This window comes from Primulina eburnea, chromosome 15 (genome assembly GCF_022965805.1).
Source record: "Primulina eburnea isolate SZY01 chromosome 15, ASM2296580v1, whole genome shotgun sequence".
In the NCBI taxonomy this organism is placed as follows: Eukaryota; Viridiplantae; Streptophyta; class Magnoliopsida; order Lamiales; family Gesneriaceae; genus Primulina; species Primulina eburnea.
In genome coordinates this window covers 28,740,282-28,803,521 of record NC_133115.1, presented here as the reverse complement: position 1 = coordinate 28,803,521, position 63,240 = coordinate 28,740,282, and the positions used below count along the sequence as shown (strand labels likewise).

The window sequence follows — 63,240 nt, the reverse complement described above, 5'->3', positions numbered from 1 at the left end:
TATCCACTTATCAGCTCAATTTGAAATTCCAAAATCTAGTTGGAGCAAGCGAAGTTGCTTGAGATAATGAGTTGGCTACATAATGTGACACGATCATTTTGCAAAGATCTATGGGAAACTGAAAGTGAAAGAGATAAATTGAAGATTATTTAACATGAAGGAATCATAAAATTTTATATTATTATGTTCATAGCATGATGCATCTCGTAAAAAGAGAAGATAAGGAAAAGCAACACACTCACCGCAGCAGAATCACTAGATTGTTGGTTCCACTTACGGTAATTTGAGATAATGAACCCGAAAATAAAGAATAAACTGGACACCGAGATTTACGTGGAAAACCCCAAAAAATTATTAGCGTAAAAACCACAGGCAAGATGAAAATAATTCCACTATAATATTGTGTGGTGTACAATTCACTCAATGTGTTTCCAAAGAGAACATACTCTCTTAATATAGGAGAACAAATACCTCACAAATATTATAAAACTTAGCACTCAAATTCTTATAAGATGAGAGAAAACTCGAAGAAGGGATGATTTCAGAATGAAAGGAGGAGCTCTACTTATAGAGCCCCTTTTCCGTGTGAAAATGCATAAAAAAACGCTTTTTCTCCTCTGAAAATTTCCTCTGCATTGCATAGCCAACCATACGTTTTTTATTCAGCAAATTCAGTCAATTCGCCCAACATGCAATAAATGCTCCTGCTTACATTTCTCCCACTTTCTTTGACAATTCTTTGCCGACATTTCTCCCACTTGGAGATTTCATTGAAAATCAAACATATCTCCACACATCCTTTCAATCTTGTCATTCTCTGTTGCTTACGTTTCCGCTAGGCCACTTGAGGATCTACACCACTCAAACTTATCAGTGTTCACTGGCTTTGTCAGAAAATCAGCTATGTTATCTTTTGTATGGATCTTCTGCATATCAACAATTCCTTCTTCAAATACTTCTCGCACAAAGTGAAATTGGACTCCAATGTGTTTAGTTCTAGAATGAAAAGCTCGATTCCTTGCGATGTGCAAGACACTCTGACTATCACAAAACAAATAAACGTTTTCTTGTTTGTGCCCGATCTCCTCCAATAATCTTTTAATCCATATTGCCTCCTTGCAAGCTTGAGTAGCTGCCATGTATTATGCCTCTATTGTAGATAACACCACAACTGTCTGAAGTTTTGAAACCCAGCTTGCAGCTCCTCCTGCAAGTGTAAACACATAACCAGTAGTAGATTTTCTCTTATCAGGATCACCTGCATAATCTGAATAGACATAGCTCATAAGTGTAAAATCTGATCCTCCATAACATAATGCAGCATTCGAGGTACCCTTAATGTATCTAAGGATCCTCTTAACAGTGCTCCAATGCTCTCGTCCAGGATTCGCATATACCGACTAACTGCTCCCACTGCTTGAGAAATGGCGGGTATTATACAGATCATGGCGAACATCAAACTTCCCACTGCTGATGCATAAGGTACTCGAGACATCTCCATCCTCTCTGCTTAACTGCTAGGACACATCTCGGAGGATAACTTGAAGTTAACAGGAAGAGTGGTCGAAATTGGCTTACTATCTTGCATGTTGAAGCGTTGCAAGATTTTCTTCAAATAATTTTTTTGGGAAAGCCAAATCTTTTTGCTATTTCTGTCTCGATGAACTTGCATACCTAGAATCTTGTTTGCTGGTCTCAAGTCCTTCATATCATATTCCCTAGCCAACTGTGCCTTCAATCCTTAGACATGATCTTTGTTGGGGCCTGCTACAAACATGTCGTCCACATACAATAGCAAAATGATATAATCATCACCAAAACTCTTGAAATACGTGCAAGGGTATGCACTCAGTCTGTTGTATCCAAGGCTCATGATATAGGAATCAAATCTCTTGTACCAATACCTCGGCGCCTGTTTGAGACCATACGGAGATTTGTTCAACCTGCAAACCAAGTTCTCTTTGTCTTTTTCCGCAAAAACTTCTGTCTGTAGCATATAGATTTCTTCTTCAAGATCTCCATGAAAAAATGTCATTTTCACATCTAGTTGTTCCAGATGTAGGTCAAACACCGCACACAATGCCAACACTACTCTGACTATTGTAAGCCGAACCACATGAGAAAATATCTCATTGAAGTCAATGCCTTCTTTCTGAGCATATCCTTTTACCACCAACCTAGCACGATATCGTTCCACTTGGTTATTGCCATCACGCTTGATCTTATAGACGCATCTGTTTCCAATGGCTTTCCTCCCTCATGGTAGTGTAACAAGATCCCAAGTTTTATTTCTATCTAATGCCTCCAACTCTTCTTGCATTGCTATCATCCACAAAGATGCATCCGAGCTTTGATTAGCCTCGTGGAAACTCGATGGCTCACCATCCTCCGATAATAGACAATATGCAATGTTGCTTTTAGTGACATAATCTGAAAGCCAACCTGGTGGTCTTCTATCTCGAGTTGATTACCTCACATTAGAAACCTCAGACTCTACATGTTCTTGTTCTCCGTACTCTGGTACTGCTTTACAAGAAACTTCACCTTCGTCCGTCTTATTTTCCATATGGAAATAGTAGTTTTTGAATTCGCTGTGCCTTTGTCTCTCTTTACTTTATCTTCCTCGAAGATAACATCTCTGCTGATGACAAGCTTGTGAACAGCAGGATCCTACAAGCGAAACCCCTTTTCTCCATCAGCATCACCCAAGAAGATACATTTTCTGGATTTCGAATCCAACTTTGATCTTTCTTGCTCATTGTACAGAACGTACACATGACTTCCAAATATATGCAAATGAGAATAATCTATTGGATTCCATGTCCACATCTCTATCGAAGTCTTCAAATCAATCGCCACCGAAGGAGAACGATTGATAATATAACAAGCGGTTTTGACTACCTCCGCCCAAAATGAATTTTCTAGACCTGCAGTCCTCAACATAGCTCTTATTCTGTCCAACAAGGTTCTGTTCATCCGCTCCGCCACTCCATTCTGTTGAGGTGTGTAAGTCTTCGTGAATTGTCTTTTGATGCATTCATGTTGACAATATGCATCAAATTCGTCATTGGTATATTCTTCTCCATTGTCAGACCTCAGACACTTGATTTTCTTTTCAGAATCAAGTTCAACCCGCGCTTTGAAATCTTTGAAGATCTGGAAAACATCTGATTTCTTCTTGATTGGATACATCCAACATCTCCTAGAGAAATCATCAATGAACGAGACAAAGTATCTCGCTCCTCCTAGGAATATAACAGGTGCTTGCCAAACATCCGAATGAATCAGGTCCAATATACTTTTGCTCCTGGCAGTAGAAGTGCCAAACTTTAATCTGTGTTGTTTACTGGTAACACAATGCTCACAAAAGGTAGTGACACTTTTGTCAGTCCCGGCAGCAGCTTCCGTTCTGAGAGAATTTTTAACCCTCGTTCTGATATATGCCCGAGCTTTCTATGTCATAACACTGTTAATTCTTCTCCTGAACCAATTGTTGCAACAACTAATTCTGCCTCTTTGTGTGTTTCTCCCACAAGTACATACAGATTTGCTACAACTTTTTTCGCCTTCATAAACACAAGCGCACCCTTCACAATTTTCATGATCTCTTTCTCGATACGGGTTTTACACCCTATGTCATCCAATTGCCCCAAAGACAAAAGATTCTTCGTCAGTCCTTTCACATGTCATACCTCCTGTATGATGCGAATGGTGTCATCAAACATCTTTATTTTGATAGTATCGACCCCATCGATTTCCAAGGCATGATCATTTCCCATGAATATAGATCCTCCTGAGACTGGTTCATAATGATCAAACCATTCTCTCCAAGACGTTATGTGCCACGTCGCTCCTGAATCCATAATCCACGTGTCACAAAATTTGTGTCTGCCTTCTGCAACTATTGTTGCTTCGCTGAATAATATTTCACCACTGCCTGAAGTACTGGCCATATTTCCTTGAGAACTTTTAGCGATACTTGTACACTCTTTCTTGAAGTGCCATTTACCGCCACATTTAAAGCAGTAAATATTTTTCTTCTTACTTTTTGACTTTGATCTACCCCGTCTTTGGCTCCCACTGGAGTCACGGTCCATAAATATTCCTCTTATAATTGCTAAAGCCTCTGCCTCTTTCGAGACTACCAACATATCTTCCTCATTCTTGAGCCGGATTTCTTCTCCGAGAACCACAGTTAAGACATCATCGAATCTTATAAAGCATCGAATCTTATAAAGCTTAAAAGAATATTGTTTGTTATGTTGATGATAAGTTGATCATATGAATCTGGTAGAGTTTGAAGTAAAATCTCCACACGTTCATTTTCCCTTATTTTATGCCCCCATAGAAGTGAGTTAGGAAAATAGAGTATTTAGTGTGTTGTTATGGTCGGTCATCAATGAGGATTCCGTCATCCGAAGAGTATAAAGCCTTTTCTTTTTGAAAAACATGTTGTATAACGACTTGACCTCGTACATCTTTGTCAGAGTATCCCAGATAACTTTTGTTGTTTTTTATCTCAGAGATACTTGACAATACTTCGTCTGCTATAGCCAAGTGTAAATTGGAAACAACATTATCATTCATCTCATTCCACTTTCCATCATCCGAAATTTCCAACGGTCTATCTCCAATAGACGCCAAGCAAATCTCTTTTCTTAAAACTGCTTGTATCTTTATTTTCCACATCATAAAATTTCTTCAATTGAACTTTCCTATCTCATACCTGCCCGCCATTATGTCTACAACAATTTAGTAGACTGAACAAAATAATCTCGCCTTAATAAAAAAATCTCAAAAAAATCTTTTCTGATATGGAAGATCAGCCTAGGCTGCAACCACAGAGCATACTCATAATTTTAAGAAATTTTAAACTAAGGCTCTGATACAACTTGTTGGTCCCACTTGCAGTAATTTGAGATAATAAACCCGAAAATAAAAAATAAACTGGACACTGAGATTTACGTGGAAAACTCCTAAAAATTATTAGGGTAAAAACCACGGGCAAGATGAAAAGAATTTCACTATAATATTTTGTAGTGTACAACTCACTCACTGTGTTTCCAAAGAGAACACACACAATCTTAATACAGGAGAACAAACACCTCACAAATATTATAAAACTAAGCACTCAAATGCTTATAAGATGAGAGAAAACTCGAAGAAGGGTATGATTTCAGAATGAAAAGGGGGTGCTCTATTTATAGAGCCCCTTGTCCGTGTGAATACGCGTTTTCTCCTCTGAATATTTCCGCTGCATTGCATAGCCAACCACACGTTTTTTATTCAGCAAATTCAGTCAATTCGCCCTACATGCAATAAATGCTCCTGCTGACATTTCTCTCACTTTCTATGACTATCTTTTGCCGACATAGATGTGAGGCTGGGAAATCCCACATAAATTTCTGAATTGGAAAGGACTTTGATAGCCCTCTAACAATATCATCTAAACATGCTATCCACTACGTCAATACAAAAAACCGAAGACGAAGTCGATCAAACAGACAAAGTTCTGCACTTAAGATACAAGTAGAACAAGAAGATTATCATCTTTTATTTTTGTTATTTCACTTTTTATCAACACTTTCGAGTGTAACCACCAACATTCTAAAGATCAACTAAATTATCGTGTTCTCCAAATAAGTCGCCTTATTTTATTTTGCGAACTCCCTTCTACGATGCTTAACTAAATTTCTTAGATATATGAAGTTGGTAAAGGTTATCCATGCATAAGATGTCAGAACATCACCGCAAGAAAGTTAAATTGCCGACTCCATGAGAGGTCACAACTATAAAATAAGTCTCGAGATACCTCACAACCCAAGAGGTGAGTTCATGACTTCTATTTGAGACAAAATATTGGGAACCTGATCCATTTCCAAGTACTAAATGTTAATCATTACATTATTGCTTATGGACCAATTATAATCCACAATCATAACAAAAGTCATATCGACGATGAAAAAAAAATATATACAGCAAGTCATAACAAGAAGTCATATCAACTATAAGAAATGAAACAAGTCAATGCATAAGTCATGTCTACATCGCAAGACTAATTATTTCCAAGGAATGTACCCTTCATCCCCCAGTTCATTGGCATTGTTCAAGAGTAGGGGACCTATAATGAGTTATAAGCTCAATTAAATTATTTGGCTCATCTTGTCTGCAAAAGCCCAAGCTCGTTAGACATATAAAAAATCTAAAAACAAGATATCATCCTCACGATCCAAGGTACACTCTCTCATTTTCTTATATTTCAGCTCTCCAACTTTCAGAGAATATCCATGAATTTTTTACTGACTTGAGAGTCAGAATTACTCAACGTTTCTAACGTTTGTCCGTAACAGAGATGACGACCCACAAAATTTGTAGTACTAGTATATGGCAACAAGGATCCTTCTATGCCAGCCGCCTACACAAGTCCTCTATGCCAGTCGTCTATGCCAGTCATCTACGGCCGTGTAGACCCGTTTACGAGTCCGTTGCCACGACTACCTGTCATTATTTACGAGCTAGTCAGATCTTCATACTTTAATCTACGTAATCTGAACAATTCATGTTTTAATTACATCATTAATAAAGACGAATTGTTGAGTTTCACATCGAATTTAAATTATTTTATTTTTCTTAGCTAGTTCGTATGAAAATTTAGTACAAACAAAATACATAAACAGTGAAATTCTAATTTCTCAGGCATATCTTTTGATTGTATAATCAAAAATAAATTTGTTGTGAAAATAGCATGAATATGTTCAAATTATAGCATATAATATTTTCATTGATATATTTGAAATCATGACTAACAAATCAATGATCTCAAATTCTAACTCGTTAGAGGAACAAAATTCAATTGAATTTCGAACCTAATTTCTATCAAGTTAAACAATTTCAATATAATAACTATGTTGGATTTCAAATATGTTCACGATAGCTAGCATTCAAGGTCGGACCCTGAATTTTTACTTCAAGAGGCTAAATTTTATGTGAAAATTTATAGAGAATCGCCATAAAATATAAAGTATATTATCTTAAATTTGTTAGTCTCTTATTTCATTTATCATTTCGTCTTCTCACATTACTTTTTAATATATTTAAATATCAAACTCATCAACAGCGATTTAAAAACTAAATTAATTTTATCAGTTTGCCTAAACTTAATAGATAATATTATATTTAAAATATATATTTAAAATCAAACTCATCAGTAGCGATTTAAAAACTAAGTTTAATTTTGTCAGTTTACCTAAACTTCATAGAGAATTTATATTTTAGCATATATATATATATATATATAACATGTGAAATCTAATGGATGAATGATTATTAGAGAGTTAACTCGTTCGTATTATTTTTAAAATATAGGTTTCTTTTTTAAAAAAAATTAATTTATATTAATATCACTCTATATTATCAAAGATAAAAAGTGGCTATAAGTATATGATTGATTTATTATTTTAATAGAAAAGATTGAGATAAATCTCTATGTTGAAAATTAATTAGAATATAACTTATATGGATGTCATGTGTCCACTTCATTTATTTAAATACCATTCAATCCATACATAAGAAAACAATTAATTAGTATATACTTGTACTATAGAATACATATATATGGACTAAGACAACATTAGGTTCACTCGACTTATTTCATTTGAATTCATTATTCAAACCATATCTAAAATTAAAATTCTTCTCAAATATGTTAACCCAAATAAAAATATTTAAGACATATCTTAGAGTAAATTATAAATTATTATATAATTATTCATTCTCGTTTCATCCACCATTTTATTCGAGCTCTACAAATCATGTTTCTATTATTATTATTATATATATTTATTATCTTTATATTATATATTATTATCGTAGTATCACATGAACCAAATGTTACCCGATAAAATAATCTACGAACAAGAACATATGAGTTATCGAGTTACTAAAACCCAGAAGTGGAAGAAATTTAGCACCACGAATCGGATTATTGGAATTTTAGAAATAGAATAGCATATATTGTGAACACATTCAAAGCTTTATTTAAGAGAATTTAAGGATTGTAGCCCACTATTTTTGAAAAATAGCCTTGTCTATTATATAGTTTACAATATAGATTTCCATAATTTAAAATCCTAAAATGTCCTTTTCAAACAATTTTTCCATCTCAATTCTATTACAATTTACTAAAAAGATTAATGGGGACCCAATAAGCTTTATTCAGAAAATGTAAGAAAATACTCGAATTAGCTTTATTCAGAAAATGTTTTGAAACCAGTCGTGGAAAGTGGAAAAAGAATTTTTATAATCCTTCCAAGAAAAAAAAAACAGAAAGAAACGAATTTTACAATCATGTGCAATGGCTTGTCAACTTCGCTATATTTTGGATTTATTTAGACCAATTCTTGGAAACTAGAAACCAATTTGCTGTATTTTGTGAATGTCATAACTTATAATCAGTTAATTAATTAGCTTTATTCAGACCTAAACATGATTGACACCTCATGAATGGGTCTATCAAGATCAGGCCAAAACCGAATTTTGGATCATCGGCTCATCTCTAGCCAAGATAAAAAAAAAAACTCATCATGGATCTCTGGTATCTTCCTATACCAGGTTTGAGATCTAATTAGACATTCACTATATTGACTTTCAGCAATATCATTAGCTCATCTCTCATATTTTTCTTAGTATTTAACTTGAACATCAGAGGAGTTACGCCGGTACACCCTCAATTTCACCTAATGGAATCAAAATCTATATTTCTAGTGAGTAGCAATAATTATTCAGAAACATCTTGTGAAATACTGAAAAATATGTTTAATGAGATATCTTCTTACACATAATATTTTTTTTGGGTCGCATCAGATTAGAGATTGATTTGATCCATATCTACATTGAAAAATAATATTTTTAACATGCAACTATGATTTATAAATTCAAAAAAGCCCTTCAATGATATTCATCCAAAAACACATTTTATGAAGGCTGCGTTTGGTTTGAAGGATAGGATAAACTAATGATTAGTACGTAAATGATAAAGAAAATGATTGTGGTAGGATTGTAATATATGGTGTAAAATAATATTATGTTTGGTAAGATTTTTAAGTGTAGGATAATTTTGAATTTTTTGATGAACAGACGAAATTGTCCTTCCCCCGGAAAAGATCGGTGGGTGAGACGGCCGGAGACGGCTGCCGGAAATTACCGACGGATTTTGAAAAACCGTCGCTAATAGCGACGGTTTTCCTGAGAAACTGTCGCCGATCTTGTTTTGAATTATTTTAATTACTAAAAATTTGACATTTTGCGACGGTTTATAACAAAACCGTCGCTATTTGCGACGGATTGTTTGCAAACCGTTGCTAACCGGCTGTCGGCCGGTGTTCTGCCGGCAATCGGCAGTTCGTCGCCGGTCTGCCGGTGCTCGGCCGCGGTCGGCGGTCCGTCGGTGGTCGGCCGGCGGCGGTCGGTGGCGGGAAGTGGTGGTGAGTTTGAATTTAGGAGAAGGGTAAAATTGAAAAAATAGGAGGTATTAAGAGTGGGATAAATAATCCTAGGGGGTGAGGAGGTATTATTTTAACCTACCTAATATAACCTAATCATTCACAGGAGGGATTGAGTTGGTTTAATAATCACGTGAACCAAACAGCTGACTAGGTAGGATAAAATAATCAATACAGGCTAATCACCCGAACCAAACGCAACCGAAGTAAATAAATGTATTCCATTTGTTTATCCCAACACTTATCACAACCTACTTAAAAAATTAGAATCTCAACTTCAAAAAATGTACTTTTATAACCAAACACACTTTAAATATACATTTAGCATGACTCTTTTTTGTTTTAAAAAAAAAATGCATATAATTTCTTTAATGTTCCATTTACTTAAAATATGTGATTACATATTGATAAATCATATTCAGACTATTAAACTAATTTTATAGGATGTGAAATAATGATGGATAAACAATAATATATTTATTTTTATTGACCAGTTTTGTAATTGAAATTTTGATTAAGTGGCGATTTACAATTTTACTCTATCTCTATAATAAATAATCTTATTTTTTTTTGTATTTGTAAATTGTGATATTTATTGAATAATTTATTAATAATTCAAATTTAAGTTATTTTAATCCACTAAAATAAAATTATTGTCTATAAATATTATTTAAGTTTTTAAAAATAAAAATTAATAAATTAAGTTTAAAAATTCATGGATAAGGATAAAATCTAATGAAATGTATTAAATAATATCTTAAAATATTTGATTTCTTATTACCGTCATATCACTTTTTAAAATGACTTTTTCATATATTATTTGTCGTGAAGTAAAAAATATTAATAAAAATTGATTATTTATTATACTTTTTAATTGTGATGATCATCAAATTATATATATATATATATATATATATATATATATATATATATATATTTAATATAAAAATATATAATGCAATGTTTTTATCCGCAACGTACGCCAGCTGCACTTCGTTGATTAGTTTACTGTATGGAATCGTTGACCCGTTTGCTTCGTAGAGCACGAAACCCGAACCCGAATGGAGCTGCCGGTGGAGGAGAAGGAAAACCGACCGCCGTTGAGACGGAGACGTCAAGTAGGAGAGAGACGATTTCTGCGAAAGCAGACGGCGACTGCACGGCGTCTTCTGATGAGGAAGGGAGAAACAAGAGGGTATTGATGGGAAGTCCACCTTCTGATGACGTCTGCCCTATTTGCTTTGGGAGCTTTGATGTTCCTTGCCGCGCTCCTTGTGGCCATTGGTTCTGTGGTGAGGTTCTTTTAGGAAAATGTTTTTACTGAATGCCTTAATTATTGTGTTTTGACTTGACGGTGCGGGGTGGAATTCGGAGATTTATGTTGGGGTTTATGGTGATTCGGTGAAAATTGTATCTTCACGAGATTGGAAACAGAACTTTTGCAATCTTTAACTTTTGTATACGCTTTGGACAGCTTCCTTGTTTTGCTCATTGTTGGTCCAATTTTTGAGTTTGGAAAATAAATGATATTATCGTGTAAAATCTTTTATGCACGTGGAAAATACTACTTGTACGAAGTGTTAGGAGAAATGTTATTACACACGGAAAACCTATTATTACACACACGGAAAACCTGCTAGCTTTGTATAGATTAGTAGTATAATCTCGGGTCTTAAGGTGAAGAGCTCTTTTCTGTTGTATATATAATATTTGGGGCGCAAACTGTTTCTCCATTTTTCCCGTGTTCTATTTCGGCGACATAGACACCCCATGGACAAGTACAGGAACTTCTGCTGGATTTTTAGCGTTCTTAATTGTTAATAAGGATTTTTTTTTTGTTATTTTTCACATTTGTGATGTTTCTGATTTATGCCTGAACTTGCAAAGCTCATGGGTTTTAAAATTTGAGGTACTAGCCATCAAATGGTTCATTTAATAAATACCTATTAATCAAAGTTGTGTTATTTATTTTTATGTACTGATGAACTCTCTCTTAACCTTTATTTATGATTAAGAGAACTGTTGTAAAGTGCATCTAAAATGGTTGTTTTGTGCCTTATCAATATTTTTCTTCTGGAATCATTATTTTGCTTCTTTGCCTGGAAAGATTTTTTAAATATCTGTTCGTCCTTTACAGGAGGTTGTATTTTGCAGTATTGGAACTTTAGTTCTGCATTGCTACAATGCAAGTGTCCCATGTGCTCTCAGCATATACCTAAGCTGATGCCTGAGGCATCATTGTATTGTAGAACTGAAGGAGAAATCAGAAAGGTTTTGAAGGATGTTGGTGACTATAATCGGTTGTTTGTGGGAGGCATTTCAGGAATAGTTCTGGTGCGTTGATTCATTTAAAAATTAAGTTACTGAGTGTGGATAAATTTTTTATTAGAATAGTATCATGGGAATCATAAGCAAGTATGTTAGCATAGTACAAGAGGTGGAGAATTAAAAAGTATCAACCAACGTTCCTTATCGCTTCCTGGTTTGATTGCTGTAATTTTTAGCATGTCAAGCTCTCTAAGAATAAACTTATGCCATCTGTAAATTTTTCATGCTAGCGACCAAGTATTGGGCTGGAAAGGATTTACTTTACTGGTAAAAAAATTGCTGATGTTGAATGACATAATTTTAGAAAGTGATTAGGATGTGTTCTATCAACCAAAATTTGGAGGGATTTTTTCTTTTTGTTATTGAAACAGTCGGAGCTTTTTTTGGGTGTGTTTTACCTTCTCCCATTCCACGAACTTACTGGTTGAAGCATTATTGCTCTCTCTCTCCAGAAACTGACTGCTATTCCATTATACATCAAGAGAATGTTCCGTGATTTGTTGAATCCTGACAGACCTGGTCTTCATCTCCATGAATTGCGACTGATTGCAGTAAGTCACCAAATTACTCAAAGACAAAAGGGCAAAAACTCTGATTTCCATTTATCTAACCGCTTAGTATTTTCTTTAAGTTCTCCACTGTTTTATTGTGTTGAATTGCAATGAAAAGAATTGCAATTTTTCATTTGAAATATTTTATTATGTCCTACTGTTCCATTAGTTAGAATTTTTTTTCAATCTGCAAAATTGAATATCTCAAATGCAACTCAAGGCTATTTTTTCGTGAATTTATCTTCCAACATTCTGTTAGCCATAGCATCATCTAGTTGGAATTGTCTAGAAAGTGAAGTCCATCCTTGGTATTTGTGAGTTTGATTGTGCCTCACGGCTCACACATTGAATGGATTCAAGTATTTATTTTAAGAGATTTAGTTGTGGGGGAACTTATCTCAAATTTTTTGTCAGATTTGGATGATTTTTTTGGCTACTGTGCGACATTAACTGAAACGACTTGCAAGTACGGAAGCAACTATAATATAATTTTTTCTGATTTTGTTAAATACTGGCAAATTCGTGAATATGTGAGAGAAAGGTGCATCTTAACTCTTAAGATAATTTTTTCTGCTTTTCTTAAATACTGGCAGATTCGTGAATATGTGAGAGAGAGGTGCATCTTTAACTCTTTAAGGATTTGGGAGGTTTTCTGCCTCATTCTCACAGTTTTCAAGTTGTGGTCATTTAACTCTTTTTATTTTTCTGCTGCTTATTGTTTTGTCATATGATGTCTGCTTCTGTTGACTCAATTGTATGCAACATGTATGCAATAATTTTTACTTTGCTCTTGATATAGTGGACGTGTCATTTTCTTAGAGATACATTGATTTTATGATTGCAGATGTTCCTCGGAATCGTATACTCATTCGGCCCCTTTGATTTCCTACATATAGGTACCTCTATTCTTATTCGATGTCATTTTGTTTTTGAAGGAAAACGATTCATCATACTTTGTTTTACATTGGCTTGTAGCCTGGCAAACTTTTTCAGAATAAAGTTGCGCAGCAGTCAATGTCATATCATAACAAGCATGATTTATTCTGTCAACATCTCTTAGTATCCAGGCTATAAGAAGTGTTGAGTTTTTGAGATCTCTGACTTGGATGGCCTTGATCGCCAGTAAGTCTAAAAAATTTTAAATACTGTTTGCGTACAAATAGAACATAGACTGAAACTGAGGGGAGTACCCCGAACATCAAGAATAAACTACACGTCTTTTAAAGGATAAAACAGGATGAATTTGATAGAGAACTCCCTCTATAAAACTATGTTCAGCCTTTTGATCTTGGATTTGTTATATGGCCGCTTGGAAGAAAGAGTAATCAAAATGCTCCCATCCTCCTTTTAGTAGTTTTTAAATGCTCCCATCCTCCTTTTAGTACTTATTCTTCATGTTATAAAATAATTATATTCAATCAGTTATTTTTCTGTGGCTTCTGAAGTTAAATGGTCTCTCATCTGCAGGCCGTCGACATATCATAGATGTGTTTGACTATTCTGCCTTCACGCTCTCGTTCATCTTCTATCTGGCTGGCCTTTATCTTCGTCGCCAGCGTGTTCGAAATGTAAGAGAGTTGGCTGGCATCCAAGCAAGGCAAGACTAAAAGTTTGTGCGTTCCCGTGCCCCTTTCTCAAATAACAGATACGATACTATGAGTGGAATGTGTAGCAGGTGGTCTTTCAAGGTACAATTTGTGTGTGGCATATTTAGAGTTCCTGCAAACATTTTATCCGCGACAGATTCCGGCTAGGGGCCCCTTGCATCAGTTTTTCACCTCTGAAAAACGAGTTAAAAAAAACACGTAAAAACCAAGGGTGCTTGTAATGTAATGTACACTACACAAGCTTGAAATTTCATGTTTCACTTGTAAATAATTGACTCCATATCAATATCAAATAAGAACCTTGTAATTCCAAATTAGCATAGTTATTTTCACAATGAAGCAAATGTTGATCATTTTTGCATATGAACTATCTATAAAATGATAAATTGGTACATTAACTATGGTAAATGATTTAATTTAATTGTTTCATGATCAAGTTAAAAAGTCAATTATATCCTTTACTCAAAAATGTTTATAAGTGTAGTCATTTAATTTTTTATTTTCAAATTTTTTAATTGTTTAATTTTTAATATGCATAAAGTATATTATGGTAAATACCTGTTTTTGTATTAAAATAATATGATTATCAATTAATACAAATATATATCAATAGATAAATTTCCCAACTCTTCGATGGTTCGAGGAGGACTTTTCAAATTCAATGATTTAAACATATTTGTAAATATTTAATATTATAGTTATGTATTAATCACTCAATAAATAAATTATATATATAGTTGAAATATAATGAAATAAACATATACCGGTGAAATCTTGAGATATTTGTTATGATCAAAACTAAAATTTAGAAGGGTGAATATATTTAGTTCAAAAATATTCTGGTTAGGTTACTAACACTTAAATTTTGTTATTGTCAGTTGGTTTCTCAATAAATCAATCAGTGCGACTGCGTGGAGGTAGACTTAATGAAACCGGTTGAACAAATGTCTTATCAAGAAGATCAGTTGTGGTTCGCTTGAAATGTAGAAAGGTAGGTAGACTGAAAATTAAATAAACATAAGATTGTTTCTGGATGTTCAGAGATTTCAAAACTCCTACGTCATCCCTTCTTTCTCACGGAAAATTTGCACTAATATTTCTTGGTAATTATAAGTATATTAAAATCACTCACTTCGATAGGACTTAATACTGCCTAACTGAAACTCTTAGTAAACTTCGATCTAAACACTTTGATCAGTAAAACTTCTAACTATCAATTATACATATTTCATAGAGAAATTCTAAGCACAAATTTGATCATCAAAATAATCAGATAATGATTTATCAACGTGCGCTGACTATTTTAGTTTAGCTCAGAGAAAGCTTCTTTAGAAAAGATCAATTTGTTTTTGATAATCCAAAGATAGATGGTGTAACTGTGTAACCTTCAGAGCTTATTCAATCGATCTATTATTGTTAATATGCAACAGTAAGTCTTTTCAAAATGTATATGCTTCCAAAAGCAGATGTTGTTGTTTCTATATCATCATCATTTCTGACATATTCTGATAGTGCGTCGAACCTGACATTCTGTTAAGGTTCAATGACTGTTGACACAGAAGATTTATCCTCCATTTTCAGCTGAACTCTGATCTTTAATCAATGATTATATTGATTCTTTAGGAAATGTATAAATTTGGACTGACGGATAAACTAAATAGACTGAGAGTTGAGTTGCATGTCAACTTTGATTGATTTGACATAAGGCTTTGTAATCAGTTAAGTTTCTTAGAAAACTTTTTCTTATGAAAGTTCAATTTTCCTCTTTGAATTTAGGTCGATTAGTTCTGTAATAATCCATAGGATCAACAAGCATGTTCAATTACAAAAACTTAAAACGTTCCAGCTACTTTTCTTTTTCTGCTGTTTGACAAAATAATGCCTAAAAAAAAAAATACTAAGTCATTTATTCTCAACAATATATACAACTTGCTTAGGTGAATTCCAATCGTACTGATAAATAATCAACTAGATGTAGTGATTACACACCTTAAAACCCCAACCAGTGTTGAAAAAAAGGAGGAAGTAAGTGCTAGCCAGAAAAAAGTATATCTCATAAAACAGAACCGCCAAATATGACTTTTCATTCCGAGAAGCCGACTGATTCTAGCAGCAATCACTATGGATCTCAAAAAGATTATTATAAAAGATAGTGCCTAGAACAGCTTCTGTATATTTACCGGCTTAACAATTTTTTTGTAAGTATTTATCTATTCAATCAATTCAGTATTTCTACAACAAGTGGGTATTTTTTCAATCACCAAAATACGAAAAATTGTTAGAGCATTTATGTTTTGGTGAATTAACAAAGTTACTAATCTAATGGATTGACACAAAGCCTAGAAGAACTGATTTCATGAAGAAAAATGAGCATTCATGTGTGTATAATCAGAGTTTAATGGATGTCTAAGCATAATTGATAGAATTTTATTGGATTGCAAAAGGTGGTCACTGACAAAAGCTAAGTTGATTAAAGGACAATTGATAGAACAGTCTGCCTCAGTGAACCTGTCAGTCTAATCAATGGACATTATCTGAACATCTGCTGAACATTCTTTGAATAGCAGAGCCTAGCTGATTATTCGATAAAATCTCGTAAGAGCTTGTTCAGTCCATTGAATTTTAGAGTCCAAGTGCACTACCCAAAGTGTACGATTTGTCAGAAAGGACGATGACTTGGTATAACGACATCTGTATTAAAAAACGACTATCATATCCTATAAATAGATCAGTCGAGCAAATATTTTAAAAAAAGTTCCTCTCTCCGACTCGGTAACATTCTAAACTATCTACGTAACTTTATGACATCAAGCTTTTCAAGGGCTCAACAGATAAGAGCAATCACACATTTATTTGTTTATTTTGATAATTGGGTTCAATTTCTACTTAGAAATTTTATTGAGATATCATTGTAATTGGCATTAAGAAGTCATACTTATCATTTTGTGTTAAGTTTGAGAGATACTAAAAGTTTCAGTTAGATATTGTTAAGTTTCGCTGAAGTGAAAAATTGCAAACAGTTGTCATTGTCAAAGTTTTTTTTTAATGAAATCCTTTCGTAGAAAGAAAGAGTGAATTAAGAGTTATTCAATTCTCCAAACATCCAGAAACAAACCTATTCAACTTACATTTCAATTACTCTGCTTTTATGTTTCATCTCATATCCTAATTGTTTCATGCTTAAGCCATTTATTGTATTCAAACCGTGTTAGTGAGTTTCATTCCGCGTAATATCCAATTGTGAGCTTATTGATACTCAATTGACGAGATTATATTTCATTGTTGCTAAGCCATACAAAAATATTTTTAGAATTTGTTGAGATTGTTTATTTACCCTACTCTAACTAATTATCTTATTCTAACACATCTATTAGATGTGATGAACATCACCTCAACTCATAGTGAGTGCTCATTAAATCACACACACACACACACACACACACACACACACATATATATATATATATATATATATATATATATATATATATATACCTATATACCTATAAAAATGTGGATAGTAGAAAAGTTTTCTGATTGTGAACGGACATTATTACCCTTCACATGTTTATTTATTTTCATTATTAGGTAACATATGTGGTAATTTCACATTTAGTCCATTAATTAATAATTAATACTAATTAACCATATTTTATGGTTATTATTTTGTGCTTTTGACTTTCTTCTCCATGTTCTTAAATGTTTGTGCTAATTTTAAATAAACATACTATTAAAAAATTTACTTAATATTAATATCAATTATTTTTTTCATTTTAATTAATTATATTCATATTTTAATTTATATGTAGCAAATAAGTCATCTCCACATTTTTAAATGTTTGAGCTATTTTTTAAAAAAATACTATTAAATTTACTTAATATTAATATCAATTATTTTTTTCATTTTAATAACTTTCTTGGACTTTCATTTAAATTCTAAATTAAATTAATTATGTTAGTTATTGTTCTATTTCACTATCATTTGAATTCATTCAATGAATTATTAAAAATAAATTTTAATATAATTAGATTTTAAAAAAACTTCAAAAAATTATATATATGAAGGACTCATGATAAAGTATGTGAGTGCTTTGAACGAAGAGTCATTCAAATAAATTCTAAATTAAATATTGAAAAATAAAAAATTAAATAATCATTATTACTTTTAAATTAAATAAAACAATTTGAATTGAAAATAAAATTATATTTAATCAAAATTTTAAATTTATTTTGTCAAACTATTAATTTCTAAATGCATGAACAAATATAATATATTGTAAATCTAAATTTTATCGTGAATTTGAATAATAGTAATAAAAAATTAATAAATTTGAATAAGAAGTATCTATAAAAGTGTGGACAAATAAATCGTTCATCCACATACATTGGATGATATGATGCTAGAAAAATATTGTTGTACAATTGCTAAAATGAGAAAGAAATATGTAGAAAATCAATCAATTTTTTCATTAATTTTTTTCTATTAATTTTGATAATAAATGTTAGTTATTGTTCTTGTTAGACATGAATTTTATTGTGGCGATGTTAACTAAAACCAGCAGACCAGAACAGTAGACTAACTTATCAGAAGCTACTGGTCTAATAAAACTAAAGCAGTAGAAAGGATAGAAATACAGAACCAGCAGAAGACGTTGCCTAACATTACTACTTTAATTGTTACCGTTAAAGTTCCTAGTACTAGTATTAATTGCAGCATTAAATACTATACGGAGTCATTTAATGCACTTTACCCAATTAAGTATAAAACAAGACTGGTTGTTTTATAACTTTTCTGCAGGAACCTCTTTTGGTAATAAAGCTGATTGTATCAGTTATCTGAAGATATCCTCTGATTATGAGCGTTGAACTCAGTCGCTTATATATACATGGAACAAATCCTTATACGACACGACACTTCGCATAACATCATTTTCAAGGATCAAAGCTATTTTTACTGATCAGACAATCTCGAAATTCCTTGAATACTTAGAGTTCAATACAAAGAAAAGTAGCACACGCTTCATAGCTAATATCTGATCTTTTGAAGATCATCTTGTGCTACTGATTCTTATACTCTTCACAATCTTTACATCACTTATACTTTATCAGTAAGAGTTTGTAATCTGAAAAGAGTCTTTTCAGAACTTTGTGTGTCACATTATTTGTGAGATGAGTAACTAAGAGTTTCAGTAGGCTCAGGTGTAAGTCCTTCTGAAGTGGGTGTGTACAAGAGTTGTACTGTAATATCCAAAGTCTTTTAGTTATACCTTCTGGAAACAGAAGAAGGGGAGTCGTAGAAGATTTCATCTTCGAACTTCCATAAACAACTGCTGCCTACTTTTATTATTGTTTTTGTACTACTTCATCAGATTGTTTCCGCACATATTATTGTAATCTAGGTGAAGGTGTACGCACAAGATAAACTACTATCTCTAACAGGATTTTAGTACTTCATCAGAAGAAGATTGAAAAACGAGTAGAGTTTATTCACCCCCCTCTAAACTCAACTTCGATCCTCAACAGTTCTATTTCACTATCATTTGAATTCATTCAATGAATTATTAAAATAAATTTTAATATAATTAGATTTAAAAAAAACTTCAAAAAATTATATATATGAAGGACTCATGATAAAGTATGTGAGTGCTTTGAACGAAGAGTCATTCAAATAAATTCTAAATTAAATATTGACAAATGAAAAATTAAAAAATTAAAATAATCATTATTACTTTTAAATTAAATAAAACAATTTGAATTGAAAATAAAATTATATTTAATCAAAATTTTAAATTTATTTTGTCAAACTATTAATTTCTAAATGTATGAACAAATATAATATATTGTAAATCTAAATTTAATTGTGAATTTGAATAATAGTAATAAAAAATTAATAAATTTGAATAAGAAGTGCCTATAAAATTGTGGACAAATGAATCGTTCATCCACATACATTGGATGATATGATGCTAGAAAAATATTGTTGTACAATTGCTAAAATGAGAAAGAAGTATATAGAAAATCAATCAATTTTTTCATTAGTTTTTTTCCACTAATTTTGATAATAAATAAAATTAATTGAATGATTAATTGTTTTAATTACTCTCATAGATTCTATTTTATTTAAGTCTCCTCATATTTATATATTATCAAATAGTACTCAATCATAAAAATAATGCCATGACATTTTATTTGTATTTGTAGAGTTATTTACATACAAGTATATAATGACAATTATATTGACAAAAAGGTAAGCACACATTAAATAAAAAAAATCAATAAACACTTAATTTGAAAATAAAAATAAAAATTGAGCTTATTCACAAATGTTATCACAATTTATACTTTTTCAGCTTATTTTAAAAAAATCAATGACGGCATCTATTATATGTATAAAAAAATAGAGTCAAATGGTACATAGATAAAATTATTATGAAATTGTTTTAAAAAATGACACAAATGAGTCAAAAAAAAAGTAAGAGCAAGATATTCCTACAAATAATTATTAGTATAATGTTAACATAACTAAATTGGAAGTTATGTTGGTGTAGAGTAAGTCTCTTGTGAGAAGGTCTCGCGAATTTTTATATGTGAGCCGAGTCGACCTTACCGATATTCACAATAAAAAGTAATACTCTTAGAATAAAACTTAAAATGAAAAATTGTTGTCACATGTTCTTAATTATTCCAAATTATAAGTAAGTATTATTTTAGATTTTCAAGATGTAATTTTTACATTTTATGAACATATTTATCAATTAATTGATGTAATGAGTAGATAAATATCAACATCATATACTAAAATGTTTTCTTCCACTCTTATATTGCTTAATTAATTAAAATATATTCATATAATTCTATTTACATTCTTATATTGCTTAATCAATTCAAATCATTGTATTGGTGTTATTATTTTAGTTCAATTTAGTCCTTAATCTGATATATCATTATTCCAAATTTTTATAATTTGTTTTGATCTATCTTTTTCCGAACGAAATGTTGTTTGATGGATTTGATCACGTTATGCAAAGACTAAAAATATTTTTACTATTAATTTATTTTTTAGTTATTTTGAATATGGGTTCACATGCGGATGCACGTGTTTTTTTGCTAGTATATATAAATGAACACTATAGATATCTCAATTTGACGTGTGTTCGAATTTATTCTACTAAGTGAGTGAATGCGGATTAATTTTGATTAGCCATTATAATTTTTTTTGTAAATATTATGGAATTATATATCTTTACTATTTAACAATAAATAAAACCTAAGAAAAAAAATCATTTTAGTAATTAATATCAATGTGGGAGGACTAATATACCCTTATTTTTATATCTCTCCATTTTTGTACAAAAAGGGGACATGATAATTTGTATCACAAACTTCTACCAAGTGTCCTTTTCAGGCCAACGTTTCTCAATTTCTCTCATCCATTTCCCACGTTTCCCCTATGATTTCTTCGAAAACCAAAATAATTAGTTAATCATGTCTTAAAATTCGACGACTAAGATTCTGTTTTGGAGCGTAGGGGGAGGTGAAGCGATGGATGAAACAAAATTCTACAAGGAATCTACTCGTCTCACCACAATTGTCTTGTGACATGTATTTTATTTATGAAACAGATTAATTCGATTATAAAAAATAAAAACTATTGATATATATATATATATATATATATATATATATATATTATTTTATCTATTCTATTTTATTAAAGTTGAAGATATGACCGTAACTACTTAGAAATGACGCCAATTTTTTCTTCCAACTTTACCTTTATATAATACTAAAATTACACTTTTTTTTGTTTTTATTTTTAAATTTCAACACACACTTTTATTTTTATTTTTTTTTATTTCGACAATTCATGAAATATAGGTGAAAATCCTATGCCTGGTTTGCATTTAAAATTTATATGCCTGGAATTTATATTGTCTCACTTAAATTCTTGAGCTTGGTTTGCATTTAAAATTTCTTGTATCTAAACATTGTTGCCATGCATGTTTATTTGATCAGTGCTTTCGCATTTACCTTGTTTACTCTTCCAATTCTAAATTATTTACTCTGAAGGTTGATGTCAGGTTTATACCCATGGCATGCTTGCAATCTATGTGATATCCTTTCGAGCTTAATCTTGCCGTAGAATTTTCAATCACCTTGACAGTTCTGCTGTCTGCATATCCTTGAAAGTGTTCCTTGTGCAAAGTGACGATCCATGTAGCTATCGTTAACTGTGCAACTGGTAGTCCTTCATTGGGTTTGGATAATGTTGAAATGAACACTCTTCCTGTATGCTGTTGTCAGATGCTATAGGAACTTGTTTGTTTATTTCATTCACGTCTGATCATAGTATTCTATCATTTTGGTTGTTGAGCTTTTTCTCCATCCTACCAGCCGGCCTGTCGAGTTTTAGTCGCATTGAACTTTAACAAACTATGGTTTGGATTGACGTGGCTTTCTACACATAAGAATCACACGCCGTAATATTTGCTGTATAAATTAATTATTTGTTCTTAGATGTGGTGTTGATCGATTCTGTTGATAGAAATTGGCTGCATGGACGGTTTGTTTTTTTTTTGGCTTTCTCAAAGATTGATAGTAGCCTAACCAGCCCATTTGCTACCCTTTCTCCGTGTCAAATCTATTTCTTGCAACTCAACCACAGTTTTTTATTGGACATAATAACTTGATTTTAACCAGTGCTATGATTGTAAATATGCAGGAGTGTGCGTGCTAGTCCATTTGAATATTGTGATATTATCACGTCAACGACCCACAAAAGTCTTCGTGGTGATGGCAGTGACAGGTATGATTTTGAGGAAAAGGTGAACTTTGTTGTTTTCCCAGCTTCTTGCAATTGCTTTGAAACAAGTGGCTACTCCTGTGTACAAGATGTACATGCAAGAAGTGAAGAAAAATGCCCAGACTTTAGGGGTGGCTTTATCGAGAAGAAATTGTAGATTGGTCACTGGGGGAACTGATAATCACCTACTGCTTTGGGATCTCAGAAATTTCGGATTGACAGGTATATGTCTTTATGCATGTTTTAATCATAATTCTACATTTTTCTTTCCCCACCGGGTTGTTAATTTGTTCTTGTGTGCCATGGATTGCATCATAATTCCTCATTTTTTGGGAAAATTGTAAGTGCTACATTTTTTTCGTTTTTTTAACGGTCTCTTTCGACTAGTTTTCTCGTATCTGTAAACGTAAATGTTCCTTTGCCATGAATTCGACACCTTCTTTTGTGGTTCTATTTAAATGCATGTTGCATTGTTCTTGGTTTGTGGAGCATGTTATTGTTTCTGAATTACTAGCTTCTGCTACTGATGCTTTGACTCCACATCATGTATTGATCTTTTATAAATTGTTTCTTGTAGGCAAAACTTATGAGACGGTGTGTGAGTTCTGTCATATTACTCTCAATAAAGTCACAATCTTTGATGACAATGGCAAGATCACCCCTGGAGGCGTAAGAATCGGTATGTCAATAATAGTTACTATCATGCAATACCCTATCCCCCATCCACATTGGATTGTGGAAATGTGGAAGAAGTGTGAGCAACACTAAAAAACCTGCAATGGACACTCTTACAACTTCGGTTAATATCTTTGCTAGTTGAGGCCGGATTCTAAGCTCTTCCTGGTGCTTGCTTATATGGGCACCAAGGCCCACTGCTTGACACAAGTTAAACTTCAACTAATGGTGTAATCTGATATTTTTTTCCTGCACTATTGATGGTTTTTTGTGTTTGCTCCAGTAGGCACACCTGCAATGACATCCAGAGGTTGCCTAGAGGCTGATTTTGAAACGATGACTGAATTCCTTCTAAGAGCTGCACAGATTGCAAGTCTGGTGCAGAGAAAACATGCAAAACAACCTAAATCTTTTCTGAAGGGGCTTGAGAATAACCAAGAAATCATTGAGCTCCGAGCACGAGTAGAAAGTTTTGCAGCCCAGTTTGCCATGCCAGGATTGAATGCATAATTTTGTCGGAATACATTGACAAAGGAACACTTTCATGTGCCCAAGCATGTCATCCATTTGACATACTAACATGACACCGCTGCCTAATTCATATGGGGTATTTTATTTTTTAATCCTGATCAATTCTTTTTTTTTTTTTTAAATGAAATACATTTGTGGAGGTCATTTTCTTAATCCATATGGGGTATTTTATTTTTTAATCCTGATCAACTCTTTTTTTTTTTAAATGAAATATATTTGTGGAGGTTATTTTCTTAATAAAAAGAGTTGACGGGAGGGTATTTAACCAATCTCTCCTTTGAAGGATTATTCTAGGCCGAATTTGTTCTGCAATCTAGCTTGCTGCATCCAGACGTGTACATATAAACAGGTAACTGAGCATGACAACAGTGTACTGGTGCTGAATTCTTCCAAGATCTAATCCAATGGGGGTTTCGGTGGGCTTGGTAAATAATACTTGAAAATTTATATGCAATTGTTTACACAAGGCCAAAATTGTATTTTGAGACGTTTCACTTTGTTTTTGTATTTACAAAGTACAAAATAAACAGAAGAACATTTATTTTCATATTATTCTTGTACTTTTCCACAGTAAATGAAAATAAATTTCACCTTTTTTTATGATATATAATTTTAAGTTTTGCAATAGTTTCCCATCTGTGTTCCCCACTGTTGCAGAAGCTGCAAGTGATGCATGGGTGGTTTCACTCTGGCACATTCTTTTTAAACATGTAATTAGAAAAAACAAGTGTCTTGTTTTTGTTTTTGTTTTAATATTTTAATAGTTTGTTAATGTTAAATCTTTAAAACTTTAGTTTATTGGGTTAGAATATAGTAATTGGATTATATTTATATATGGATAGTAACTCTAAAGTAATAAAATTTCCAAAACAAAAAAAAAAAACTAAATATATCTGGAAAAATGTAAAATGAGAAAATTTGAAACATGAAAAAAAGATCTGTTTTAATTAAGTGGGAAATATCAAACTTCAAAGACAGTTATGTTACTATATTCTATAAAATGATTCAAATAACTTTAGTTATTCTCTGTAAGGGGAAGAATATATTTCTTTTTTTAGTTGGGACACGAACTCGAAATCTCGTTTTAAATTCGGGATTTTGGGCGGGAGAGATAATTTTCCCTTGTACGAGTGCTACAAGTTCCATTCTTGCAAATACAGATATAAGTTTTCGACAACACTTTCATCTGTTCGATTATCTCACAATTATGGGTAAACAAGAAACTTCATACTTATTTTCTGCGTCAGATGCTCACCAAATTATGCCCATTCTCGACTATAAACACCTTTTCATTATCTCTTATCACTTCGATTGAGTCGATCTCAGCGCCTTCTTCATTCAATAATGATGCATTAGTGGCATCAAATCCGAATTTTCGACCTGCCAGAATCGTTGAAATAAAATTCATGGAACACATTTCAACACTGCTGAAAAGAATGCACATATTTTGATCATAATAATACCTGCAACAGTCTTGAGCTCAGCCACTGAGCTTGGCAATCTAATCAACCTACCCGGCTCGGCTGAGCAACTTGTCATTCTACAGTTTTCCGGATTTCCTCTGTATATAATGATCCTCCAAGAACATTGCGACTCGGATGTTTCGCCATTACATCTCTGCTCGTTTCCTCCTGATGAGACAACAGCTCTTTTCGATGTCTTGGGCATGACTACACGGTGTCCTACATCTAACTCTTGAAGAATTCGATTCGAGTTTAATGGATAAAACTTATTTTTAACTATTTCATCAGCTTCAGCACCATTTATCAGAAGAAATTTCATCATTTCCACATGGTTTTCTATGTTTGCAACCTGAATCGGAGTCTTCCCAGAGCTATTCTTCGAGTTCACATGAAATCCATGTTCAAGTAAATCTTTTATCACTATCACGTTATTTCTTTTTGCTGCTGTACATAAAAGGTCACCAGCCACGTAGAGATTGGAGATGGAAGCCCAACTGTACAGTATATCGAATATGGAATGTCGCTTCGCTGCTATGGCATCCCATAAAGCTGTGTTTCCTTTCGAATCTGTATTTGAAATCTTTTAGTTTAATACCAAGATTAAGATTATTTGCCAATTCAGACAAAGGGGCTGTACTTTTACCTTTCAGATGTAAGCTACAAGCATGCTTCAGCAGCACCAAAACACAGTCTTTCTGCCCGTTCGAAGCTGCAATATGCTGGTGTTTTTTCACAAACACCATCAGCTAGGATCACAGGATTTATAATATTCCAAATCCAGAGTATATTCTTTTATTTCTGATGGGCACATTTTGATTTTTTCCCTCTTGAAACCATACATTTCATTAGTACTACTCATATTTGTTTGATCATTGTGCTTTCGATATGATTTATGTCTTACTCATATTTGTTTGCCAACATAAATCATATCAAACACAATGATTTGCTATCAAGTTTTCGAGAAACATACCAATGGGGTCCTTCCGTGGACGTCTCCAACATCAGGGTCGAATCCTGAATCGAGTAACTCGTCAAGAAACAGCGCATTTCCGGTACTTGCTACACCCAGCAAATTAATCGACGCGTTAGAGTCACCATTGTCTTCCACATCTTCAAGAAACGAATCCCGAATATGTAAGTCTTCAAGCATTTTGTGATGCTGAAACAGTATCATTTTAGAATGTAAATACACATTGGTTTCCAAACCAAAGTTGTTTATTACTGCCACAATATAAAGGCAACATGTCGATCTTTTGAGGAACCGAATGAGCTATATATACTGAGTAGAAACTCATCTTAGTTACACGGTTGGATAATAGGGAACATATAAGGTCCTAAGTTGATGCATTAGATTTTACCAGTTATCTTGTATTTGAGATCATGTATGATATTTTGGTATTATATACTTGTAAACCAACCTGAAGAAAGTTTTTAACCATGATTACATAGTCTTTTTCTCTGGTCTTCACTGCTTCAGTAAGTGAGCTTGTTTTGAGACTGAGCAGCTGCGAAATCGTCTTGGTTCGGTATGTAAACTTTTGAGGACTAAAACAAAATGCTCCAAATTCTCCAAAAATGTCTCCGGATTTGAAAACTTGTTCTTTCTCTGTTTCACATTCTATCATTTCTACTTCTCCAGACACAATAACATAAATATCATCTGATGCCTCGTTCTGTACTATAATGTCCTCTCTTGGAGTCACATATTCTGCTTTCATATCCGCAATCTGATCATTAGAAACAAAATTTAAACGAATCTAAATGCTTTCCATATTTCAAGAGATGGTCAGAATCGTGCATTTTCATGCAAGTTTGCATACCAAAAGAAGAAGAATCTCCCTAGAAACGCCACTGAAGAGGTAAACCTTCTCTAGAGTAGGCAAGAACATGTGCTGCTGGATACTTAGACATAATGGTTTTGGGAGCTGTTCAATGAGCTTCTGCTGGTTCAATCTCTCTGCTTTGTATCTCATGCACATATAAGCCATTATTTTCCCTTTCAATCTTTGTGGCAACCGGTTTCGAGACACGAAACTTGATGTGGCCTCAATGCTGTTTCTCTAACAAAAACCAAAAACAGGTAACTCTTAACCTCCTTATTCTTGAAATTTCCAAGAAATATGAAGCTGACGCTGTCCACAGTTAATGTGAGAAGGATGTCACAATCATTCCTTCGTTATAAAAATGCTCAAGGTCAAGTGATGAAACTTTATTTAGAAACAAAAATAATTTAAAAACGAAAGGGAAAAAAAATCAATTGCTCGATCGAACTGAGTATATTCGAATAGACATTGGAGCCCGAGCTCAGGCACAGTTTCTAGCTAAGACAAGAAAACTTACAAACTCCATGGTTCTTCGTGTGCCCTCGACTACCAAGTTAGTCATGTTACCGATGATGTAAGACGTCAAGCCGAGATTCAAGAGCATGTAGAGGATGATGAAAACCATTTCTAAAGAGTTGACAGCATGGATATCCCCATAGCCAACTGTGGCCATTGTGGCGACGGACCAATATAGTGCTGAAATGTATCTAATCCGAAGGCTTTCGTTCTTGAAATTTGGATTGGAAGATCCAATCCATGTGTTCTCTTTGTCTGGATATCTGTCTGCTATCAAGTAGGCCACACATGCAGCACAATGCACTAACAGAAGTGTTACCTACGACCACATAATCACATGCATAATTTTTTGAGGATAAATGATAAATCATTCATGCGTACGATAACGCTACCCAAGTAATATATATATATATATATATATATATATATATATATATATATATATATATATATATATATATATATATGTATATATATATATATATATATATATATATATGTATATATATATATATATATATATATATATATATATATATATATATATATATGTATATATATATATATCTGAATTTTAGTTCCCGTTTTTCAAATGGATGAAGAACAGTTGTTCTGTGGTACTTACAAACAAGAGTCTAGCACATCTGACCCAAAAATAGCTGAATCTGATATCCTTTTCGATCCTGCGATAAAGGTCAGGCATGCATGTAACATTTAAGAAGTATATAAGTCCTACACAATGTTAACCCTGTATTGTTATATTATTATGCAAAAAATTGTAGTTGTATTTTTTGTTGTATATGCTTTTTTTTTCGATTTTGGTCAAGTGTTTATCAATTTTCTGCTTTAATTGTCTATCTTCCGATTTTAATAATTTTTTGTATATCAGGAATGCTAATGTGACATTATATACGTTAACGTCACATCACTTCGCATTGTTATCATATCAGTATCACTTCGGAAAATGACTAAAATTGAAATAAACAAAAATATAACGAACTAAAACTGAAATTCAACGACATATATAGATTACCATAATTGTAAAAACACAAACACAAGTGATCAAGAATGTAATTTTCTCAATTTTCTAAAATAATATTGTTAAAAAGTAAAATTTTAGAAAGTAATTTGATCTCATGGTAAGTATATCCTTATATGTTTTAGTCGAGAAAATTCTTTCACGATCAGAAATAATACTTTTCAAGCTATTTTTTCGTCTAGAAAATTTATTTCTTGAAAAAAAGTTTATATTAGATTCGGGACATTGTACGTACTTTTTGGTCCATGAAAACTAACCTGGTAAAAAATGAGTTGACTCGACGGAGACGCCACAATCGAAGGACTCCTAGGGCGGAGTAAGCGACGGAGAGTTGATGCTTGCCGGAAATCAAGAAAGCTATGGTCTCGAATGGGATTGTTGAGAGAGCATCCATTATAAACCAAGTTGATAGGTACCTGTATATATATGTTACCAAAGTTTTGCAAACTTTTCACCATCATCTATCTCATGCAAAAAAAACAAACAAACAGAGACGAACCTTGTAGCAATTTTTCTCGAATCTGTAACCAGCAATTGTGTTTTTGGGTCGATATAGGCGACGAAAAACGTCAAGACGATATCGATCGCAAAAAAGAAGTCCACAACATTGTCTGCTATGTATAGTGGTGTGCTTGGGTCGGGTTTTAGAAATGCGATTTCATAGGGAGATACCCATGCAGAGTATGCCACCAAAAGTACCATTACTGTCTCCCAACACCTACAAAGTCAAAACTTTTATGTTATATATATTAATTTGGTCATTTTGGTCACCAAATGTAATTTACTTAGTTTAACTTTCTTTTTCCAAATATTTTATTATGTTATTTTCCGACATAAATAAGTTTCCCTTTTCTATATACACACACACACACACACGTGCTATGATTCTTAACAATAAACAAAAATATCACATTTAGAATTTTAAACTTTAAAGGTCAATTACTCTAGAAAATATAAATGTACTTTTTCTATGTAGCAAACAAGTATGTATCTTTTAAATTAGTTTTTCAAAACTTTTGTTTACAGTTTATACAAGTTAATTTAATACACCAACAAAATGAAGTGATCGTAAGCAAAAAAAATGAATTTTCAATTTCGTATCCAAGTTAATTAATTTGAAGTAGCAGTTTTTGATCCTTCTGACCATGTTCTTGATCCAATGCGGAGACATGGTATGTTCATTATATCCTTCATGACTCGTTTAGGAATAACCAACTCATGGGGAGGTTGGAGTATCGCAGGAGGAACTGTAACGAATCCGGGGATTTTTCTTACAAAATCATGCAATATTTATGAATCTTTATTCATAAAAGTGAAAACTCTTTTGATTGATACTTCATTCACCTTTAGTGTTTGTGTATTTATTTATTTGTGCATGGCTACAAAAATACGTACAAAATTGTATTTTATGATTTATCTTCCTTATATATTCTACAACCAGGGGCGGATATATTTTTTAAAAAATTTATTGGTTTTTGAGTATTTTTTTAGTCTTGTTGAAAAATATATTTAAAATGTGTGTATTGAATATTTGAATGTTGAATATTTGAATGTTGAAAATAAGAGTTGTAAATATTGAAAATTAGTGTGTGATGATGCAGATAATGATGTATTTTATTTTTGGATTATTTGTAAAGATTTCCTATAAATAGATCTCTCATTTGTGAAAAAAATTACAATTGAGTGGAGAGAAAAATATTATAAAGTGTGTAGTTTTGTAAATTTTGAGAGTTTGAGATTTTTACTTTTTACCATAAATTTTTACTTTTTCACAACACGTTATCAGCACGAAGCTCTAAAAGCCCTCCATCCTTTTCCAAGCTCCAAACAGAAGAAAAAGGTAACAAAAGTAATAATATTTATTTTACTGTTATTTATTTATTGTGTATATATTTAATATAATATAATGTTATTATTAATAATAAAAATAATTTTTTCAAAAACTTGTTATAAATCCTGGAAGGATGTTAAGACGACATCCCACACTCCCGGTAAGGGATACGACAAGTATAAAAGTTTGTAAGGTTTTTAAACAAAATAAATTATAACACTTCATTATAATAATGTGATATGATATACATAATTCTTTAAATATGTCTAATATTATATACATCATATTATTACCATAAAATTATACAAATACATACATTATTTTTTTTTACACCAACGGTCATAAACGGTAACAAAACGGCTAGTTTTTGTCCTATAAATATGATCTCACAAACTCTTTCAATCACTTCAACTTTCTCTTCTTCTCTAAAAATTATTCTTCATTAAAATTTTCGAAGAAAAAAGAAGATGGCTTTCTCAAGGTTATTTTTAATTATTTTGGTTATCATACTCACGTTTTGTTTATCGGAGAATATCCTCCTCGTGTGTTTTCTTTATTTTTACAAATGCTTGTACTTGTTGTTTATCCATTACTTTGTATTGCAATATTCATTAACTAATAAAATACATCGTAATTTTTTTTAGTACCACCATGTCAAATTTAACAAAGCTCGAATTTGTTGCGCTAGACATCACGGGGAAAAATTATATGCAATGGACTCTCGATGTAGAAATACATCTTGAGTCATTGGGTCTAAGTGAGACCATAAAAGAAAATGACATATCGACATCACAAGAAAAGGCAAAAGCCATTATATTTTTGCGTCGACATCTCGACGAGGGATTGAAATGTGAATATTTAATTGAAAAAGATCTCATGGCTTTGTGGAAAGGATTGAAAGAAAGATTTGAACATATAAGGGAAGTTATACTTCCGACCGCCCGTGATGAATGGAATATGTTAAGATTCCAAGATTTTAAGAAAGTCAGTGATTACAATTCAGCGATGTATCGAATAATCTCGCAGCTAAAATTTTGTGGACATGAGGTCACAGAATTGGAAATGCTTGAAAAAACATTTTCCACGTTTCATGCATCAAATATTACTCTACAGCAACAATATAGAGTACGTAGATTTGCGAGATATTCTGAACTCATCGCCTGTCTTCTTGTGGCGAAAAAGAACAACGAGCTATTAATGAGAAATCATCAGTCCCGACCCACTGGATCAACAGCATTTCCAGAAGTAAATGCTGTAAGTAAAAATGAATTTAAACCTCGAAACCAAAATCAAATTCAAAGACAAGATTTTGGTCGAGGTCGAGGTCGTGGACGTGGACGTGGACGTGGACGTGGAATTGGCCGTGGTCGTGGTCGAGGCCGTGGTTTTGAAAACAATAGAGATAGTTATTTTTATAACTCATCTCAAAAGAGCGTCCCAAACCATCCACAGAAAAGGCATTCTGAGAATACAAGTGTTAATGAGAATTACTCAAAAAGATATGAAAGTTCTTGTTTCAGATGTGGTACTCCAGGACATTGGTCCCTTATTTGTCGAGCCCCTGAGTATCTTTGCAAACTTTATAAATAATTATTAAAGGGGAAAGAAAAGGAGACCAACTTCAATGAACGCATTGACCGTTTGAGTGATTCAACTCATTTTGATGCTGGTGATTTTATGAATGATTTATCTGAAAATGATCAATATGTTGGTGGGATAGAAATGAACAATATTGATGTGCAGATTTTCTCAATGATTTCTCTGAAAATGAACAATATAATGGTAGAATATAAATGTACAATAATTTATTTTTCATGTATTCATATAATAATGTTTTATTGTATAATTATGATATGTGTTATATTTAAATATATATTGCCAGTAATTTTATTTCATTGCATATTTTTTTGAAGTTCAAAAATGAAAAATGCTATGAGCAAAGCTGAAGTTTGCATACCCGATAGTGGTACAACGCACACTATCCTCCGAGATAAAAGATATTTTTTGGAACTAAAACCAACAAAAACAACGGTGAATATAATATCAGGTCCTGTAGACTTGATTAAATGATGTGGTAAAGCACAATTTTTGTTACCTAATGGTACAAAATTTTTGATCAATGATGCTTTATATTCACCACAATCGAAAAGAAATTTGTTGAGTTTTAATGATATATATTCCCATGGGTTTGATACTCAAACAATGAATGAAGGGAATGAGAAATATATGTGTCTTATCACATATAAATCAGGAAAGAAATATGTGATTGAAAATGAAACGTCTCGTGTTCTTGTGTTTAAAATGCACTAGATTTTTTTTTTTTTTTAAATTTCGGACAACATAAAAATATTTTAATAAAATATTTTTCCCATGATCTAGAACATTCGCTAGCTAGCATTTTCAAAATCAAGTGAATAGGCATAAAAATCAGATCATCGCATGAGTTACTGAACCTAAAAAAAACAATAATCGTGAAACGTATTTTCCTCTCCAAAACCACTCTAAAGCATAAATAAATGATTTTAAAATCTTTTAACGTAAAATCATAATCCCTAATCATGAGTGCGGAAAAACAGTAGAAGCGCTGGTCCTCGGGTTGTGTGCACCTTCAGTCCAGTCATCTCATGCGTCAAGCCCTTCCTCAACCTCACCTGCATCCATCACACCTAGTGAGTCTAATGACTCAACACACCAAATCTCTGTAACGAGTAATAGATATAAAATCACATGCACAGTGAAAATACTTGTACTTAAAATATCATTTCATGAAAATGCATAAACTTGAGCATGAACATTTTCGTAAATATTTTCCTGAAATGCATAACATGAACTTGAGCCTTTACCTTTTTCCTTGATCATAACATGATATAATAACATGACGTGATGACGTGATTTCTTTTCATGATCATAACATTATCTTTCTCTTGATTGAATTCAGATCGTTAATTGTGACTTTCCTGACGTGACATTACATGACATGACGATGGTACCATCTACACGAAACCACAGTACTGGGCGGCGGGGACATCAGCGACACAAGATCGTCAACTGAGCCTTGGCCTATTCTTGATCATAACCTCAAATCCTCAATTCCTGACATGACATGACATGACGATGGTACCATCTACATGAAACCACAGTACTGGGCGGCGGGGACATCAGCGACACAAGATCGTCAACTGAGCCTTGGCCTATTCTTGATCATAACCTCAAATCCTCGTAGTCACAATTACTTCACTTTCATCAATATTTTCATGTTTTCATCATCTTATAAAATCATGCATGAATGTATTTTCTTTTGAAACCAAACGTGCACCATGTATTTTAAATGTCAATTTTAATCATAAAATTTCATGGACATTTAAAATAAATCATAAATAAATCATGAACATTTCATAAGCATTTAAAAATGCACATAATATCATAAAAACTGCATTTAGGGCACTGCCATGACCTTACTAATTTTAGGTGTAAAAAGACCGTTTTACCCCTGGACGTGACATTTTATGTTTCTGACTTTTTTTCTTGATTTCTTGATTATAACATGTCCCAAATATTTATTTAAGCTTACATGAATTTTCTCATATTTTTATTTAGCTTAAAACGCGGACTTTTTAATTTAATCTTGAAACGTGACGTACTAATGCGTTTAAATCCCGAATTAAACCAAACCTTAGCATAAAATTCCCAAATTAGAAATTTGGACTTATAATAATTAATTAAGCTTAAACCTAATTTTTCATGATTTTATAAAGCTTAAAACTAGGCATTTCTCTTAATTCGTTCGTTAGCGTTTCGTATGGCGATTAAATCCCGAATAAATACCAAAACTCATTATTTTGACCCCAAATTTTAAACAAAGCATTTTTAAGATTTATTCTCCCTTTCCAAGTCATGAACCGCACCCGTGAAGCCATGGAATCAAATTTAGCTTTTTAATTTTCGTTTTGACACCTTATCGAACGCACCGAGCCATCTCCTAATTTACCCGAGCTACGCCCGAGCCGCCTTGAACCAAAACCTAGCCAACATACCTAGGGACCTTACTGTGCAAGCCCAGCTAAAAATCATGACCCTAACCCGTTCAAAGAGCCTACTGAACTTGACCCAATTTCTGTTTGCTTTGTGCGTGTAGCACCTTGGGATCTTAGGACTCCTACCTAGGCTAGGACCACTTCCAGCCTCGAACCACCTGACCCCCCATGACCCTGACCTTCCTTGGACCAAGCCCAAACCCAGCCCGGACCAGCCCAGCCCCTGGAACCCACGCAGCGAGCCACCCCAAGAGCACAGCAGCCTCGCCCAAGCTTACTGCCATTATCTATCCTCTCGTTCCTTGGACCAGCAGCCAACCCATCTGTCCCAGCCCCTGGCCCGACCCATGCCCATCATCCTGGGACCCTAAGGACCTAGCCTGGCTCGCCCAAGCCAGCCGCGAGCCACCCCTTTCCTTCCCTGCAACACAGCAGCAACCTACGCCACCCTTAATTCTCTGCATCTCACGGGTGGCATGGGGAAGAGTCCTTGTGCTCTTGGGCTCTTCCCTAACCAACTAACTCGAGTCCTAGCGTGGCTAGGACTCTCCCCTGACTCCTACCATGACCCTGGCTACCCACACCAGCCTCTATACATGAAACCCGAACCCTTAAAACACCCATGACAGATTTAGTAAAGCCATTTACTTGTTCCCTGATGTGTGGTGTTCGTGTGGGTCTGGAAATTCTTTTAACATGTATAGACATCAATTTTATCAATTCTTAACATCATGGCAGCCCTTTTTAAACACATGAAACATGTAAGACATGAATCGACACATGAAAACGTTAGTTCGTAGCACGTATACGTAAAAACCGAATTTTCTGGAATAAGACTTCATGTTCTTCGCACATACATAAATTAAATCAATACTATGATGTAATGGACGAGAAAAGGAAGATATTGGCGTGCCTTTGCGTCGTAAACGCACGATATACCGACGGCGACGAAGAACGGGAAGAACCGAAGCTTGTAACTCTCAAAACTTTGAAGGGAAAAAGGCTATCTCCCCTACGGCAGCAACTACTGAAGCGCCGAGGGAGAGTTTTGTTTTTTTCTGAAAATCCTTTGTGCGGCGTGTATCAGTGAGTGGCGTGAGTTTGATGTGCGCTAGGCTTAGGTTAAATTGTTATTTATATGTTAACTAATTTGTTAAATAGGCTTAAGGCCTAATAAACTTTTAATTAAGCCCACTTAGTGCAAGCTAGGCTTTTAATCAATTTATAAAATGGTTTTCATAAAAATCGATAATTAATTAAATAGCCGGACGGCTTAAAAGATCGCATTTTAGTTGAAAATCCAACACCGATAAAAAAATTAGTCCCGGCGTATAAAATCACCGCAAAATTCCTAGTTTTCAAAAATACGAGAAGCCATCTCCCCTAAATTAAATAATTAAAATTAATTATTTAATTAAAACATTTTTTTAGCCCTCGGTCTCCGTTCCTCGATCGTCACTTGAATATCTTTTTAAAAATACAGTTTAATGCAACCATGCAGAAAATATATTTTAAACATGTCAAAATGCACCACATAAATAACTCATGCAATTAAAATATTTATTTAAAAATACCAAAGAATTTAATAATTCAAATGCATGTGGTTCGCGTGGACCTTTAAATTTTCGGGACGTTACAGAAAAACTACCAATGCTCCCTATTGGATTGCATTATACACATATAAGTCTCATTGAATCAAACATGGTAGTTGATAATTCTTCAATATTAACAAATTGGCATGACCGATTGGGACATCCTGGTTCAACAATGACGCGAAGAATCATAGAAAATACACATGGTCATCCCCTGAAAGACCAGAAGATCTTTCAGAATAATAAGTTTCAATGTAAAGCATGTTCTCTTGGGAAACTTATTATAAGACCATCACCAGTCAAAATCTAAACTGAATCACCGATGTTTCTTGAACGTATTCAGGGTGATATTTGTGGACCAATCCATCCACCATGTGGACCATTTAGATATTTTATGGTATTGATTGATACCTCCAGCAGATGGTCACATGTATGTTTATTGTCAACTCGAAATGTTGCATTTGCAAGATTACTTGCTCAAATAATAAAATTGAGGAATCAATTTCCCGATTATACAATCAAGAAAATTAGACTTGATAATGCTGGTGAATTTACTTCCCAGACTTTCAATGATTATTGTATGTCTATGGGAATCATTGTTGAGCATCATGTTGCTCATGTACATACACAGAATGGATTGGTTGAATCATTGATTAAACGTCTGCAAATGATTGCTAGACCAATGATTATGAAAACAAAGCTCCCTATTTCTATATGGGGACATGCAATTTTACATGATGCTTCATTAATTCGCATCAGACCAAGTGCATATCATAAATACTCCCCATTGCAGCTTGCATTTGGTAAAGAACCAGACATTTCTCATTTGAGAATTTTTGGATGTATGGTGTATGTGCCTATTGCACCACCGCAACGAAAGAAAATGAGACATCAAAGAAAGGTTGGAATTTATATCGGTTATGATAGTCCATCAATCATTCGATATCTTGAACCTCAGACAGACGACGTGTTCACAGCACGATTTGCTGATTGTCATTTTAATGAGGAAATCTTCCCAATGTTAGGGGGAGAACAGAAACATACCGAAAAGAAAATTACATGGTATGTATCATCATTGTTACATCTGGATCCAAGAACACAACAACATGAAAAAGATGTACAACAAATTGTGCACTTGCAAAGAATAGCAAATCAAATACCAGATGCCTTTACAGATGCAAAAGGGGTAACTAAATCATATATACATGATGTAAATGCTCCTGCTCGAATTGAAATTCCAAAGAAACAAATTGAACAAAGTCATGATGTCGTAAAACGCCTGAAGCGTGGAAGGCCAGTCGGTTCCAAGGATAAAAATTCTCGAAAAAGAAAATTTATAGAGAAACACGATGATCACAAAATAGAGAATGATGTTCCTGAAGAAACACATGATGATCACAAAATAGAGAATGATGTTCCTGAAGAAACACATGATGATGAAAATGTTCCATCAGAACCACAAACTGACGAGAATCATGAAATCTCTATCAATTATATTAATACTGGAAAAATATGGAAGCGAAAAGATATAGAAGAAATCGATGATATATTTTCTTATAATGTGACAATCGACATCATAAATGATAATGAAGATCATGAACCAAAATCTTTTGGTGAATGTAAAAATCGACATGATTGGAAAAAATGGAAAGAAGCCATCCAGGTTGAATTGGATTCGCTACATAAACGTAATGTTTTTGGACCTATAGTCCTTACACCTGAAGGTGTAAAACCTGTTGGATACAAATGGGTTTTTATTCGAAAGCGAAATGAGAAAAATGAAATAGTAAGATATAAAGCTCGACTTGTTGCACAAGGTTTTTCTCAAAGACCTGGAATTGATTATGAAGAAACGTATTCTCCCGTGATGGATGCAATTACGTTTCGGTATTTGATTAGCTTGGCAGTATCTGAAAATTTAGAAATGCGTCTTATGGATGTTGTTACAGCTTACTTATATGGATCACTTGATAGTAATATATATATATGAAAATCCCTGAAGGATTTAAGATGCCTGAAGCACAAAGTTCAAAACCCAGAGAATGTTATTCTGTGAAATTACAAAAATCATTATATGTGTTGAAGCAATCCGGTTGAATGTGGTATAATCGACTAAGTGATCACTTGATGAAAAAGGGATAAGTAAATAATTCAATATGCCCTTGTGTTTTCATTAAGAAAACAACATCCGGATACTTAATTATTGCTGTATATGTTGAAGATTTAAACATCATTGGAACGAATAAGGAAATTCAAGAAGTTGTGTCATACTTGAAGGAAGAATTTGAAATGAAGGATCTTGGAAAAACCAAGTATTGTCTGGGTTTACAAATTGAACAAAAAGAATGTGGAATGTTTGTTCACCAGACAAATTATACAGAAAAGATCCTTAAACGTTTTAATATGGATAAATCAAATCCTTTAAGTACTCCAATGGTTGTTAGATCATTAAACATAGAAAATGATCCATTCCGTCCATGTGAAGATGATGAAGATATTCTTGGTCCAGAAGTACCATATCTAAGTGCTATCGGTGCTCTTATGTATCTTACAAATTGTACGAGGCCCGATATATCTTTTGCCGTAAATTTGTTGGCAAGATTCAGCACATGTCCAACAAAGAGACACTGGAACGGAATTAAACATATATTCCGTTATCTACGAGGAACGACAGACTTGGGACTTTTGTATTCAAAAGATGCTAATCCAAGTATAATTGGTTATGCCGATGCTGGATACTTATCTGATCCACACAAGGCACGTTCTCAAACTGGATACGTATTTACTCGTGGAGGCACTGCAATTTCTTGGCGTTCACAGAAACAAACGCTCGTAACAAATTCATCAAATCATGCCGAGATTATTGCACTACATGAAGCAAGTCGTGAATGTGTGTGGTTAAAATCAATGACCCAACATATCCAAATCTCATGCGGATTATTATTTGACGAGAAGCCTGTGATACTATATGAAGATAATGCTGCATGTGTTGCTCAAATGAAAGAAGGATACATAAAAAGCGACAGAACTAAACATATTCCTCCTAAGTTCTTTGCATTAACCAAGGAGCTAGAGAAGAATAAATGTATTGATGTTCGTCACATTCAATCAAGTGAAAACTCATCAGATCTCTTCACAAAGGCACTTCCTACGTCAATATTCAGAAAGCACATGTATAATATTGGGATGCGCAATCTACGAAATTTGTGAAGAATTGTTCATGTCAACATCAGGGGGAGTTTACGTGAATGCACTCTTTTTTCCTTACTATGGTTTTTATCCCAATGAGTTTTTCCTAGTAAGGTTTTTAACGAGACAGTATAAAAACACGTAATGAAGACAATCATTATGATCATCATCACAAGGGGGAGTGTTGAAAAATATATTTAAAATGTGTATTGAATATTTGAATGTTGAAAATAAGAGTTGTAAATATTGAAAATTAGTGTGTGATGATGTAGGTAATGATGTATTTTATTTTTAGATTATTTGTAAAGATTTCCTATAAATATCTCTCATTTGTGAAGAAAATCACAATTGAGTAAAGAGAAAAATATTATAAAGTGTGTAGTTTGGTAAATTTTGAGAGTTTGAGATTTTTACTTTTTCACAACAAGTCTTAATTTTTTAGTATTTTTTTAGTCATACTTTATTGGTGCAAATATTAGAAATTTTTTAACTCTGAGGATTTTTTAAAATGGTCTTCTGCAAACTTTTGTCGTGTTTCACTCAAAGGTTAAAGGATTTCATGTAAGTTAACTTTTAAAATTAGCTTTAAATTCCAAATATATATTTTAGATCATTTTTACATTAACACAAAAATATATTAAATTGAGTTAATATGATAATAGAATTATATAGTTACAAAATATTTTATTATATCTTTATTTAATTTATATTAATACTAAAAGTTTTATAGAATTATAAATTTTTAGTATGAATTTGTGTATATTTATATTGGATTGGTTTTGAGAAAAATAAAGTAAATAACCTTTCAAATGTTGCAAAATTTCTATGTGAATTATGATATATTTGTTATTATATGATTTATCAATGATTTGAATTTCGAGATTAACTGAATAATATAACAAGCCTTTTCTTTCAATTAATTTCCATCTTATTCTTTCATGTATGTCAATGTCCAAATCGACGCATTAATTTTTTTTTACGGTTGGTTTTAAAAAGATCTAAAATGCTTTCCTAAGATTAAAAAAAAATTAAAAATCCATTTTGGTTTCAAGATAAGAGAAAGTATCAATTCTCGGGTGAGAAAATATCAGTTTCTACCAAAATAACCGATAGAAGTAAATTAATTTGAAAAATCGGTTTGATTTATTTTGAAGTTCAGTTGTAGTTTTTTAAAACATATGTTAGTTCGGCTTAGTTTAAGGTTTTATTATAAAAGTTTGGTTAACCAAACAAACCGAAATTTTATTTAAAAAAATAATATATTATTTTTTTAATAAAGTTTATTATCATATAAATATTATAAACTTCTAATAAAATTTTATTAGAAAACAAAATTAGAAGTAAATAAAATTTAGATTTATTTAATTTATTACAATTTTTAAAATTAAAACGTGATTTTTTAAAAAAAAATCTAAAATTTGAGTGAATTCAGTTATCGACCGAAATAACATATTTTTTCAGTTAGATTTGTTCGGGTTTCCTCGTAATGTTCATTCGATCCAGTATGGTTTTAGTATCGGAAAAAAATTCGATTAATTTGATTTTAGAAAGTCGGTTCGATTTTAACCGAATACACATCCTTATTAGTGTCTAAACTGGAACGTAGCCAACTCCAAGTATTTTTGAATCCTGACTCCACCCCTGTCTATAACTTGTAACAGCACCTGCTTTATCGGCAACTACTTTAATTATATCTATAATTCTTTTTTCATCAAATTTTGCAGAGAAATAAAATTCATTTCATTTACTACAATCAATCTTTCTAACTTCTGAGAATATACATACCTGTATCTTGAATCCATGGGGGAGATAATTCTACCATCAGAATCATTAAACTGTGAAGTATAAGAAGTACCCAATGGGGGGACAATAATCTTGGAAAGATTCTTGAAACCTGTCGACTTTTTTGCTTCATCCTCATCGTGGACTCCCTTTCCCTCTTCATTTTTGTCGGACTCCATTATTTTCATTGCGCAGAACATTACCAAGATACAGCTTTAAGTAGCTAGAGGGCTGAGATACATACATATTACACACACACACACACACACACACACACACACACACACACACACACACACACATATATATCTGTGTGTGTGTGCGCGCGCGCGCGAGGCATATGTAATGGATATGATTCTTGGAAGGAGTAGTATTATGTATGCTGTGGTTACATAGGTATAGTGGCCAAATAGTGGGATCATATGGGATTTATCGACTGATTCTTAATTTTATGATGATAAGGCGTTTAGTGGGAAGTATATATATAAGCATACAACAATAACTAGTGATGGAATTTTACTGTTTATGGAGGTAATGTTACACCACACAATTGTACGACGGGTTACGTTAATTGCATATATGATATATGTGTGTTCGTGATTTGAAAACATGGAGAGTTGATAGATCATTTTTCTTCACGGGTGTTTTCAACAATCTCGTGATTTCACAGAGGTAGTATATGCAATTATTATTGTGAAAGAAATGATTTATTGAGTATATATATTAATTTGTGGGATTTAAGAAATTTAAAACAATGCATGACAAAATTTGATTTTTATTCAATGGGTGAGATGAATCTGTTCATTTCTTCTCCTGCTACCTGCCCGGTGACCTGATCGTGTTTTATGTAAAAAAGAGGGATTCAAAATTCAAATAAGGAATCTGTCTTAAGCTCTTATTTACTGATCTGCATGATCCTTGAAAACAAGTTTTGGGATATTGGTAATGATACTAGTAAATTCTACAAATAGGAATTGAAAAAATTATGCCATGAATTTTACCATTTAAGTTTCGTGAGACCGTCTCACAAGAGACTTACTCTGTACTTATTCGCTCTCCATTAATAGTACATTATCACTTATTTGTTCTCCTTGAAATTTACAATTTAAGTGGCACAAATTACATTTTCACATATTATCTTCAATCTTTGATCATTTTAATTTTTAGGTAAGATATTGATTCTTTCTACTATGAAATAAGATGAATTAATCTTGATTCTGCTATCAAATTTTATACTAATGATTAAGGGTTTGGTGGCTTCATAATTATACCTTAGACAATTTTCTAGGTGGATGAAAGCAACAAGACCACAAGCTTTTTCACCATTAATATAACTCGTTCAATAACATTAACCATTCCAGTCCCTTTCTATACCTATAAGGTGCGACAACTTTTAGTACAATGCCATTCATGCTATAACAATTTTGGCGATATTAGAAATTTCGATTTCACTTAATTAATTCGGGGAACAAATGTAGTCTTCATTAAAGATCATAACAGTTAATACTGTCTCTACTAGAGACATGACCGACGGTAGGAAAAATGGTAAGATTGATATATAAGAGATATGAGAAAATACCAGCAGGTAGACATGCATCACCCCGAACTCAAGGGCCTGACAGCTCGACCAATTATAACTCAAGTAAATGCATTATGTATTTTCACAAGTATAAAGAAATAAAATTACGACTTGATTACTAATTAAGCTTTTGATCTATTAGTAAACGTTCGATCCTAACACTAGCAAGAGATCCCAATTGAATGAGTGAAACTAAAAGTCTGGAATGACTGAGCGAGGAACTTCATAATCTCGTAGGAGCGAACAAACCCCGACGTTCCCGAAAATTGTGTTCTCAGTTCGAGTTATGTAGTTTGCATGCAACTCGTATGTATAAAATTGAGGTTGTTAAAAATATGGCTATGTAAATGAATTTCAAAATGAATTTTTTTGAGCTATTTTCATTAAAGATTAAAAAAAATGTTAACAAGACCCTAACCGTGTATCCAAATGTTTATATCTCAATACATGAGTAATATTAATGTTTACAGTGCTAATATGTCGAAATTTAGGTCAACAAATTTAAATTATAATACTCTTACGTTAACTTGAACTCAACCAAGAAAATTAATGGAGTCCTTGATGATGGCCACACATTGTTTCTGAGCACAAACTTGTGTGAGACGGTCTCACAGGTCGTATTTTGTGAGACAGATATCTTATTAGAGTCATCCATGAAAAAATATTAATTTTTATGCTAAAAGTATTACTTTTTATTGTGAATATCGGTAGGATTGACCCGTCTCACAGATAAAAATTTGTGAGATCGTCTCGAGACCTATCTTGTTTATGTTGTGAACTTTTAGTTAAGGTCAGGCTATGGAACATGGGATTTAGATGGGTTGAACTAGAAATTCAGATTTTTCGAGTGAAACCTTTATACTTGATAGAGCCCAAATGTTTCCAGCCCAGCTTGTTTCCCTAATTTTTAGGGGATAAAGGCTAATCTTTATTGATTGGTGCACCAGAGTTATACTAGATTTTTTTTTTTTTGGGACATAAAATTCAAGAAAATTGGTAATTTTCGTTCTATATGTTTTATCTTTGTAATTGTGGTCTTTATTTTATTGAACTTAAGTTTTATTCACATATATCTCAATTTTTAGTAATTTTATTAATTTCTCATTGAAAATAGTGATATTACACTATGAGAATGTCGTCATGTTAATTTCAATTCATTGTCATGTTGGTACTATTTAAAAAGAACCAAAATCACAAAAAATACAAAATAGCAGACGAAAACACAAATTTTATCGGTCAAAATTGCAAAAAGACATGTATATATATATATATATATATATATATATATATATATATATATATATATATGTATATATAATCAAAATTTCAATTTTTACTAAAATATAAAATGGGATTCTAATTATTTTATCTATCTATATGAAAAAAAGTAAGTCTCATGTGAGACCGTCTCACATATCATAATATGTGAGACAGGTCAACCCTACTCATATTCACAATAAAAAGTAATACTCATAAAAAGTAATACTTTTTCATGGATGACCCAAATAAGAAATCTGTCTCACAACTACGACCCGTGAGACCGTCTCACACAAATTTTTGCCATGAAAAAAATAGTGTAAAAATAATGTATCTCTACAAAACATGGCCCAGTAAAAAGCTCCTAACAAGGCGCTTCATTCTTGGAATATCTTATTTTCCTTTGATCACACATTTGTTTGGACAAAATCTCCATTTCCTTGCATTCCTTCCATTTCCACTCAATCTCCCCTCCACCTTTGTCTCTCCCTGACAACCCTACTTTTCTTTCTTTTTCCTCCATTTTACCCACCCTTTCATGGGAGATCCTCCGAAGTCACCTACTCCCAATTTTTACGGAATTCTTGGGATTTCAAGAACTGCATCCCTCTCAGATGTTGGCAAAGCATATAAATCACTTGTAATGAAATGGCATCCAGATAGAAATCCATCGAACAAAGCCGAAGCAGAAGCCAAGTTTAGCTCCATCAATGAAGCGTATAGGGTGTGTACGTCCCCATTTCCATGCTATCTAAGAATTCGAATGAATGTTATTAGGAATTACATCGATGGCATATAGTTATTCTCATTTGACATAACTCGTCTTCGGGTCCTGGCCCTGCATTGTATGATACAAGCTAATGAATCCCTTCTCATATATCGATATTACAATAATGTCACACATGATAAATACCTTCTTTTTTTAGTTGAGGAGAAGAATATTATAAGCGTATCTCGTCTCAACCTTGAGATCTTGCTGTCAGATGAGCTAAAAACTATGGACACACATGAATACTTTTGTTTATGTTATTTTTTGAATAATTTTCAGGCTATTAGCACCAAGAAAAGAGAAGAAGCAAATGCCTGCAACGGGGACCATCATGAACCACAAACACCAAAGAAAAAGTCATATGATATTCAAGATGGAGAATTTCACATTTCTAGTCCGAAGCTGCTTTCGCGTACCACAAGCCGGATCAGCCCTTTAACAGGAAGCATAACTCCTACATCAGCTGAGTTCTATGCATCATTTACTAAGACTAGTCCAAATGGCACTCCTCCGACTCCTAGCACACCAAAAGAACAAGCGGTTCTATCGAAAGTCACAAGCCGTCGAAGCACAACCCCGATTTTCTTTTCACAATCAGCGGTTCGGAGAAAACCTCAACCAATAGAGAGGAAGCTTGAATGCACGCTTGAAGAGTTGTGCGTTGGAAGTGTGAAAAAGATCAAGATCACAAGGGATGTCATCTCGAATACCGGGTACGAAAGAGTTTAACTTATTCATTTCTCTTCTTTTTAAAGGTTTTTGGCTTTCTCCGATCCCTTTTAAATTTTGACTTGAAACATCGAGAGAAGAAGTGATTTTGATTTCACGGCAACCAAAATCTTGGAATGACCGAAATATAAGATAACCAAGTAAATCTCAATGTAAGGGCAATTTTTATAAAACTGATTACACATGAAAATATGATTGTTCACATTTGAGGACAGGTAAATGCCCTTTATAGTTTATTCTATCCGGGAAGCAAATTAATGAAAATAGGCTATGTATCTCTTCCAACTGCAATGCCAATCACACATGGAGTAGCATAAATGGAACGACAAGTCCAACGGAATATTGGATATATTAACCAAAAGAAGGGTATATAACTAAAAATTTCATCGGCTACGCCTAATATAAGAATCATCATTTTAAAATGACAGGTTCTTTGTTGAAGAAGAAGAGATACTAATGATCAGAGTGAAGCCAGGGTGGAGAAAAGGAACAAAGATCACATTTGAAGGGAAAGGAGACGAGAGACCGGGCACTCTTCCAGCTGACATAATCTTCGTAATCGATGAGAAAAGACACCCGCTATTCAAACGAGAAGGCGACGATTTGGAACTAGGAGTTGAAGTCCCTTTGGTGCAGGCACTCACAGGATCCACAATTCCTGTCCCTCTTTTAGGAGGAGGGCATATAACCTTGTCAATAGATGATATTATATATCCCGGATACGAAAAGACCATCCCGGGACAAGGCTTGCCTAAATCCAAAGAAGAAGGGATGAGAGGAGACCTTAGACTCAAGTTTCTGGTTGAATTCCCCGAAGAACTGAGCGACGAACAACGTTCGGAAGTTGTTAGTATTTTAGAAGAATGTATCTGATTTCTTTCTCCTTCTTTTTCCCGGCTATCTCATGGTTATTTCCTCATGTGGGCAGGGAGATTGCGTAGATGCATTTAGTTTTAGGTGGTTAGGATTGTAATTATATGTACTCTCGCAATCCCAGAAAGTGTAACACTGTGATCTAGACATGGAGATCAGAAGATGAAGACAAACGGAAAAGGATAAGTTTTTCTTCCTTACCCACAACTACTTTCCATTTACTTCTTATGATTTTCATATATATACATACATATATATATATATATATAAGAAGAAGAAGAAGAAGAAGAAGAAGAAGAAGACAAACCTCAAAATAACTGAAAGCAGTGAAGAAGGCGATTCGACTAGGAAGGACGAAGCAAGTTTCGACCCATTTATTCCTCACAACACAAGGGCTTTGCAGAAGAGAAAGATCTTGAATTCTAAATACAGCCGAACTACCACTGAAGTGAAGGGGAAGCTTACGAGACGCCACGGCGAGGTTGAAGGCGGAGACGGCTTCTTCTTCTTCTTCTAATAGCAGCTGAAACCTGAAACGCAGCGTTTTGAAGCTACGGATGATCATATAATAATTTATTTTTGCATCCTCTAAAAATATATTGAGATAATAAATTATTCTTTCTATTTAATTTCCTAGCTCTTTCCATTTTTTTTTATTAGGAATAAGTGAATTTTTATTCCATTTTATTAATTTAATTTAGAGAATTAATATTAATGAGTGTACTTCAACATGCATGGAAATGTACTAGCTTGCTATGTATTGTACTGCATAACACAATATATATTAAACAATCAATTAAGCAAAGCTTTATAATTAAGATATTATTTATATTATCTTCTCTTTTAAAAAGTTTTTGTATATTTTTTTTTTTGTAAGAAATAAAGATTTCACTTTGTTAAATTAAAAATTTTCAGGTCAGCCAACTCTTGACAATTAATTAGAGCTTATCACGAAAAAAAATATATTTAATATTTAATTAGTACAAAATATAACATTATTTTTTTCTAGTCATGAAGGCATAATTTGTCTATCACTCCCCTTGTTAAATCTTTTAAATATTCTATTTAAATACATTTTGCAATTGACTTTCGAATTTTATATGCCAATTAGGATTGTTTTTTTTTTTTTTTTGGGATTCTTTTACTTTGACTTGATGAAAGGATGTTGAGGCATCTTTCTTCTTTTTCCCTCTTAATCCTTTCTTCCATTTTCTGATCTTGATTCTCCATTCTTGAAATTGGAGATCATCTGTGGCTAACTAACCTTTTGTTTTCGTTTGATTCCATCTAGATTTTCTTGGTATTTTCGACTTTAATCTCACGTATAGATAGTGTGTGTGTGTGTGTGTATATATATATATATATATATATATATATATATATATATATATATAGTATCCCAAAATTTTTCTTGATTTTAGATGATAGTCATCAAGAAAATCATATGTATAAATATATTGATCTTTTCTTGAAATATGTTACAGATGCTACAAAACTGTTCATTTCTCCATTAAAATCCCAAAGTTCTTACTTTATAATCTGTAAATTGATTACTTTTCATCTCTTACAATATATCCGTGATCCTATATACGTATACGCATACTTGAGGGATATAATCAGCACACAACAAAATATAAAGTTGGTTTTTCTGAAGATTGTCGTCGTCGTCGCCGCATTTCGAGTGCGTTCAACAAAATTAGGTTTTTCATTACTAGTGTTTGAGGGAGAATTTTTTTGGAAAATTTCCCATTTTCATACTCTAAAACATGTCGATTTTACCTCTTACTGATGCTTACGAGATTAGTAACATGGATTCTGAATTCTTGAGCCATTTTGATCCATTGGATGATTCATTAACGCAAACATATCAAGAAATATCACGGCCACCGAGGGAGAACGATCAACCTAGTTACTGTGAGATTAACCTAACTGATACGAAGATTTCGGGATCTGTTTTTGAAGATGAGCAACAAAATTTGGAAAGAAAACAACAAGGGACGACGTTGGGTAAGGGCTTGAAAACGAAGAGAATCAGCAACCCTAATTCCAAGAAAACGAAGAGGAAGAGTAAAAGTAGTGATTTTAAAGAAACTTCAACATTGGAGCAAATTGATTTGCAGGAAGGGACATCAGTTGCAAAGAAGATGGATCATAACGCTAAGGAGAGAATCAGAAGGATGAAGATCAACGCATCCTTCCTCGCTCTACGAGCATTACTTCCCGATTCCAGACGATCAAAGGTTTCTTCTATTTATCATTAGAACTTTGTTTTTGTTATCAGTTATTATTTTATTGTGAAGATATATTGAATTTGAATTTTCGTTGTTTAAATTATTTAAACAAATGAAAATGATTTCAAACTTCACATGCAACCCTCTCTCTCTATAAATTTACTTACGTACATCTCGCAGAAGAAGTGGAGTGCACCATCAATAGTGGATAGAGCACTGAAATACATCCCAGAGCTGCAAAATCAGGTCCAAGAATTGAAGTCCAAGAAACAAAGTTACCATCAACACTGAATCGTCACCAAAAAACAATGAAAATCCCACTTCAAATCTTGATGGAGATCGCTCCATTTCCATCTCTAGAGTCAATCGAAATGAAGCAATCGTCCAAATTTGCATGCCGAGCTTAAACTACGACGAACAGCGAAAGGATTCGGCGTTCGCAAATATGTTGCAGAAAGTGGGAGACGAAGGATCGTTTATCATCATCGGTGCTTCGACACTTTGTGTGGGTGAGAGTAGAATCTGTCTCCATCTGCATATCCAGGTATGTAAATTCTTTGTATCTATGTTTTCCTTATTGTCCGTTCGTTGGTCCCCAGCAACGATATTTTATAATATTTCCAAGGAATTTTGAACATGGTAAGGCCGAAGAGGCATGGGGCATCTTTTTTGGAGTGCCTAAAAATAATTAATTAACAAATTCATGGTTAAAATGTACTGCAATTGTACTATACAAACACACATTTGTACAATCTACTTTTTGTTTTTGGAAAATAGAATTTGTACAACCTTAATTACAGTATTAAGTTGTAGGGTTCGAGGGTTTGAAGTTTCAAATTAATTGAATAATAGTACTATTTATAGTTGGATAACTTTTTTGAGTCTAGATTTGAATTTAATCAAGTTCATTTAAATTTCAGGAAATGAAGTGTTTTAAGCTTAAGTTCCACTCGGTTCGGCTTTGAAGTACATAAAACTATAATCCAAACACAATAATTTTGGTTTCCAAAACAAGAAATTTGGATCATTGGTTCCATATGATTTTTGATTTTTCTATTAGTTTGTATTTTTGGAATGACATATATATTCATTTCCGTTGCCTATATCAAAATTAATGGAGTTGGAAATAGAATCATCCTTCTTTGATATCAGCAAGGGATCCATCTAGATCTTGAATCACTATTTCAATTCGATTTTTTTTCTTGACGACAAGTTTTCCTTAGATCAGTTTATGGGCCAACAAAATATTTTTCTTCGAAACCCATTGGAAGGGGGCCGCGGATTTTTGATAGATGCCTTAGGGAGTGGGCCTATCTAGACTACGATCGGATTTCAACTTGATTGAATATATTCTTTCGCTACTAATATTGGATATATCTGATGGTCGAAGAACATCCTTCGATTCTTTAAAGTGTCTTTGTGAAAATGAAGAGATGAGATTGAGCTTTCACTTAAAAATTGAAGGGAATGATCCCATGAAATATAAAATATGTAATCCATAGGAATGAGGATGCTCTCATTCAATGGATATACCAAGAATGAGGTTTGAAATATCCATTACATTCTCATCTAATTTCATTGTACCAAACATGACATTAGTTCAATCACCTTCTCAAGCCCCAAATGAATTGATTATATGTGTGTATATATTTTAGAGCCCAAGTGATTTAAGCTAGATAATTACTTATAATACAAGTTTATTGCAAATATCAAACTACTAGAAAAGAGGGAAAGATCTCAGTTGAAGTTCTAAATACTTTAACATAAGTAATTTTTAAATTAATCATGGATTGACAAATTCAACAAAAGTAAATTAATATATGTAAAAACTACATTTTTGGTCATGTAGTTTAGTCATTTTGTGATTTTGGTCATCTATGCTATCAAATTTCAGTTTTAGCATTTTTGTCAATTTTAGTCATTTTATCTGGATTGCTGATGTAACACTACACAAGATCAGTGCCCATTGGTGTCACATTAGTGCCCTTCACAAAAGACTAAAATTTCAATTTAAAAAACAGATTAAAACTAATATTTGACAACATAAAGTACAAAACGAGGGTTTTTGATCTAACAAAGTTTCATGACTTTATCAGGTTAGCTATTTGGTTAGGGGTATCTCAAATGCATTGCTCCAGCTGGTTCTTATCATAAAGATATCTGAGCTCGTATATTTAGAAATAAAATTAACTAACTTTTAGAAAATTATGGAAATTTTCATTAATGATTTCACATAATCGGATTTACTTCATTTCTGGCACTTCTTCAGTTTAATTATATACGTAAATTTCTAAAACTATAGCAGCTGAAAACTTATAATAATATATTTTATTTTTCTTTTTATTCTTTTTCTTTTTTTTAAATCAGGTTAATGGAAACTTGTCCGAAGATGAAGACTACGTGGAAGAACTGAGAGAAAAGCTTCTTTCTTGGCTAAGGTGATGAAATCAATCATTCCATTTTTATTTGTAAAGAAATATGTTTCCAAAGAGATATTAGAAATAATTTATGCATACTGTATGTGTTCGATAAACAATTAAGTTGGTAAATATAGATACATTATCGTATGAATCTCCAGGCCAGGTCTTATGTAACCTATGTGGAATATTTTATTATAATAATGGAAGAATTTTCTGATTCAAAAATAATTAATGAATATATGTATAGCACAAAAAATATGGAAAAAAATATTATAAAATTACGAAAAGTATTATGAAAACATGTAGTCTACTAAGATGTACCTTTTCAAATCTTAATATTTTTTTTCATCTGAGCACTAACGTGACACCAAAAAATATTGACATGAAATCGAAAATTGATGATGTGAAACCCGCATATTGCTAAAATGACGCCAAAAATTGCAGACATGTATTTTTGACGTTCAGGCTTACATCACATGAGATTAAAAAAAAACACATTGGAATGAAAACAGTAAAAATGTAAGTTTCTCACTATTTAGTAATAGCTGTTATGAATCTAAGAAATAAATTACTCTAAGGTGTTCTTCCATTATATTATGATGATGATGATTTGAGAAATGTGACTTATTTCTGTCTTGGATTAAAATTTTCTTTAAAAAAAAAAACGAAACTCTACTTAAAAAAAAAATTAGTTTTACAAAAGATTTTGAGCTCTAAATCCCTAATGCACCCCACCAGTTTTATTTTTTATCATAAAATATTATTTTTTTTTAACTAAAGTATATAAAGTGTGCTATTTTTGAAAAGTGTAACAATTAATTGGATTTATGTTATTGTTCATCGGATCTTACTAATTAATTAGCCAAAAATATGGTATTTTTTCCATTAATTTTTTTTTAAAAAAAGTTCCAACTATATCATGATGCATGTTTTTTTAAATAAAAATTTACACCTCCCGATTTTATCATATTTTTCATTAAAAACTCTAAGAAATCACCCTATTCTTGCAATTGATTTTATTTTTATTTTTATAAAACACTCGTTATTATCAACATTAAAATTATTGTTATTACAGGCGACCATGACACATGTGTTACGCGTAAAATTATTATTATTATTTCATACAATTTTGAGAAGAATAAAAGTGATAACGTAATAATATTTCATTCTAGCTAGGGGTGAGCAAGATTTCGGTTAAACCGAATTAACCGACCGAACCGAGCTAATTCGGAAATTCGGTTCGGTTATTTCGGAAATTCGATTTTCAAATTAAAACAATTCGGTTAATTCGGTTCGGTTACGATTTTCAAAATTTTGAAATCGGTTAACTGAATTAACCGATATAATTAATATTATTATTTAATATTTTTTTTATTTATCAATTTTTATAAGTATTTTAATTTTTAATTTTAAAATCGATATAATATGTATTAATTGTGTTCAAATAAAGTTATACATTTGTGATGTGTGTGATTTTATGTTTTTATGCATTTGTGTAAACTGTAGTGTTCAAAAAAAATTACATATATTATTAAAGTTAAATCATAATTTTTTTAAAAAAACTAATCGGTTAATTCGGCGATTTTAATTCGGTTCGGTTTCCATCAGTTATGAAAATTAATTCGGTCGGTTCGGTTATGGCTAAATATTTCGGTTCGGTTTGGTTATGGCTAATTCGGTGAATTCGGTTCGGTCGGTAACCGAATTGACCGAATGCTCACCCCTCGTTCTAGCTACATGGGTAAAAAGTTAAATATTTAATGAGTTTTATAATGAGATGTAACAGAGTCTAATAGCTATGATGACTTGAATTTTTAAAGTGCAAATCATGTGAGCAATGAAATTCAGCTCAAGGAATATCAAATTATTCAGCTCAAGAAGTTCGAACTTTGTAAACTCGCAAAGCTCGAATTGTGGTAACTCATGAACTTGAATTTGAATTCATGATTTCCAGCCAAGAAATTCGAAGATTTCAGGTCCTAAAATTCAAAAGTTAAGCTGCCAATTTCAGCTTGTAGTTAGACACATTTATGATGTAAGAAGGCTTTTTAGGTCATCGATGCGATCCCTAAAATGCATCAACTTTGACCACAATTATCATACAATTTAAGGTGCCTTTGGAGCCAATAAAACGTGTGGGAGGTTTCCCTTTATACTACCATTTTGTGCTTTATAAATACCATACATAATCTCCAGAAAAAAAAATGACACACCGAAACCAACACTACATTCTGAAATTTCGAATTTCCACAAGCAATAGGAGGCTGACATTTGTTAAGATTGGAATTCAGACATAATTCAACCCCAAAAGCTAGCTCAATGGGGGAGGATTGTCCAAGCCTATTTATGCAACTCCCAGGTATTTTATTCAACCGATTTGGAACAACTAACACACCCCCTCACGTCCAGGAATGAACATCTGGAGCGTGACCCAACTATGAGCAGTCCAATGATACCATGTTAAGATTAGAACTTGGACCTAACTCTACCCCAAAAGCTAGATCAAAGGGAGGAGATTGTCCAAGCCTATTTATATCACTCCCATGTATTTTATATAAGCGATGTGAGACAACTAACACTATTTCGAGTCACTATTTTGTCCATCTCGAAGTTTTCTATGTGTAGAAGTTCCTGTCCAAACTCGAGCAAGTCCTGTCTACATCGAGCGAAGTTTCGTCCGACGTTTGAGTCTTGTTCGAGCACCTAGAATGAAAGGCTGTTCACATTTTAATTTATCCAAGAACTGAAAGTGGTGGGCATATGTATGTTTTAAAGAATATATAACTGTGTTAAAATTCGATCGAATTACTATATGTTCTTTTATTCTTCCTTTCTTTTGCTTTTTTCTCGCTTTGTTCCGATTTTGTTCGTGTTGCCCGGAAGTTCTAAAATCTCAATAAGTTGTCCGGAGATCTAAAATTTCAACGAGCTAGCCACCCTAAAATCCATCTAGAGATGTATGTCTTCCGTCTAGATAAGTAGCTTGTTCAGTGGCATAGCTAGCTAGACAAGTCCAGCTAGGTCCTGAATGAAAAGCGATACCATCCCTCCAGCTTGACTTGTCCAACTCGTGAGAGTAAACCAACTGGACCTGTAAATACACAAAATAAAAACTGACTCCTGAAACAGTTTGATATTATTTGGTATTGTTTTTTAATTATTATTTAGATAACAAATTAACAATGATATCGCTATATTAAACATGTAATTTGTAGAGATAATATGTGTATTTTTTAACGTAGATAAGATATGGTAGTTATGAGCACTGTTTTCCAAACCGGACCGGACCGGTTCAACCGCGAACCGGCCTCCAGACCGGTCCGTAGATAAGGAAAAAACCGAAAAACCGGTTTAACCGGAAAAAATCGGTTAAAACCCGGTTAAACCCGAAAAACCGGAAACCGTTTAAAACCCGGAAAAACCGGAAAAGTGGTGTTTATTTGGATATTTGTTGTAATTTTCATCTTAAAAATTAAGTAAAAACTATAAAAACATAAATAATCAATATTTTACTATTTTATTTATTATATAAAATAAATAAAATATTAATTTTATTGATCCGGTTCGACCGTTCGGTGGAACCGGTTGAACCGGTTGAACCATTTTTTAAGGCTTGACCGGTTCGATTAACGGTCCGGTTATAAAAACACTGGTTATGAGTAAAATATAAATTTATTGGTATCACAAGGTCGGACGGCTAGACCTTACCTTGTCATGTATACACACACCAACTGCTATGAGACCGTATCACGGGTAATATAGATCTCCTATATGATCCGACTCATGAAAAATTATTATTTTTTATGTCAAAACTATTAATTTTCACTCTAAATATGAACCGAGTCGACGTATATCATTGACTTTCGTGAGATCGTCTCATATGAGATCTCCTTTGCTATCTATAATATATTATTAAATTTTGGTCCAATAGTGAAAAATAATGTCATGTTTTATTTTTAGGATACATATAATATCTCTATTTCTTATAACAATACCCAAACATTTCATTCTTTATTCAATAGAATCACATGATCACTGCTGAACTAAGATAAGTCTCTTGTGAGACGATCTCACGAATCTTTAGCTGTAATACGGGTCAACAATATCGATATTCACAATAAAAAGTAATATTATTAGCATAAAAAGTAATATTTTTTCATGGATGACCCAAACAAGAGACTCGTCTCATAAAATACGACATATGATATCGCCTCACACAAATTTTTGCATTAAAGTTAAGTCTAATGGATGCACAAAAATATCATAGTCTGTTTTTAACAATCTCTAAAATACTCTTACTCTTATAACAATACCTCAACCACACCATCATTGATTATTTGGGATCTTTATCTTTGGGATAAAAAAATTAATTTATGAAATCAGGAAAAAAAAATTAAAATTTTCATTTTTCAATTTTCCAAATTAATTTCTAATTTTTTGACAAGAGTACTTGTATATATAGATTGTACAAACTCACAAAATGTGCATATGAGTACTAATATATTGTTAAAATACTTAAATCTAGGGATCATAATTGATTATTGATAAAAAAAAAATCATAAATAAGAAATTTTAAATTTGATTTTTAAATTTTCTAAATTTAATTTCTATTATTTTAACCAATGTATTTTACCAATGTATTTATATATATATAAAATAATAATAATAATAATAATAATAATAAAAATAAAATAGATTGTTAATGCAAGTGTAAAATTAATTAAATACAAGGAAGGAAATAGGAAGGGGATATTGATTAATTAAATAAGTGATGAATAAACATAAAAATATAATTGAAGGGTCAAAGAGAAATTGACTCCAGTCCCGTTTTTGCAAAGTCCGGCATCAGCGATTCCATTTCGCCGATGGATTTTTCCCTTTGATCCTCTTTCCTGCCATTGGATTCCCCAGGGTTCTTGATCTCTGCAGGCGCAGAGAGATGAGGAAACGGACGGCGTTAGTTTGGGGAGTTGCGGTCCTGTGTTTCGTTGCACTGATGTCAATCACTCCTGCAATTCCTCAGTCTCAAGAGTACCACGATTTCGCCGATCAACGCACATATTTTGGTCATTTTAGATCTTGTGTTTTGATTGATGGATTTTTTTTGCTTCTTCGTTTAATTAGGAATCGTTATTTGTCTTCGATATTCTATCTTCTGTTTACTGTACGATCGTTGTTTGTGCTTAGGAACGACGTGTTTTGAGACGTCGAAGCTTAATTATTTGGATTAGTTGTATATTGAATTTTCAAATTCGGTGTAAGCATATCGCTTGCACCGGCTGCTCCCCAGTTTGTGCTCTTGCTCTTTTTTTCTTTTTCGCTATGATAGCTGGTAGCGTTTGATTCTACTTTAAATTTTAAAATTTGGTACTAGTTATTTTCTGATGCTGGAGAAGTTCTTAATTTGCAGTGCCATACTGGTATTGATTTGGTTTTGTTTGTGTTAGAGTACATAGCCATTGTTTGTATGAATAGTATAAAATATATCAAAACCTTGGATGAGGTTGATGCTGATTTGATAGCTTGGTTCGATTTTCAGGTATTCCGAATACATTGAATGTGATTTCCAATTTCCCATTCTTCGTTGTTGGTGTAATAGGCCTTGTACTATGCTATTATGGGAATTATTTTAAGTTAAGGTAATGTGAATGTTCACGCTTTTCATCCCAAATTAGGCCGCCGCATGTGATGATAATTTACATTGAGCTTTAGGGGTGATTAAAATTTGTGTGCGGATGGATGCATCAAAAGTTTGCAGGGTGAACTATGTGGTTGGACATTTTTTTTCATCGGTGTGGCAGCTGTTGCTTTTGGCTCAACTTACTATCACCTCAGGCCTGACGACTCTTGCCTAGTTTGGGACCGTTTACCTGTGAGTTTTTATGTGATGCCAACTGCATGACCTGTATTTGAGCTAATTGATTGTTTTTATGTTGCAAGTTTAGCCTTTGACACTTGAACTACAATTATCACAGATGACCGTGGCATTTACGTCCATTATTGCGATCTTTATTATTGAGAGAGTAGATGCACGCAAGGGAACTTTTTCCATTGCCCCTCTCATCTTGGCAGGTGTGGTCAGCATTTTGTATTGGAGGTAAGTATTGCCTCTCTTTAGTCAAAAATAATTTTTTTTACCTAACTAGTAATCTGTTGAATGGCAGAAATTTCCAACTCTCCCGTGTCATTGCTTGTGAGACTATTGAAACGTCACACTCAAAGTTTCTAATATATATAATTTTCATATGATGCATAATTGCATATGCTCAATCAATGTCACATGTTTGGTTGCCATAAGTTGCAAGTCGGAGCAATTAATGGGAGGAGGAATGTGAAGTAACATTAGTTTACATGTATCCGATGTGGTTGAATGTGTTGTACAATGGTAAAAAAATTGATTTTTAGTCTGCTATGCAGTTTAAACAAGCTTTCATAACCTGCAAGAAGATTCATAAAAGTCAATTGCATTAACTAACAGAAAAAATATTTTTGTCACTTTATAAAAGACAATATAAATCTTTTATGATATGCGTACCCAACAAGAACTTTATAATATATTCTAATAATGAACATTTTTTGTATTGAAGATTTGTAATAATTTCAAGTTTACCCCCTTTACCGTTAGGGTCCTGGTTCCGCCACTTTCCCCAATCCTTTATGTAAATAATGTTACATATAAAGTAAAGATAAAAATCTATCATCAAGAAGGATTAGGTGTTGGAATGATCTAAAGCTTATAAAATCTGGACACTGCCACAAATTTTTTATACGATATCAGTGTTGCTGAATTTGGAGGTCTTAAATGGTTGTTGTGTCACTGAAGCAGAACTTTTACAGATTGTTATTTGTAGAGTTGACTTCTTCTAATATCTTAAGAGTCTCATTGGCGACAACTTTTTGTAGGTTTTTTGATGACCTCCGACCTTATGCGGTTGTACAGTTTGTGCCTTGCATTGCTATCCCACTGATGGCTATATTGATGCCTCCTATGTACACACATTCCACATATTGGCTTGGGGCAGCAGGTTTTTGTCATTAATTAATTGCTACTTTGTGCTATAAGCTGTCTCATAAGATTACAACAATTTCATCGAACAATTTGCAGTATTTTATCTCCTAGCTAAGATTGAAGAAGCAGCTGATAAACCAATCTATAATTTGACTCATCATATTGTGAGTGGACATACTCTCAAGCATTTATGTGCTGCTATGGTCCCGGTTTTCTTGACCCTTATGCTTGCAAAGAGGGAAGTGACAGAAGAAAGGTATTTCAATTTTATCAATGATGCTCTTTATTTCTTCCGGTTATATACAATGAACTCAAGACTTTCTTGTGCATGGAAAGTATTTTATATTTGCCTGAACCATGGGTTTGCGATAATGAGGATATACTAATTGCCATTATGTGAGAGCCGGAATATTTAATTACCAAACAACAAGAATTAATTAGTGTGAACAGCGAAAACAAGTTAAAAATATTCATTTGGGCCTACAGAAATTTCGGCATGACCTCTCCGTAAGTAGGACATCCCAAAAATATCAAAACACAACAACAACAATTTACGCTCGAAAATAACATCAAGTTCACAATCAACCAAACAAATATCCTACAGCCGCACTGTGTCAAGACTAGACACAACATACCACAAATAAAATCCAAAAAAATATAAAAACATCACAATATAGTTACACAGGGTATCTCCCTGGTAAATGTATCAAACTAGTATAATATATAGATATCTGGAAACTTTGACACCAACAGACTAACTACTGGGTACCACTGGCTGACGCTCCACCAGACACGTCAAATTCCCTTGAATGACCTGATGTGACATCAAAAACAACCACAAAAAAAAAAAAAAAAACCGGGGTCAGACCCCAGTACGACAAACCAGTAAAATTACGACGGATATAAAAAACATGTAATAATACCAAGTAAATGCAATGATATGCGATGCATGAATTGTAACAATGAAATAACGGAGTCCAAACGAATAACATCATCAACAGTAACAGTAGCCACCCGTGCCAGAAATGTAGCATCAAATCGCTGCTCGTCCATGCACGTAGCATCGGGAATGCGAGTAGCTAAGTCGCTCGTCCTAGCTATCATCTGAGAATGTAGGTTAATCTTGTCTCACTCGTCCCTATATGACTCAATATATCTCAACAGAATCAACATAAATCGCCGCAAAGGAGTCAAGACTCAATATGTTATGCCAATACAATTTATGTATGAATGCTTTAGTATAAACATTCGAGACACATAATAGCAAACAACATCCGCTGAATATTCTTACACGGCAATATGAGCGTCATAATAATATAGTTTTGAGCATACCTCGGCTATAACTTACAATACCACAGTAATTTCTTAAGGATTTTCTGATGAACTCGTACAACGATATAACCTACAATATAAATTCGCTATATACTTCAATATACTGCATTCCAACTGACTAAAACAATTTAAATTGGAGCGGTTAAAAATCGAATTCTCGGCAGCCTATAAACCCATCCAAAATTGGTCATAAAGTGAAATGGGCTTGGCGCAAAATGGTTATTGGGCTCTCACACATTATAAGTCGTCGGTGAATACAGTAATATCTCATTGTGAAATTATGAACCTATATAAACTAAGTTGGATGGCATGCTCTTTATGCAAGTGTGGCATGTAGAAGAACGATGTTGTTGAGCCTCGACCTGAGCTGTCAGTTATAGGTGCACACAACCTTTTGAAGCTTGTTAATCATATTTATCAGAATTGGGAACTTTATTCAGTCTTGACTGTACACCTACGTATCACTGCTAAAGTGACCTTAGAGACCAAGGAAAATTATTATATAAAGGCGTTAGAATAGCAGCTGACTGGGCTAGAACAATGCAAATCCAATTCATGTGTTTGTCGCTACCATTCCTTTCCTTAAGATGCATGAAGATTAATGAATGTCGTTAGGGATTGACACAGGAAGGACTGTTAAATTGTCATATGGTCCAATATACTTGTTATTCAACACTTCTTTCCAGAAGTATGAGTTTGCACTCTACATTTTTCGAGTTTAGTTTTGACCCCCACAAAACCTAAAACCATAGTTTTGAGCTACTTGGCTTCCACCTGAATGATGGGGATACAGCGTTTTGGCATTGAACAAGGTATGTCATGTCTTGTGTTGTATCCATATTGGAAGGGTATCCGATTCTTGACTTGAGCCATGTACTTATAGCAAAGCAAATAAAGCATGTTCATACTCATTCTGTTTATCCCATTAACTTGTGTTTGTTTTCGCCTTTTCATTTCAGGCTCAGTTTACTGCAGTTGTGGAGAATATCATGGACCAAGGCTAAGGAAAACGGCACCAATGTAGAAACCCTTTCGTGTACATATTCTGAGGTACCTATGGATGAATCGCGATAAATGTCATAAATATCCGTTCCCTGGAGTAGAAACACGTAATCTTATAGCATGTATGTTCACAGGAGAAATCTATTGGGTCATTGTTTCAGTAACTAAAAGTAGAATCTGTATTTAGAATGCGGTAGTTTCTTTTCTCCACCTTTTTGCTGCATCTAACATTTGCTACCATATCAAAAGCACAGAACTTTGGTCGTGGTGTCATAAATATAGCTACGGAGACTATTCTGATGCATGAACATCTTAGTCCTAGGATTTGAAAATGAGATGACAACTCTAAAAAAGGCTATTTATCGAAGTTATCCTTAAAAATGACATCTATGAAGTATAGATCGTTTCACTGTTTCAAAAAATATATATGTGAATTTATCAATTCTAATATAAGAAAGTAAAATATATATGTGAATTTATTAAATCTAATATAAGAAATAAAAATCTCAAATTCGAGATCTAAAAAACAAAGAATGTGAGAAAATTAAAAATTTCAAAACGCAGAATTGATAATTTTTTAATAAGTAATGCTAGATGTAAACCTTAGTGTATAGGTTGGTTTACATTTTTCCATATTTCAGCCCCGCTTTTTTGGCGAATACAAGCGCTTCACCTAATCCCACCAAGCTCCCACTGACTAGTGACTACTACCCTGGTTCGCCATTTTACTGCTCTGTCCTTTTCCCGCGCTGCCCATGTATGTAACCTTCCCGAGTAAATCGAATAGTGGTTTTAACCATTCAATTACTTCAGCATCTCCACTTGCGAAAATGGCCAACTTCCCTTCACTGGCGCGGATATCTCATGTGCGTGGACTTCCGAATCATAATATCAGCATTATATTTTACTTGAATTAACGGAAGCTTTAACAATTCTTGATTTTACAAAAGAAAAAAAATGAATTCAATGGAAAAGTCACGACCTTGCTAACTCAACACTTCCATTTTCCCAATCTATATCATATTTGGAGTCCTGAAATCCAATAACTGAAATTTACAATAAACAGAAAAAATGGATGTTAAGTCTTTGGGGATTTAATTAAGAAATAAATTGGGCTTAAATATTATAGTTAACAAGTCAAACAATAATATGTCAATTCAGTAATTCAATATGAGATGAAATATATCAACAGGAATGTATCATTATGAAAATATATTGCCAAGTGACATGCAATGACTATTCAGGACTTTGAAGTGAATAGTGCAGGCTAAAGAGAGGGCTACCACCAACATTCAGTATAGCACTTTTTCCACTTACTCAAATGGAATCCGTACAATCGATCATTTATTATCCGAAGTGAACTCACATTCCGGACCAAAGTCATGTTCAGCTGAATCATATACCAAGTTTTAAACATGTTGTTCATTGGACTTACATTTTCATGTCGAAGCCAAGCTGTCTAGAGAACTAGCAATATGTTACAAATTACATAGACCATGCAGACTCAATTCATATAGTCATTCATTCAGTAATAGTCGATCGATAACCAGTCAAAAAACAATAAATCCAGATTTTCAAATGTTGTACAATATGAACAATAACTTACGACATACACAACGTGATGTAATATATTAATAAATCAATAGTTTATAAAATTCATTGTAAAAATTTCAGGTCAAATTTCAAACCCTATATGAAGAAACTGGTTGGAAATCTCACCTCGGTAATATACTATTAATCTTAGTTATCGATCTCAAGCCAAGATAATTCTTATAGTATCACTTGAGAGATTTTACATTGTACAAAATTTGTATCGGAAAGTTTTGATTAACACTTTTAAAAAATTCATAGAATTAAAATAATGTCCAAAAATAATCAAAATTTTCAAAAATGCCTAAAAATAGTGCAGCATCGTTCGGAAGTAGTAAAATTCATGAAACTCGCTGGCACATGTGATACATGCACATCCTTTCCGGCACGTGGCCGACCTCCGACCGCCGCGTGCAACCAAAATTTTTACAGGAGATGCGTCTTGTAATTTCTTACAACTTTCATTTGAACATATTTTATAATTCGGAACGAATCAAATAGCATAATATGAAAAACTAGAATGACTGTCAAGATAATTTTGAACGACCAAAAACAGTATTTCCGATAACTTTCAGGAAAATCGACTTGAACATTTGTGGAATAGAAAATATTTTGAACAACTTTTATTTCTCCAGCCTGATCTTGCAATGCCACTCTCTACCCAAAACCATGAATAAGAAAATTAAGAAATTCACGGATTTTCATATGTGTAACGGGTGAACTTTCTTCATATTTATAATAATAAGTAATATTTTTTTGCATAAAAAGTAATACCGTTGACATACAAAGAAATATTTTTTTATTGGTGACCCAAATAAGAAATATATCTCACAAAATTGATTCATGAGACCGTCTCACAAAATTTTTTGTGTTTCCGTGAACTTGAAAATAAAAATACATGTATTGAAATATTATTTATGTTTTTATTAAAAATCATGCATATCGTCGTGTTTAGTTTCACTCGTACTTTTATACCATATCAATGGTTTTTATCAGACACAAATCATTTTAGTCGCTGGTTTAGTTTCTCCAATTTTTAAAGGTAAATTTTATCGAAACCGATAATCTAATCATGAACAAAAATATTCTCTCAGCCCGCTCACAGGGGCGGATATATGATTTAGCTGTATAAATTGAAAGACTAAGCACAAGCACACTTTTTCACGATATTCATCAAGCTACACT

The 63,240-nt window shown here is 33.0% G+C and overlaps 6 protein-coding genes and 2 long non-coding RNA genes across 14 annotated transcripts; 5 read left to right on the top strand and 3 right to left on the bottom strand.

Moving 5' to 3' along the window:
- Positions 1-10,466: 10,466 nt before the first annotated feature.
- On the top strand, positions 10,467-14,013 carry LOC140814539 (uncharacterized). Of its 4 annotated transcripts, XR_012114123.1 has the most exons (6): positions 10,468-10,792; positions 11,638-11,834; positions 12,281-12,379; positions 13,224-13,275; positions 13,355-13,501; positions 13,847-14,013. XR_012114123.1 is itself a non-coding variant. In XM_073173561.1 (5 exons), the coding sequence occupies exons 1-5, from the start codon at positions 10,513-10,515 to the stop codon at positions 13,984-13,986; spliced, it is 768 nt and encodes a 255-aa protein (XP_073029662.1). In that variant the 5' UTR covers positions 10,469-10,512; the 3' UTR covers positions 13,987-14,013. The 4 variants fall into 4 exon arrangements, 2 of the variants coding, with proteins under 2 accessions (XP_073029663.1, XP_073029662.1); XR_012114124.1 differs by lacking the exon at positions 13,355-13,501 and having other exon boundaries at positions 13,179-13,275; XM_073173561.1 differs by lacking the exon at positions 13,355-13,501 and having other exon boundaries at positions 10,469-10,792.
- LOC140814542 (uncharacterized) lies at positions 12,497-13,172 on the bottom strand. Its single transcript, XR_012114126.1, has 2 exons — positions 12,933-13,172; positions 12,497-12,857 (listed from the first exon to the last, which is right to left on the bottom strand). It is a non-coding gene; the product is annotated as an uncharacterized lncRNA (long non-coding RNA).
- LOC140814541 (uncharacterized) lies at positions 13,903-14,330 on the bottom strand. The gene is made up of 2 exons (XR_012114125.1): positions 14,107-14,330; positions 13,903-14,059 (listed from the first exon to the last, which is right to left on the bottom strand). It is a non-coding gene; the product is annotated as an uncharacterized lncRNA (long non-coding RNA).
- An 8,512-nt stretch (positions 14,331-22,842) lies between these two features.
- On the top strand, positions 22,843-24,101 carry LOC140814699 (serine hydroxymethyltransferase 7-like). Its single transcript, XM_073173766.1, has 3 exons — positions 22,843-23,011; positions 23,367-23,468; positions 23,751-24,101. Exons 1-3 carry the CDS (start codon positions 22,879-22,881, stop codon positions 23,972-23,974), a joined length of 459 nt encoding a protein of 152 aa, XP_073029867.1. The 5' UTR covers positions 22,843-22,878; the 3' UTR covers positions 23,975-24,101.
- A 951-nt stretch (positions 24,102-25,052) lies between these two features.
- Positions 25,053-41,611, bottom strand: LOC140814711 (potassium channel AKT2/3-like). Its single transcript, XM_073173784.1, has 11 exons — positions 41,268-41,611; positions 29,336-29,554; positions 29,094-29,252; positions 28,423-28,480; positions 27,799-28,116; positions 27,279-27,518; positions 26,877-27,185; positions 26,429-26,617; positions 26,102-26,177; positions 25,459-26,025; positions 25,053-25,375 (listed from the first exon to the last, which is right to left on the bottom strand). The coding sequence occupies exons 1-11, from the start codon at positions 41,462-41,464 to the stop codon at positions 25,239-25,241; spliced, it is 2,469 nt and encodes an 822-aa protein (XP_073029885.1). The 5' UTR covers positions 41,465-41,611; the 3' UTR covers positions 25,053-25,238.
- Positions 41,612-44,336: 2,725 nt separating this feature from the next.
- Positions 44,337-46,766, top strand: LOC140814712 (uncharacterized). Of its 3 annotated transcripts, none has more exons than XM_073173786.1 (3): positions 44,337-44,824; positions 45,149-45,582; positions 46,027-46,763. In XM_073173786.1, the coding sequence occupies exons 1-3, from the start codon at positions 44,639-44,641 to the stop codon at positions 46,469-46,471; spliced, it is 1,065 nt and encodes a 354-aa protein (XP_073029887.1). In that variant the 5' UTR covers positions 44,337-44,638; the 3' UTR covers positions 46,472-46,763. The 3 variants fall into 3 exon arrangements, with proteins under 3 accessions (XP_073029887.1, XP_073029888.1, XP_073029886.1); XM_073173787.1 differs by having other exon boundaries at positions 44,641-44,828; positions 46,027-46,766; XM_073173785.1 differs by lacking the exon at positions 44,337-44,824 and having other exon boundaries at positions 44,898-45,582; positions 46,027-46,766.
- A 1,096-nt stretch (positions 46,767-47,862) lies between these two features.
- On the top strand, positions 47,863-51,350 carry LOC140814543 (uncharacterized). 2 transcript variants are annotated; one of them, XR_012114127.1, is made up of 3 exons: positions 47,863-48,711; positions 48,883-49,246; positions 51,070-51,350. XR_012114127.1 is itself a non-coding variant. In XM_073173563.1 (2 exons), exons 1-2 carry the CDS (start codon positions 48,238-48,240, stop codon positions 48,991-48,993), a joined length of 585 nt encoding a protein of 194 aa, XP_073029664.1. In that variant the 5' UTR covers positions 47,863-48,237; the 3' UTR covers positions 48,994-49,813. The 2 variants fall into 2 exon arrangements, 1 of the variants encoding a protein (XP_073029664.1); XM_073173563.1 differs by lacking the exon at positions 51,070-51,350 and having other exon boundaries at positions 48,883-49,813.
- A 4,567-nt stretch (positions 51,351-55,917) lies between these two features.
- On the top strand, positions 55,918-60,675 carry LOC140814154 (uncharacterized). The gene is made up of 7 exons (XM_073173035.1): positions 55,918-56,188; positions 56,662-56,761; positions 56,874-56,994; positions 57,098-57,219; positions 58,026-58,147; positions 58,228-58,387; positions 60,423-60,675. The coding sequence occupies exons 1-7, from the start codon at positions 56,062-56,064 to the stop codon at positions 60,535-60,537; spliced, it is 867 nt and encodes a 288-aa protein (XP_073029136.1). The 5' UTR covers positions 55,918-56,061; the 3' UTR covers positions 60,538-60,675.
- Positions 60,676-63,240: the final 2,565 nt, after the last annotated feature.

Bases quoted from the DNA above. Each gene is read 5' to 3' on its own strand.
- LOC140814154 (XM_073173035.1), top strand. From the start codon at position 56,062: ATGAGGAAACGGACGGCGTTAGTTTGGGGAGTTGCGGTCCTGTGTTTC. The intron at 56,995-57,097 runs GTGAGTTTTTAT...CAATTATCACAG, and splicing joins TAGTTTGGGACCGTTTACCT to ATGACCGTGGCATTTACGTC. The intron at 57,220-58,025 runs GTAAGTATTGCC...AACTTTTTGTAG, and splicing joins GTCAGCATTTTGTATTGGAG to GTTTTTTGATGACCTCCGAC.
- LOC140814539 (XM_073173561.1), top strand. From the start codon at position 10,513: ATGGAATCGTTGACCCGTTTGCTTCGTAGAGCACGAAACCCGAACCCG. The intron at 10,793-11,637 runs GTGAGGTTCTTT...CGTCCTTTACAG, and splicing joins TTGTGGCCATTGGTTCTGTG to GAGGTTGTATTTTGCAGTAT. The intron at 12,380-13,223 runs GTAAGTCACCAA...TTATGATTGCAG, and splicing joins ATGAATTGCGACTGATTGCA to ATGTTCCTCGGAATCGTATA.
- LOC140814543 (XM_073173563.1), top strand. From the start codon at position 48,238: ATGTCGATTTTACCTCTTACTGATGCTTACGAGATTAGTAACATGGAT. The intron at 48,712-48,882 runs GTTTCTTCTATT...TACATCTCGCAG, and splicing joins CCGATTCCAGACGATCAAAG to AAGAAGTGGAGTGCACCATC.
- LOC140814699 (XM_073173766.1), top strand. From the start codon at position 22,879: ATGTACATGCAAGAAGTGAAGAAAAATGCCCAGACTTTAGGGGTGGCT. The intron at 23,012-23,366 runs GTATATGTCTTT...TGTTTCTTGTAG, and splicing joins CAGAAATTTCGGATTGACAG to GCAAAACTTATGAGACGGTG. The intron at 23,469-23,750 runs GTATGTCAATAA...TTGCTCCAGTAG, and splicing joins CCCTGGAGGCGTAAGAATCG to GCACACCTGCAATGACATCC.
- LOC140814712 (XM_073173785.1), top strand. From the start codon at position 44,948: ATGATACAAGCTAATGAATCCCTTCTCATATATCGATATTACAATAAT. The intron at 45,583-46,026 runs GTACGAAAGAGT...TTAAAATGACAG, and splicing joins GATGTCATCTCGAATACCGG to GTTCTTTGTTGAAGAAGAAG.
- LOC140814711 (XM_073173784.1), bottom strand. From the start codon at position 41,464: ATGTTCTGCGCAATGAAAATAATGGAGTCCGACAAAAATGAAGAGGGA. The intron at 27,186-27,278 runs GTATGCAAACTT...TCTAATGATCAG, and splicing joins GGGAGATTCTTCTTCTTTTG to ATTGCGGATATGAAAGCAGA. The intron at 26,178-26,428 runs GTATGTTTCTCG...AAAAAACACCAG, and splicing joins TCCACGGAAGGACCCCATTG to CATATTGCAGCTTCGAACGG.